The sequence below is a fragment of the Grammomys surdaster genome, unplaced genomic scaffold, assembly GCF_004785775.1.
Source record: "Grammomys surdaster isolate TR1022 unplaced genomic scaffold, NIH_TR_1.0 125861, whole genome shotgun sequence".
Taxonomy (NCBI): domain Eukaryota; kingdom Metazoa; phylum Chordata; class Mammalia; order Rodentia; family Muridae; genus Grammomys; species Grammomys surdaster.
In genome coordinates, this window is record NW_021620687.1 from 1,203,051 (window position 1) to 1,275,139 (window position 72,089).

The 72,089-nt window shown below is 44.8% G+C and overlaps 1 protein-coding gene and 1 pseudogene across 1 annotated transcript; one reads left to right on the forward strand and one right to left on the reverse strand.

The window, feature by feature from the left end:
- Positions 1–7,985: 7,985 nt before the first annotated feature.
- Positions 7,986–53,505, reverse strand: Gsdme (gasdermin E). The gene is made up of 9 exons (XM_028790054.1): positions 53,295–53,505; positions 47,672–47,864; positions 30,386–30,557; positions 28,324–28,444; positions 22,539–22,703; positions 20,791–20,918; positions 18,857–19,058; positions 16,042–16,115; positions 7,986–8,365 (listed from the first exon to the last, which is right to left on the reverse strand). Exons 1-9 carry the CDS (start codon positions 53,503–53,505, stop codon positions 8,105–8,107), a joined length of 1,527 nt encoding a protein of 508 aa, XP_028645887.1. The 3' UTR covers positions 7,986–8,104.
- Positions 44,671–45,477, forward strand: LOC114640962 (annotated as a pseudogene).
- Positions 53,506–72,089: the final 18,584 nt, after the last annotated feature.

Genomic DNA, 72,089 nt, shown 5'->3' on the forward strand with positions numbered 1-72,089 from the left:
TTTTAAAGATTAGAAATCAAGTCGTTTAGCTGCATTGACACAGCGTACTGATTTCCACGTTCTCCTTGGTTGATGCCCTCCTCTAGGATTCCTGAGTGGTACATGTTCTTCCATAAACACTGACACTTAGTGATACAGCTCATCCTGAACTTAGTTAGCCTTCCATTATATTGCTGCCAGCCTTTCACAGTCAGAAGAGTCACACTTTAAAGGGTTTGGTGCTTAAATATTGATGAGTGTCTTTGGTGACAGGCTCTAGACACCTGACTTCTGATTTTGGCTTTCCCCTCATCAGAGTTATATATCCATCTATATGAAGATTGATGTACATATACACAGACGTGCACACAAAGGTACTTATATATGGTAAGAAGCAATATTATACATTGTTTTAAATTACTTTCATAATAAAACACCTAACTTATCATATTATTAATAGTGGTAATCTGCAGGCTTTTACATTTTAATTCTAGAATTTCATAGCCAAAATTCTTTTTCCTTTTGTTTTTTTTGGGTGGGGGCAGGAAAATGGATCATACACTTATTAACTTTGTAAACTACATGTATTTGCTAAAATTCATGGATTCTCGTAGCAACATGAGTCAGCACTATATTTGCATGGCTCCTTGTAAGTGAGTGTTTCAACACATGGTAATGTAAGTTTGGAGAGAAAGTTCAGTTCTTTGCTCACAGGAAATGTGCCGTATTCCGCAGTGTACCTTCACACTGTCTCATGAAGCCTGTCTAAGCTGCCTTGGGAAAGTTGTATCAGCAGAGCAGTTCTGTCCACACAGTATTTCTACCATCTGGGTCCAATAGAAACAGTAGTTACATGTCTTTCTCGGTTAAATATAAAACTGCATAATGTCTGGAGTATCATCTGTACTTACCCTTGTTTCTGTTGTAGGTGGTACTCGTGATTCATCAACATGTCTGCATTAGAGCTCTCCTAATGAAATGATAGTTTTGCTCACTATAACATAGATGCCAGTATTAAGAAAAAAACAACTGTTTCTCAGTGAAAAATCACCAAATGTCAAACTCAAGTTCCCATCTGAGTCTATAGAAACCATCAGCCTCACACAAAGATTCTTCCTCGGTAATGTGATCAAGGAAATATATACTTCTCTCATGGGAAGGGTCTAACATAACAGACTTATTTATACTAGCTTTACTGAAGATGAAAGGGCATAGGTGGTGTTCATAATTGGTAATAGGAAAAAAATTTATATATACATGCACATGCATGTGCTCTGGGAAGACATACATGTATCCATAAGTGTACCAAAAGATGAGTATCCACATTCAGCATTCAGGGCATGGTGATTTCTCTATAACTAATGGTTACATGTATTATTCCAAATGTGCAGATGCCTGTAGAAATGATGCCTCTGAATAAGTCATTTAACCTTAGCCAGTGGAGTATATTTAATGCCCTATAGTAGAATTTTCACCTTCCGCATTACAGTGCTTTTACTATACAGTCTCCATTTCTGTTTTTTAGTTAATATCCGATGTCAAATACATCAAAAGTGTTTGTTTTGTCTGACTTGATATAATTGCTGACCATAGCTTTCTGAAATGAGATCACCATAAACGAAACAGGACTAAGCCCTAGATGCTAGAGTCTGCTCATTTATAATAAGTTGTAAAACACTTCCTTTAAAATGACAATTTGGTTATTATTTAAAAAATAGCTCAAGATAGCAGTAAAACCCAGTAACAGGACATTGATTATGGCCAAGTACTAATCTGGCCAAAATGGTGATTATGCCAGGCCTAGTGATGCACACACCTAGGAGGCTAAAGTAGGAGGAGTGCACGCTGGGATCCAGCCTGGGGAACATAACAAGACCGGGCTCAAAACAGAACAAAAACAAGGGCCCAGGGCTATAATTGGCTGAGTATGTACCTAACACGTTTGAGATCCCAGCAACCCAGGAAATGACCCTAACTCCAAAACACCACACACACACATACATACATATATATATATCAAGTATCGTGATTCAGTGATTGAAGTTAAATGTCAAGGCCTCAGAATTAGTTATAATTATTTTAAATGGGTAAATTGAAAATGTAAAAAGTTTGAAACAGTCCTCCATTATACAGAATTACAGGGTTGAGGGTTCGACCTCCATAATAACTAATCTTTATACCAAATAAGGAAAAGCCAGTTTGAAGTTTGTGTACATAAATAGTTCATTTTGTAAAAATGTGTGTGTGTGTCTATATATATATATATATATACATATGTATATATATAGAGAGAGACACACACACAACACTATGTGTATAATAGATAACATTCTTCCAAAATTCATGAATAATAAAGCTAGATATGTTTACCCACATGTTACAGCTAGTGTTCTAAGATCTTCAATTACTTTCAGATTCGTAGATATTCTGGCCCTATATGAGGTTCTCCTAAGAGGCTTTGGTTTCACCTTGGAGCTGACACTAATCCCCTTTCTGAATATTCTATTTATTAGAGAAACTAAGCGCAGAAAATTGTCACTTATTATTAGAATTTAATTTTCTTTAAAACAAACAAACAAACAGATTTTTGCATGGAGGACTCTTGGGAAATACTTCCAGTGAAACTTTCCAGTGAAATTGTGCTATGATGTAGATGTAAAGATTACAGTTCCTGTCCTCCTCTTGTTCCAAGGGATTTGCTGTGAGAGTTCTTATAACATCTGTAATGTATTTGGAGTTCTTGGGAGGAATTTAGTATTTTAAATAATGAGATTATTGTATATAACTGAATATACACAGATTTTTTTTTAAGAATACATTTAATGAAAAATTCAGCATCATATTGGTCTTTTTGTAAGTATATGTGGTATACCGGAAGAAGATGGCAATTCTCTAGTTTTTTAAGGTAAGGTTATTTTTAAATTGTATTTTTGTTTTAGTTTTTAAAGTTACTTTCTTTTAAAAATATTTATCATATTTCCATCTCATGACTTTGAATCCTGACACATCCTTAGTGGACTGAAAAATGAGAGAGTGGCTGGGTGCTAGTGGCTCACACCTTTAATCCCAGCACTTGGGAGGCAGAGGAGGTGGATCTCTGAGTTCAAGGCCAGCCTGGTCTACAGATCGAGTTCTGGGGTAGCCAGAGCTGTCATACAGAGAAGCCCTGTCTTTGGAGGAAAAAAAGTGAGAGCATGATGCTCTCTTTGCTAAGGTAAACACAACTGGTTTGTACCACTTGGGCAAACACGGCAAGAATGTCCTTGAAATCATCTTGTGTGATAAGAGTAAAAATAGTTGTCCTGCTTCTGATGACTAAGATCCTACTGCTGACATTTACTCTCCCTTACCTTCTACATGCTAAGTAGGGCTTAGGTAATACTTGTCTTCGTCCTAAACTCTATGGAGTAACTGATTGTGCTGTGGTAATAAGGCTTTGAGACTGCTTATTAAATGTGTTGTCTACCTGAGGTTGTTTCTCCTTCAGTCCCTGTAAAGTCGCCTCATTCTGAGCTTAAATGGCAGATGATGAACTGTTCAGGAATCCATCCCAGGGTTAAGAGAGCTCCATGATGTTGCTGCAGTCTGGAAGACAATCTGGTCTGCCCTTCAGTGGTCCTACTCTAGGAGCCCTGTTAGCAGCCTGCTCCAAGTCCTTTGCTAGTCAGGCCATTCACTAATCAAAGGCAATTTAAATCCTCTGGCATACTTGCATTAGAGTAGACTGATCTTAGCACTCTGACGCTTCCTTTGTTATCCTTGTGCCTAAAACTGACACTAAACCTGGATTTTACCCATAGTGGGAAGTTTTGTAAGCAAAACTTTATCTTCATTAGTGTACCCCAAAATCTAGAAAATACCTCTTTCTGATTGCTTACTGGCTTGTGGCTAGTAAGCTGTGCTGGGATAACAGGCAGCCTCAGGACACGGGTCAGAATGGCCATTCTTTCCGTACTTTATTGTTTTTTTAATAACTCACATAAACTGAATTAACACATCTGTAGTTAAGGTAAATGTCACTTACAACTTGGAAGCTGAATATTTCTTCTATATATAAAACTATTGCTTTTTAAATCTCCAGAAATAGATATTCTTAACTACCATGGAGCAAAGATATTCTTGGGCTTAAGCCCAGGGCTTTGCATATGCCGAGCATGCTCCATTACTGAGCAGTAGTCCCAGCTTTCATTTCAAAAGTCAGAAATAGTTGTCTTTATTGTAATTGAGCCAAAGGCAAACCACAAATAGGCAATATATAACTGTGATAGGCTACACCTCAAATCTAGCTTTCCAAAGTGGCCTGAGAACTTGGGGGAAGCTTAAAACTAGTAAGAGGAAAGCAAGAGCATTGGAATTGTTCAGCTGATGAGGGCGGGACCTAGAGATGGAGTACTGAAACCTGCTGTACACAAGGCCCTAGGCACATGCCTACAACTCAGAAACAAAATCCCTTCTCAGCTCTATTAAGCCAGAAGCCATTACCAGTTAAGACATGGTTATATCTTACGTAAGAGAGCTGGTTAGTGGTAAGCATAGTCTTTCAGGCAGAACCAGTTTGATCCTGTCCTGTTAAAGAACAAACATGACTTTCCAGTGAGAAATCACTCTGAGTGCATCAAAATTAATAGAAGAAAAACTTTAATAATAACACGTGTCTGGTTCTTATTAATCACAAAGAGGAAGCAGCCTCAGAAAGTTTTACCAGTGTATACAGGCTTTAGGCCCATACATTTCATGTGTGCTGCCATCCTTAACTCTCCTTCAGGTCCTGACCGCAGAGCCAGGGAGGCAGCTGGGAGATTTATACAGCAAAGACACGACAGTGTTGATCTGTTTCCTGGTTGTTTCCCAGGGTCATCTTGTCCACTTTGCAGAATTATGCTTTCCCTGGTAAGAGGACAGAAACTTCATGGCAGATGAGGACTGTATGATAGCTATCACCCTGTACCACTCCCTTGAGCCACCTTAGAGACAGTATTCTGATATGGGAATAGGCTTAACTGCTACTCAGTCTTGGTAAACAGGCTCAACAGTTTTAAACTTCAGTTGTGTTTGAGGAACAAACTTTTCCCTGTTGTTACTGACAAGCGTGGTTAGCACACTGCTTATTTTCCAGTTCTGTAGAGGCATTGCTGTCTTAGCTAATCCTGCTCTGTGTAACTTAATATCTACTAACTAAATTCATTGGTAAATCCTTTGTAACATTGCAGTTGTTATTTCATGGTTCTCTTACATCAGCTCATACACATCTGAACATGAAATGCAGATTTCATTGTATGTCATCTTAAAAGAGCTGATGCTGGTGCCCCTTTCTTCCCTAACATTGATTTCTTAGAAAAGAATAAGCAATAGTTAAAGTTGCTATTGCTGGGATGAAACGCCATGACCAAAGCAACTTGGTAATGAAAGAGTTTATTTGACTTACACTTCTACATCACAGTTCATCATCAGCTGGGATAAGAACTCAAACAGGGCAGGGACCTGAAGACAAAGCTGATGCAGAGGCCATAGAGGATGCTGCTTACTGGCTTGCTCCCCATGGCTTGCTCAACCTACTTTCTTTTAGAAACCAGGACCACCATCCTGGGAATAACTGCCCATAAAGGGCTGGGTCCTCCTGCATCAGTCAGTAATTAAGATAATACTCTACAGGCTTGCCTCCTACCCAGTCTTCCAGAGACATTTTCTTAATTGGGGTTCCCTCCTCAGATGTCTGTGTCAAGCTGACATAAAATTAGCACAGCGTTCAGCAACAAATGAAAATTTTTTGCAAGTTACTTTGAATTGCCTACAAGTAGCGTTTACTGTGAATGACTTGCCATGGGAAATTGTAACGCCCACCCACCTAGTTCTTTGTTGTACCACTTTCCTCCTGATGGTTAGGACCTAACAGGAACACACGCCCTCTGAAGTGACTGTGAGGAGTTTTCAGTAGAAGACAAGTTGCTTATAAAAGTCAGATTTGGCCAAGCTGCTTTAGTAACTTTCTGATGAAAAGGTTTAAAAAGAAAAGTTAAGCATCCTTGCCTTCAAAGTATCAGTATTACTAGTTTCTGCAGAGAGAACCATCACTGCTGTCCTTGTGTCTGTTAATTTCCTATAATACAATGTGGGCTGGTTTTTCAGAAACTCACTATAAACCTTAGAACATATTTCCAGATATAGCTTAAAGTTATTGCAATGTTCAGTTTGTGAAACTGCACATTCCTGGTAAAATACTTTTGTGTGTAAAAAAGAAATATTTGCTGTTGAGAAATTTGAAATGTTTTGTTTATAGGTAGACCTAAGAGAGAGAAAACTGCACGATACCACATTAACTTTGCTTAAAGTGATTTTTTTAAAGTCCCCGATGTAATTTTTTTCCACCTAAATAGGGCTTCCCTATGCTCTTGTTTCTATCCCAGCCGAGATTTGTTGGTGCCTTTTGTAATAAAGGTTCTCAGAATTGGGAAGATTAAAATACAGAATGCAGAAACAGAGACTCTGTTTAGACAGCACGAGTCACTATAGCCACTCCCCATGTGTCCAGCAAAGAGAAATGATGTGTCCCATCAAGCAGACCTGTTGGTTCCATTTTACACTAGGCCTGCAGGAAGAAGGCAGGGACTTACTGAAATGTGGCTCTGTGTACAGGAAGCCTTTGCAGAAGCCCTGTGTAATTCTCCCATGCTGGTTTGTAGGATTCCATAACTCACATTCAGGAACATGCTACTACAGAAAGACTTGAGTCTTTCTGATGTCTCCAGGAGAATGGTTTGTTTTTATTGTTTGGGTGTGCACACATTTGCACATAGAGGCTAGAGGTGTCTTCCTTTATGCTTTCCAGGTTTGTTTGTTTGTTTTCCATACAGGTTTTCTGACTGCAACCGAAGCTCTCTGGCTGGCTTCTGGTAAGCCAGCAAACCCACACATCGGCCTGCCTCTGCCTTCCAGTGCTGGTAGTGCAGATGTGATCACGATGCTTGGCTCTTCATGGGTGCTGGAGACCCATGCAGGGTTTCATGCTTGTACAACAAGCACATACCCACTGAACAGTCTCCCAGGCCCTTTATATTCGTTTTCTATCTTCTATGATCCATCTTCAGGGTTCTTTTTTCCCCAATTAGAAGGATAATACAAAATTCTAGCTAGAATGCTAAGCTGGAGACATAACATGTTTTGTCTTTTGTACCAATCTCCAAGAGTCTGAATTACACTGAGCCACTGCTGGGTTTCTCCTGAATCTCAGCACACATTCGCATGCACATGTTTTTCCACCTCTAGATTCCTGTGTTCTGTTCATAGCTTCCTCTTAGGCCTGTTGCCAAATAGACAAAAGATAAGGCACCACCAACACAGCACAAGTACACATGGTGCGTTTTCCTTCCTAATCTATGGTTAGTTCATAAGCAGTGTTGCTGGTTTTAACTTTATCACCCGTGTAATAGGCAGCTGCACAAGGCTGAATCTCATTTGTAATAGAAATGATTTACTTTATCTTTGTTACGCTTCCTTATAATCTGAAGGTGTCACATGAATAAAGTGGAGGTGAGAACTATGTGCTGACGTGCAGCTCACTCCTGCTGACGCCCGGGGGCACTGGGTTTGAGCAGTAGTACCAAATGCTTTCAGTGGAATCAGGAGGCTTGAGGAGACTGTCCAAGCTTGCTGAAGCAGAAGGACATCAAAACCTAATAAACAGCCAACTACACATATCAGAATTGCTTTTGATAGAAATTGCAACATGTGACAAATTCCCAGAATGCACTAGAATTCCCCCAGACATAGTATGTTCATCAAAGCATAACAAAGTCAAATAAGAGGAATCTATTTAAATTCTCATGTTGAGGTGGGTCTTCAAATTAGGTGTTCTTACTATAAAATTGTTTTATATACTCAGGTAGCATTTCTAGTTGCCCAGTCACCCAGTAGTGTACAGCATATCTGAAGAATGGGAAGGAAATTGCTTCCCTGTAGCATTCACAGCTTCCTATGAACTTTGAAGTAAAATCTGAGACTCTTCTGGTTTTGAATGTAAGACATAAGTGGAAATAAAGTGACAGGTGGTTCTTCCCTCAGTAACTCAGGTGTTGTCGGCACAGTAGGCCTCTGATAAAAATAACCCATCTACAATGCTTGTAGCCATTCACAGTGTGTCTGACTGACAAAGATGTTCTTCACACTGTTTGCTTAGAGTGCAGAGCCCACTTAGAGTGATATGAAGAATTAGTGGGAGGATGCAAGAGTCCCTCAGGATGGTGGCTTTCGCAGAAAACTGTATCCTCTCCAGGGCAATGTCAGCAGAGGCAAACAAACGCTGCACGATGCCAAACGTCTCTGTGTCTCTCAGAGGAGCCAAGGTGGGGTCTTGAAAATCACATACGCTGCCATCAGACAGAGCATGGAGCTGAAATGACAAACAAATTCCCTTCAAAATGTCCCAGAAAAATCTCAAGTTAAAAACCTTTTAAAGAAACTCCCAAGTAGAACAGGAAAACCATTAGGTGGAACATAAAGATACATGTTCCATCATGTCAGGACTTTCGGAAAGCCTGTTTTTCTCTTCCTTGCCTGTATTCCTGAATCCACGCACTTATACCTAGACCTGTTAGCCCAGTAAGTTAGAAAGAGCAACACGTGCCTTTCCTCCACCACATGGAAGGGTTTATCTGCCTCCACTGAAAACGCATACATTTTTATGGGATACATTATGGTAATTCAGTACATGTATAGAACCTATAATAATAAATCATGGCAAGAAGAACTTTTGTCTGCCGTACCATTTTGTGTGGAGCTTTCTATACTCTTATAGTTATTTTGAAATACAGGTGGTTTAGCTATCAGCACTATGTTACGGAAGATGCAGAAGTGTCCCCCCTCCTGCCTGTTTTAAAGCCCATTCCTGAGCTTCATCTCCCCTCCCCAGTGCAGGGGTGTGGAGTTTGGTGGATCATGATCCTACTCTTGCTTTTCCAAGCCATTGATTTAGTATCTCCATAGCTGCAGAAGAACATCTGTCCCGTTTCTGGCCTGTTACATTTAATAATGAACTCTAGCTCCAGCCACGTTGCTGCCGATAAAGAATAGGGTTTCGTTTCTCACAAGTATACACTGTGCATTTATTTGCATGCTCTTTGCCTCTCACCCACTAAGGAGCACCTGGGTAATTGTCACATGTTAGCTTTGTGACTAGTCTCAACAAACACTGGGGTGTACATCTATTGATGTAATAATTTCCTCCCCTAGAAACTTTCAGCAACTTCACCAATTTTTAGTGCCTGGAGGCCCCCTCCATTCTGCTTTCTAAAATGGCTGTAGTCATTGCATGCTCTCCAACAGTGTGTGAGCCTTTTCTGTTTCTCCACCCTCTAGCGTTTCTTACATCATCTGGATGATTATTTTAATGAGGGTGACATGCTACTTCTCTGCAGTTTTGTGTTTCCATGTTGATCAGAAAGGGGGAGGGAGCAGTTTTTCATGTACTTGCTTGCCATTTGTATGTCTTTTGAGAAGTATCCATTTAGATTTTTAGCTCATTTTTAATTGTTTTTATGGTCTATAGCCTTTTGAGTTTATAGTATTTTCCAGATGAATCCCTTGTCTGAAGGTTACTTGGAAATACTTTTGTGGTGTATTATATTTTGATATGTTATTGAGTTCAGTTGGTACTATTTTATTGGGAATTTTTGTATGTTAGTCTGCTGTTGTCTTTTGTTTTTCCTCTGGGTATCCAGATAATGCATTTGGTGGAGTTCCTTCCATTTTAATTTCTAAACAATGGAAGCAGCATTGGAATTGTTTTTCATTGTTTTTGTAGTAAAGCCACCATAGCCCTAGACTGTCTTTAGATGGGAATTTCTGTTATTGTTCTTGTCTCATTATTGGCCTATTTGTATTTCATATTTCTCTTGATTCAGTCAGTTGAGCTAAAAGTATCTGTTCTGTTGTAGGTTTCCCAGTTTTGTAGCACTGTGGTTGTTGCAGTCATTCCTTGTGATCCTGCTTCTGTGGTATAGGTAATGTCACCTTTCATCTCTGGGTCTAAGTCTTTATCCAACCACCAACGCTGCCTCCATCACTGCCACCACCACCACCACCCCCAAAAACACAGACATACACACAGCCTACCCTGAGGATAATTTGTTTTGACAATTCTGTTTGCCATTTAAAACAGTTTTGTTGATATTTTTTCTGAGAAAAGGTCTCTCATTATGTAGCCCTGGCTGTCCTGCAACTCAGTATACAGACTAGGCTAGCCTGAAGAGCAGGGATCTGCCTACCTCTGCTTCCCAAGTGCTGTGATCCCTGCTTGTTCTACGTTCTTGAGGTGCAGCAGTCAGTTGGCTCACCCTCTGCTGTCTGCTGTGTGTGTTCATTGTTCTGAACTTCCTTCACTGCTCCTTTTGCTATATTATGCTTTGTTGTGTTTCTTTCCTTTGTTTCTAGGGTTTCTCCAGTTACCTGTTAGTCACTAGGAACATGAATTTTTGTAATTTCTGGGTTTGTTTTTAAGTTTTACTCCCTTATGATCTAAAAAGATACATAGTATACATTCTTTCTGTGCTAAAAGTGGACTTTGTGATAGTGTGTAAAAATCTGTGAGGTCATGGGTTAGCTGGCGAAATGATTGGGTGAGTGTGTGTGGATAGGTGGGTTAGCAAAGAAGGAAAGAGGAGTATGATCATTGCTTTATTTTTTACAAGAAGAGGGAGTACTAGAGTGTCTGTCTTCAGTAGTAATAATGATTTCCAAAGAATATTTTTAAAGGAAAAAAGTATGCATGAATTAAAACTCTCCAATAGAAGCAATAAAGTAATAGCCATGAGTTATTGTGGCAATGGCTTGGCACCTCCATCATTTTCAAGTTTTTATGATGGGAAAAAAAAATCTCTTCCAGGGTAAACAGCTGTAAAGAAAAGGTTTTCAGTGTAGGAACATCAATTTCTTTTTTCAGTTAGACATTAAGTATTTGGGGCCTTTGATTTAATGTAGAGCTAATAGTGGATTGCAAAAGCTTTATTCAGTACATAGGGGCTCGAAGAGATCCAGCTGTTAGTGTCTTGGATACACTGATTCATTTGTAGTCATTGACTTTAAGACTTTTATTCAGAAATTAGCCCGGAGAGCTGGAAAGACGGCTCTGCAGTTAAGCAGCAGTTTGTTCTTGGAGAGGACCAGATTTGGTTCCCAGCACACACATGGTGGCTTCTGAGCACACACATGGTGGCTTCTGAGCCAAAAGATCTGACTGCCGAGGGAGTCAGGTATGTGCTAGACAGACAGACAGACAACACACTCATCACATAAAAATAAAAACTAGCAGAAGAGTTCACCCTTGAATCGGGTGGGGGTGCGGAGGTCACTGTTGCAGACTTTAGAACAATGATGAAGGTGTACTGGAATCGAGAACTGAGCAGATGGGTGACGCAGCATGTGGTTAGTGCCCAGACAGTCAGGCTCCCGAAGAGTGCCTGCGCTGCACATCACCTGAAAGATTGCGTGCTGTGTGTGAGCAGGCTACTTTTACCTTAGAGGAGGGTGGGACAGGTTATGAAGACCTAGTGGGGCCTTGATAGAAAGACTTCCTCAAACTTCCTTGTCTTCAAGACAGTTGTTCCTAAAAGCTCACCCACAAAATAAGAACATCTTATTTGTCCCTCAAAATTGCTTGTTTAGTTATACCTCAATATCTGGCAGCCCTGTGGAGCCTGACAGTACCATGTCTTCTTCAAATCCTTTGCACCACAGTAAGAAACCTAAGCACCATTCACTGACTTTAATTCACAGCCTCCATGTAGTCTGTCTTATGTCCTCTCTTATTCTTGATGTAGTAGGATTTATGTGTCTAGGCTGGAGTGGATGGAATGTGAATAACTGGTTTTTTCTTGATTTCTTTTTATATTAAATCAACTCTTAGAATCATCAGATTTTAAAAAAGGAAAGGAAAAGCATTGAGACTTAGATGTGACCTGACATACTCTAGTGAGAGTGAGGCTGCTGCTGCTGCTGCTGCTGCTGCTGCTGCTGCTGCTGCTGCTGCTCCTGCTGCTGGGTATGCTGCCTGGAACTGACACGCGCAGGTAGACTCGGGTAGTTCTGCAGTTTTGTGTCTAGATGTTGCAGCTCATAGTGGACAAAGGGAAGTCCCTAACTAACTGTCTTCCCCCTCTGCGCTCATGGCTATGGTTGTTTCGGCTGTTGAAATGGCAGTGTTGGGTCTGTATAGAGTCTCCCTTCTGAACTGATCTTCTTGTGAATCTACAGTGGCTGTATTCTCTCCGGAGTTTGTTTTTATTTAAAGCCCACTTTTCAGCTTTTGATTTCCATTTGAGCATTTGAGTGGTTTTTTCCCCTTTTAGTACACATACATTAGTAAATGGGTGTGTGCAGCATATAGTCGAGTGTAGTAGGTGGGTGATTGGTTGTTTTTTTCAGGTAGAGTCTCTTGCAGCCCAGCTTGCCCCTGAAGCTTTCTGTGTAGCTGAAGATGTCTCCACTTCCCAGTTCTTAGGATTACAAGTATTCTCCACCATGCCCAGCTCTTTCTTACTGGTTTTTTTTTTAATCCATTCAGCTAGTCTATTGGTTGATGAATTTAATTCATTTGCATTCTTGTCTTCCTTGACTGGTAACTAGGCACTTTATCCTTGAGTTCTGCTGTCCTTGGGCTGCTTGTAGCCATATGTCAGAGCCTTGGTGTATGTTATTTCCCTGACTGGATATGTGAGCTCCAGAATTGTAGTTTTGTTTTTTAACTAAGATTTCTAACTCTGAATTTCCATTTATATCCTGAATTGCTCTTTCTTGCTCCTTTGTATAATTTTGTTTCTATTCTCTTGGATCTCATTGCGTTTCCTTGGGATCATTACTGTGAATTCTTCAAACTCCCTTTTCGGAGGTTATTTTTAAAGAACAGTGGTTCTCTTTGGAGCTGGCTTGTTCTGTGTATCCTGTACATCTGTGGAATATCCACTCTTTTGAGGCATTTTCTGTAGGAATTTGTTTGTTTAAATGTCAGTTGGCTAGATGCTTGGGTTTTAGCTGCACATGAGCTCAAAGCAGCAGCCTCTGGGGAACCGTATGTGGTTCCTATCATGAAGGTCTACGAGGACATCAATTATCCTGTCTACAGTAGTTTCTTGAGGTAGGGCTTTGCAGTAAGCGTAGGCTTCCAAGAGCGCATTCAGCTGCTATGGAGTTGTTGGTATGAGGTGCAGAGTTATCCCTAGGTCCATGCAGGTAAGCCTAGATCACACAAAGAGTTGTGGGAGTTGCTTAGGTCTGCAGCACCAATACCCACAGTTCTTGAGTCACAGGACAGAACCAGACCCATTTCCCAGATCTTGCTAGATAAACACTTCTGATAACCATAGGATTTAAGGAATTGAAACATGAAAGAACACTCCCCTAGTCCATGGGGATAATTAAGGTTGCTGAGGTTTAGCTACTTTTATGGAGGTGTGAGATCCGGACAGTACCTTCCCGAGGGTTCAAGAAATAAGCACAAATTTTACTCAGTACCAACAGCCTTAACCCGGTCTGTGGACTCTGGAAGACAAGTTCCTTGGGTTATCTCAGTAGTTCTGGTTTCCATGCTTGGAGGGGCAGGGCACAGGAGAATTCCTCTTTGTGCTACTAGGTTAATACGCATAGTATATAGGCTTGCCCTCTGATGTCTAGTCTGAGGCTGCAAAATAAGGTGGACATATACCTAGGTCACGCAAAGAGTAAGCAATGGGGAGGCCAAGACGTGTGGCATCATTTGCCATGGAGCTGAAGACCATAGATGTGATCTGAACTACAAGCCTGAGTGGGGCTGAGGCTGTAGACAGGAAAAGTTCCAAGTTCCCGCTGTGGGTGGGTACAGATGTCACTGACAGTGGGGTCCCTGACCACTGGAGGCCTGGAATTGTAAGACCCGGCTGGGAACTTGGTCAGCTCCTGGTAGACAGGTGCCAGCAAGGCTGGAGTCAGAGTGCAGCTGCAGCCCACAGCCCAGGGTAAGCTGTACAGTGAGGAGGAGGAGGAGCTCTGCTCCAGGCATATGGCTATGGTACTTCTAAGCCTGAAGGCAGAATTCTGACAGCACTGCCTTCCACCTAATGTGGGCACGGGACCCAAGGCTTCTGACAAGGTCAGAGTCCTGCTGATTATGGGAAGCCCAACTCAGGTGTCCGCGCTCTTAAGAGTCCTGTTTACACAAGCTGGTTATTTAGAATAGACATAAAGCCACGAGCACTCTGGCTTCCGCAGTTACAGTCACAGGCTTAACACGATGAGGAGGTCTGCTTCCATTTTCTATTTCCCAGGGTAATGTCAGGCTTGGTGTATACAACAGGTGCGGCCCTCATTGTTTAGAGTTCTAGTCATTTTCTTTTCTAATTTTAAGAGTTCTGCATAAGGTTTTTTCCTTTGCTCTGTGGCGAGCACACATACATACACTACCACCACCATTCGGCCATCCTCGGGTTGTTTCGCTTATTAATGTAAACAGCAATATTAGAATTTCATGAATATTTGAAAGAACTCCAGTGTAGGTACTGTCATTTGTTAATTGTGTTTCCAGCTCCAAGAACCTTTGCCTTTGCAATTCCTGACTGGGAATATTTTTTAGATTTTTCTACTGATTTTTCTACCAGTTTGAAGTAAATGGTTAGCATATCTGACCCTTTACCCCAAAACCCATCAGGAAGACTCTTCAGAGTTACCTGGGCTTTCAAGCAGAAGTACAGATAGATTGGGTATCCTCTTTTAAGTCAGTCTCTTGAAGAAGTATATAATACTCCGTGCCTGCAGGAGCCTGCCTCTTTTGGAGAACCCCAGGCAGTCTACACACATCACCTGGGTTACCTAAGGGCACCTAGGAAGATCTTTTTGAGAAACATGATTTGTCTTTGTTGAGTAGCCTCCAAAGACAGGCTAGTGCGTTTGAAGGCTGCCAGTGAAAAGGCAGGACTCTGTCCATCCACTGTGGAACTCCACGTCTGGTTCCTGCCTGGTCATGGAACAGCAGCCAAGGTCAGACCCAGAGATGACTGTAGTGTGAGTTCATTAGGGCCTGGCTCCTGAGCATACATTTCTTCTTTATGTACCTCCTGAATAGCTTTCATTGTTCCCTAAATACCCAAGAAGCAGACTGGAAGTGCTGAGCACTCACTGCCGCTAGACAGAACAGAGCTCTACTGCTCATCACTGCATACGGTTAGGACAGTTACTTCTATAATCAAACTAGCAGCCACCACCCTCAGCTGCTCTCATAGGCTGGTGTGCCTCCAAATAGTTGTGTGTCCCTTAGGACACAGAGTCTGTGATCAGTACCTAGTGGCCTTAGCTTCTCATACCTCCTCCATACAGAACAACATCCAAGACAACCTATATGGTTGGTGTTCCCAGAGCACATGCAGAACATAAATAGGTCCTGTCTAGGCGGGCCGTGCATGGCCAGCTTGATTCTATGGGATAGCAGTGGGCCCTGGCCCTATACCAGACCTTAAAATAAGTAACCCAGATATGCCTTTCCCCAAACACAGGTTGTGCGAGAGTAGCTGCGTGATGGGCTAGCCTGTTGCTGGTTCCTCTACTAACTGCCCTCTCTCTAACTTGAGAACTTAGTTCCACTCTGGGGCTAGACTCACTACTGATCGCTTGCTCTTGCAGTGACACTTCCAGAGAGCACCAAGCTCTACTGATAGAAAATTCGAAGAGAATGGAAGACGCTATGTCTCCTCCAGTCAGAGCAGCCCTGGGTTCTTCCTGGCAAATGTGACACAAAGCAGCTTCAAAACATTCCACAGAACTACAGTGAGCAACAACAGGTTGCTGGGCCTGACTGTACCAAGCTATGCCCAAAGTCTCCAAACTGGGAAAAGCACATTATTCGGAATCTGTAGACCAAGCCTCTTTGCTAGCCAGTTCCTTGACCAAACTCTGCTTTGGTCCTCAGACCTCCCACAGCACCCGTGTGTTAGTGATATCTGCTTATACCGTCTCAAGCTAAGAAACAAGAGCTTTAACCAGCTGGATAGCACCTATCCCTCACCCCCATTCCTTTCCAACCCACTGCCCCATCCGAAGGTTCCTTACCAAATGGCACAGCGAAGGAATAACATGGAGTTTGCAGCAAGTCCCCAGGAAAACTGTGGCATTATCTGGCATTTCTGTAGAAGACATGCATTCTGGTCATTTTCACTGTCAAAAACAAGTGTGTGGAAGCCAGGCGCAGTGGTGCATGCTTGTAATCTCATCATTTGAGAGGTTAGGCAGAAGGAGCAGCCTGAGCTATGCAGTGAGCCTTTGTGTTACCAGGAAAGCACTGCAGCCAGCCCTGATGGCCTAGTTTTTATTTCAGTAGCTTGCTACCACCAGTTAGAGAAAGTAAATGTGTGGTCAGGCCAGGTGTGGTAGCACCCCCTTAACAACAAGAGTGTAGTCACATTTGAAGGCAGTGCTGGTTCTCTGTGGGATCTCTGGGAATCCAGTCACTACAGGGTATTCGTTGACATTGAATTTGCTAGTCAGAAAGAAGGGCATGGATTTTGGGAAAGGATACTTGGCTTTAAAAAAAAAAATCTATGATGGAGTGGTTAGAGTCCTTCTAGGTAACCAGGCTGAAATGTTTTGTCTCTGATTTTCTGGGACATATTCTTGCTACAAAATCCAGAATAACCTTGAATGTGCAATTATTCTGTTTCTCCCCAGTACTGGGATTTATAGGCATGTGTGATAACACGCAAAATACTCTGAGTGTACCTCTATATCCTGTTTGTTGGGTTCATTTGGACCACTACAGACTATTTAGGAGCACATGCCAGGCCACTGCACAAACATGAAGGGCTCCATCATGCCACCAGTCCCTTTGGAAAAGAAAGCTCCAAGAGGAGTAGTCAATGACACGACAAAGCTGGTGCAGCATCGTGAAAGGCTGGAGCTACACCAGAGGGCCCTGCCAATTCCCCACCCTACCAGAAGCAATGGAGATCAGTGCCATGCCATGCAAGCCTCTATTAAATATCTCCTAGTGTAAAACAGAACTCCTCTTAGAGCTGCTAAGTCACATAGCATAGTGACCACTCATGAACTCACGACCACCTGCATCTATTAGCGTCTTACAGATGACATGTCACTGAGACTGTGACCCAGAGAGGACAAAAGGACATGAGGGGAGAGGCAGCCCTGTAGGTAATCCCAGCAGAGAACCCCAACACAGCCTTCCAATGTGATCATACACCTGCCTCTAACAAAGCTGTTTCCTGTGTTCTGAAGGAGGCCCTCAGCCTACTCTAAAAAGATGAGAATAGAAAGCACAGGGCTGAGAAGGTTACGTCGTGTCAGCCAAGCACTCTCACACCCACGTTTCCACCCCTTCACCTTCCAGAGTGCCTTTTGCCTCATGCAATTAACTCCTGCATCCCTCATCCCTAGTGAGATGCTTACCCAGAATTGTGAGCATAGCACAAAGATAGCTCTCACCCTGATACTTGTCACAGGCCAGACATGCTGTAGCCTCCATTAACTGCCTGAAAGACAGTGTAAGTCTGCCCAGTAAGTCTGGAAAAGGCTGTTCAATTACAGATGAGGCTCTATGGTGAAAGCTGGAATTTGCTTGCCATCACACGGGCAGAGGAAGCTTTCGAGGAGACCAGAGACTGCAGGGCTGGAAGCAGCTAAACAGGATAAAGCCACTGTCAGGGCCCAAGAGGACCACTTTCTATTCCAGCACTTTCCCTAGGATTCACCAGGATACTACCAAAAGAGCTTTAACTGAGCCCTCCTCTGCCGCAGCTGCTGTAAGACCACAGCTTAGAAGGAAAGGGCAGGGTTGATGTAGACACTCGCTACACCTAAAGCTTTCCCTGAATCCAGCTTCCAAACAGGAATAAGTTTTGTGTTAGAGCCCCTTGTGGGGTCAACTCTGCTCAGCTTCAGAGCTGTGTCTAGGTCAGGAAGAATGGGACTGTGGTGTAGTCAGTGTCAGCCATGGGCTACTCTACATAGAAATCTTTAAGTAGTATAGAATATGAGAAGGCTTTTCACAAGCTATCAGAGTCTGGCCTGCAGCCTGACAGAAGGTCTATACTCAAGCTTGCTCACGCTAATGTTGGTCCCAGTCTCTAGGTAGAATTTCACAGAGCCTATGTGTTGGATCTGGTTCCATTCAACTATTCAAAGCCTTTATCTGTGATTTAGAGCAAGACACAAGGTATATCCATCAGAATATCAAGCTGAAATATTCTTTCTCATTCTTTTTTTTTTTAACATGGAAGATTCCTCTGTAGTTGAGAGAAAGCCACTTTACCAGGACCCCAGTGCCTAGTAGCTTGTGTTGGAGGGAAGCTAGGTCTCCAGAGATGAGATGTAGCTATAGCTGCCTCCCACAGGGCACCACCAGGCCTCTCTGCATGGCAGGCTCTTCTTGACAGTAACCAAAATCCACTCCCCCTTGGAAGCCATTTCAAGAGCCATGCAGAAGCCCAGCCATAGCCTGCTTCCGGGACATGTGCATCACACAGCAGATGAAGCCTGAGAGTACCATGAAGTGGGCCACACATGTACAAGGAGGAAGGAGAGGATCAGGACAAACAGCTGCCCAAGGAAAGTGTCCAGCACACAGCCCCATCTGGACCCTGCTGTGAATCACTGGCTATATTTTGAAAGTGACTTCCAGTGAGAGGACAAGAAGGTAGTCCTCCCAGAGTAAGACTGACACGCCCTTAAAGTGGAGGCCAAGTATGACAGGATTCTTTATCGGCCTTCCACATCTTACCACCTGGACCGAAAAGGAGAGAACTGTTCCAAACCTTCCTCATCCATCCCTGTTGCTCAGTCCAGAAGCAGATAGAAAGCAACACCATTTCCCAGCCCCAGCAAACACTGCCCCATTCGTTTTGGGTTTCCATACCTGCTAGTGCACTGACCAGGAAGTAGGCTGTTGCAAAGAGCCTCTGATTGCTGACCTCGTCCTGTGGGCTGGGACGCTCTCCCTGTACCCTGTATCCCACCAGTTGCAAGAAGGCTGTGAGGTTCTGCTGCTGACTGTCTGTCAGCTCCTCCGTTGCCAATATAGCCTGTGAGGACCAGAGGCCACTGGCCACATCATCACACTACAGTGAAGAAAGAGAAGAAAGACTATGATGAAGCTAGAACTCATTCAAGTGCAACCCAACTGAGCCTCTGCCTCACCCGTACCTTCCCAACACTATCCATGCACTTTGCCCTCTCCAGGTAAAGTAAGCACTGAGCCCTTTTCTAAACTTTGATGCTATCTATAAGCCTACATTTGCTCCTAAGGACACAGATGAGCCATGCCTAAGTACTGTCCTTCCACAGAGAAAGGGGAAGAGTCATACAAGAAGTGTTGGGCAGACAGAACCTTCCAGACTATGCCAGGATATTGAGTTTTACCAGACACCAGGAACAATTGGCTATGTATCAAACTGTCAAAGGGGTCATAAAAGAACACCTCTTCCTGGTTCTCACACTATAAAAGCAGCACGCTTAACCTAGTATGTCCCCAGCCTTCCATAAGCAGCTTTATCCATCACAACAAGGTTGCCCATGGGTGGGGTGGCACTGCCCATGAGCCAGTTCTGAGCCCCTGGACTAGTTCCATACCCTAGATACCCTGTGTCCTCTCTGACACCAGCAGGCAGATGCTTTGCCAACATCTGACAGGGCAGCTGCTACTCTCTCCATAGGGGACTAACCTGACATTTCCCTCTAGGAAGGAGCTCTTTTAGGAAGTAAAAGTCAAGGGATTCTGAAACATTTGTGTTTTTCCTAGGGGTTAAGCCCTGCATCCTCTAGAAGGCAAATTGGACCCTTTGGACAACTCCAAGTCTGTCCCTGGTTGCTAGGCTCTCCAGCACAATTTCATTTCAAGTGGGGAGATGATGTGAGTGGTTTTCTGGACACCTAAAGCATGTGGGCAGGATAGAAAGAAGGAAAACTAAAAACAAAATCACGATGAAAAGAAAATTGTCAAAGTCCCAGCCTCATTAAGTACAAAAAAAACCCCAATCCGAGCTGATGGAGGATGAGCAGCTGGCGCGTCCCTCAAACTCTGGCTGTTGCAAAACAAAGCGATAAACATCTCCTCCTCTGTGTTGTAAAGGGGACAGGTTGACAGGCTCTGCCACACAGTCCCTTCCCTGTGAGCGGAACACATGCCCACCTGCAGCCTCAGAACGAAGCCTTATGTGCAGTGAGTCTTTGCAGGTGTAATTAAGGGAAGAGTCTCAAGAAAGAGAACTCTATATCCGGTAAGGTGATCTGGAATGAGTTCTGTGTCTAGAAAAGACCCCAACACACAACAGAAGACATGACAGAGATAAGCCACCAGCCACAGAATGCCAGGAGCCACCAGAAACTGCAGGCAACAAGGATTCTCTTCTAGAGCTTTCAGAGGAGAATCCCTGCTGCCACTGTCAACTCTGGATTCTGCCCTCCAGATCTATAAGAAATTAATTTCTGGTATTCCTTTCTTTTCTTTTTTCTTTTTCTTTTTTCTTTTTTCCTTCGAGACAGGGTTTCTCTGTGTAGCCCTGGCTGTCCTAGAGCTCACTCTGTAAACCAGGCTGGCCTCGAACTCAGAAATCCACCTGCCTCTGCCTCCCAAAATTTCTGATATTCTTAAATACCAAGCCTGTGGTCATCTTTATAGCTCTAAGAAAGTCACTCATCCTGCCTGATAGCAGCTTCAAATTTTAGGGTTAAAGGGAAGTGGTGAAACTTAATTTCAAACTATCCCAGAGCCTGCCCTTTTGGGTCTAGCCTGTGCATATTTTCACAGCAACCACGTACAAACCCAAATCCATAACCACCACCACCACCTACCACTTGCTCCAGGGCCCTAAGGAGTTCGTCATCAAACAGGGTTTTCTGCAGGACACAGAACAGCGCCATCTGCTGCTGGGCAGGTAACACAGCAAAGGGATGGAAGCTCCTCTCTAGGTGCAGGCTTGCTGTGAACACAGAGCAGATGCAGTCAGGGCACGCACACAACCTGCTCCTCAGTCACCATCTTCCAAAGGACTCCATGGTCACAACTTGCTATGGGTCTTGGAGAGACACAGCACCCTGAGTGATATTCAACAACCAGGGAAACTACAGGAAAGGAAAGGGGGACAGGGAAGTCCACTTTGACATCCTAACCCTCACCCTTCTTTCTACCTGTGCAATGCTAGGCTTGACCTGGAAGCCACTTGGGTTCTTCTTTGGAGTACTGTCTATAAAAGTGGATTCTCAAGGCTAAATTAATAAGCATAAACCATACTCGTTTCCAAACACATCCTCCCCAATGCTGTCCAGACATGTACTGCAATTTGGCATGTTTTTGTTTCCAATGTATGTTCAAAAGGCCAGCACTCTGCATGCCTGGCAAATATGGCTTCCACTTCCTTCCCTGTACCTTCCTCTCCTGTTCAAGGTGAGCTCAGAGTGCACTTTGCTGTGCCACTCGTGTCCTCTGCAGGGGCCCTGGGACCCTATCCCCTATAATCCTCTTTTTTTTCCTGAGGACAGTCAAAAGTTCCTAGTAAATTAAACCAAAAAAGATGGCCTGAGATGGTGCTTTCCTACTGAGGGCTGTGCACTGACACTAAATGCACAGCCTTGCTGATGGAGGTCTAGGAAATTATTGCTGAACACCCTACAGGCTGGACACAGAACTTCTGAGCCACATCTTCAGAACCTCCTGTGGAATACAATACAGTCTTCATCAGGCCTTGCCTGAAGAGAGAAGCTGTCCTGGTTAGCCTGAGGGCTCAAAGACCAGCCCAGTCCTCCTGCTACACCTGGCCACCGTCCTCAGCTCCCCAGGGAACTCTAGCCAATGAGGATGGCTGACTCAGCTTGGTGCAGTGAGAGAAGGACCTGCAGCCTCACGTTTCTGCAGCACAACTCCAGCTGCAAGTAGAGGCCCAAAATTTAGCTAACCCTTATCTCAGGAAAGATCTACCCTAAACCTGGGTCTCCATCAACCTGTCCCCTAACACTGTGCCAGGAGCAGCATCCTCTGGTTAGAGCTTCCCTGAATCCGAGGGAGGAATTGCTTTACACGGCAGAGCCTGTTTTGAGCCGCCCGGTTTCTGCTAAGCTCCTCCTCTTTTGTAGTCCAGTGCCCCCTACTGCACACCGCTCTCCTGCACCCAGCAAAGCAAACCAACCCTCAAGTAACAAGCTATGAGGAACAAAGCAAATTGCCACTGGCAGTTCAGAGGTACAGCCCTCTGCCTTGTGGGTGGGGAGCTTCAGTGGCGTTTACCAGGCTGACAGAGCGCAGCCTACCATGCAGTGAAGCCTGGGATATGACAGAGCTCAGAACAGATCCTGGGGGCTCTAGCTCTGCTAGTTACTGGCCTTCTCAGTATTCAGTTAGGTTCCAAACAGGGAAAGAAAACTGTCAGGCCCCTCACCACTGTACTTCTTGGCCTCCCTCTTTGACCCCTAGGGTCTTCCATTCTCTAAAACTCAGCACCCAAGACTGGGCCCACCCAAAGGTCCAAGGAAATCTTGAAGGCCACATCACTACTTGGGAGAGAAAGTCTGCTTCGCCATCTGGCCATAACCACAGGCAATAATACCTTGTTTTAAAGCATGTAGTGGCCCATCCTGCGAAGAGATCTCTTGACTCCCATCCGGCATGTCCAGAAAGGCAAACTCTCTGTAGGCCAGGGGGTCCAAGTAGACAGAGTCAACTTTCCTCTCGTGCTCGAAGCCACCATGTTTCCCTTGGAGGAGGCAGAATTCTGTAGTGGAGAGAAAAGCCCAAGCCAGGCAGGTCAGCACAGCTCATCCGTACCTCAGACTCATCTTTACCCACCTCAGGCTGTGGTAGAAGACACACATAAAGGCTTTTGCTTCTTTGCATCTGTTTTTGAGCCCAAGTCTGGTGATTAGAATGAGAAATATCTCCCACAGACTTAGCCTTTGAGTATGTGTTCACCAGTTTGGAGGTATTATTTGGAAGGTGTAGTCCTGCTACAGGAAGCGAGTCACTGGAGGAGGGCTCTGAGTGACAGCCTTTGAGCTACTGTCATCCTCTGTGACCTTGGCTTCCTGCTCCTGCTCACATGCCTCTGCCCCTCCAGGGTGGACTCTTTTCTCCCTGGAACCAAAAGACAAATCAAACTCTTCCTTGAGTCACCTTTGGTTACAGTGCTTTGTCACAGCGACAGAAAAATAACTAATAGAGTCTTACTGATCTCTAACCCCAGATTCTCCTGCCTCAGCCTCACAAGAGCTGGGATTACAGACATGTAGCATCATGTCTGCTCACTCGAGGGCTTTTACATGAGATCTGATCAGGTATAGAGTGGCTGACAGAATTGTCCTGCACTACAGCAAGCTTAGGAGGGTCTGTGGGTCCCCTCTGTGTCCTTGTCTTTTAAGATGAGGAGGCACCTTTTGTTGAGAAAAAGGAAGACACCTCTCCATGGAGGTGTGCTACCCCTTCATAGGTGGGCCAGGAAACCCACCTATGAAGATTTTGTCTTCCATTCCCTCAAACCCATATAAAATATTTTAGGTTTCATGTACTAATGTTATTACGTTAAAAAAAAAGAACCAGAGACTGATTCCTGACTGAAGCAAGAGCTCAAACAGCCACCTTACAGCAGAAGGTCTCTGGGCCAGAAGCTAGATACCCTAGACAAGAGGGATGGCAGGGTGTTTCCCAGGGGATTAACTTTGGGAGACCAGGTGACAGTGCTCTAGGTGATGAGAGAGCAACCTCGGGACACTTGCAGGGCGAAGCTTGTCCTGGGGACAGCAGTCCTCACAGAGAGTATTTGAGGGGGTGAATGGACTGACCTGATCGCAGCTTAAGGCCTTCACTAACTGCACTGATGGATGGAGGAACAGAGAGGGGTTCTGAGCATGGAGCGTGAGAAGGGGGAGGTGCTTCAGTCACAGCAGCACTGAGGTTGGAGGATGGAGCGAGGACCAGTGTCACTGGGAGCATCTGATGAATTCATGCTTCAGGATAAACAAACAACCGCTGTACAGAGTGCAAGCTCGGTTTCAGAATGATGAAGGGTGCCTCTGATTGCACCCCTAAGAGAAGTGTGAGGAGGGGTTGCATGGCACCTGAGACAGTGAGGGTGGGGTTGGCTTCTCGATTCATAGAACAGCTGGGGCAGCTGTCCAGGATAACCCTGCTGCAGGCAGGAAGCAAGAACATGTACCTCCTGAGGGTCCTTCCCTCAGGTTTGTTGATGAGACTGTATCAGAACATTCCATGTGAAGAGTGGCAGGAAGGGAGAGAGGCAGAACTATTCAGTGGTTATGGAACCTGCCACAACATGCAAAGGTGGGCGCTCCTCAGAGGACAGAGGCTGTGGTGCTGCCTCTAAGGCCAGAGCATGGGAAAGAAACCTAAGACAGGGATGAGGCCTGAGGGACACAGCAGAATTCAGAAAGCATAAAAGGCAAAAGAAGCCCCTGGGGAAAACAGGCTACACCCAAATGAGCTGTAAGCAGCTTGGCAGAAAAGCCACCTAGCCTCTAGCCACCAAGGATTCTCCCAGAGTTCATGGCCATATCCTCACAAGGCCCCATTTGCAAAGGGCCTTTGAGAAAATATGACACATATTCACAGTAGTTAGAAAAAATATAAGTATAAAAATGAATTGATTTTTAAAAAGCAGTTACATGTATACACTGGAATACTACTCATTCATGAAAAAAGAAACCCACGCATGAATCTGGAGAATATTAAAACCCCAGGCAGAGAAAGACAACCCCGTGCAATCACATTCATTTGTAGAGTCTAGATTAGTACATCTCACTGAATCGGAGAAAAATAGTGAGAGTTAGAGCCTACGAGGTAGAGGAAAAGGGAACACGCCGGCTAAATGACCCAGAATTCCAGTTATGAGGACCTTCTGTCATCTAATATACCCAACTGTGACAACTGTTAATAATGCTGTTACCATGGAAACAAGCGTGTGGGTTAAACATGGATGCTAGGGTTAAACCATGGAAATGGAATCCCTGGGAATGAGAAGGAACCAAACTGCAGCTGAGCGTGAGATACAAACTGGCCAGATGAGAGAAAGGGCAGGGCTCTGAGAGAAACCACAAAGCAAGGCTTAGCATTGGCTGGACTTGCATGCAAGGTGCTGTGGTCCTTCTGCATATCCTATGTCTAACTGCAACAGACTAAACTGAGAAAAAGACAGCTTCTAAAGAGCCATCACCTAGTCCAGGATGGCAACCACCCCAGACCACCTCAGACAAGGACTTAGATGTGAGGTCACCTAGGAGAATGTGGCCATATCTTAGTAGGCATGTCCCCCACCCCACCCCTACAGCTGTTCATAAACATCCTTGAAACTGAAGTAGGTCAGTAGGTCCTTCCTATGTCAGCAGAAAGGAGTCAACAGGACATTCATCTATATCAGGCTCAGCATCCTCAAGACTCAAGGTCATGACATCACTAGCATTATGGTTTTGACAGCACTACCTTCCCCTTTGTAGGAATTATGGAAGCAATAACTTGAGAGGAAGATCTGGTTCACTGTGATTTGGGACCTCATAAATACTCCACTCAATAAATATTCATAAAAACTTGTTTAAAGCCCACCCACAGCACCCCTGGACAGGGTCCTCACCCAGGGACACCTACTCCTACCCCTGCAGGGTTTGCTTTGCTCGGCTTTTCTGTTGCTTTGTTAAGTGAGCATCTGTAGCGGGATATTTTCCCACTACATTTGCAATAAAGCTCCATCATTGGGCAGTATGAAAGGTAGGCGGAGTGAGGAAGGGGAAGAGGGGAAGGAGGCAGAGGAGAAGAGAAGATGGCTGCAGATGTACGCGTGTCTCTAGCAGTCTGAGGTGGTTATAATATCTAGGTTAGACAATTGGGCAACAATTTTAATTGTGAGGACATCTTGTTAATTTAGTATTTCCAAATATATAAATCTATTGGATAATCTTTAAGCATTGGAGTCTTTATTCTACCGGGTACCACACATAGCGGGAATAGTCTGGGCTCAGCCGAGCATCGTGGACAGCGTGGTGGATTGGCAGAGCCAGCACCACGCTGGTGTCTCATAGGTGTCAGGGCCTGAGCATCTAGCTAGCCAGAGCCCTGTTCAGAGCCAAGGAGCAACAAGAACGTGGCGGCTGCCCTGGGACAATCCAGACCAGGTGCCGATTTCTAAATATCCCTACAGGCATTTGCGCAAATGGTCTGTCTCTTGACTGAATTCACTCCTTCAAGACTGGACAGCTGGCTTAGCGGTTAGGAACAGTGACTCGCCTTCTACAGAACCTGGGTTTGGTTCCCCATACCCACATGGATTGCTCTCAACCATCCCTAACTCCAGTTGCAGGGGATCTGATGCTCTCTCGTCTGCAATCCTCAGACACCAGGCACACAGGTGCTGCATATACATCCACACAGGCCCAACATACACAGAAAATAATAAAATAATCTAAAACCTATAACAACAAAATAAACTAAGAGAGCCCCGCAATGGCAGCAATACCTTGTTGATAACTGACCTAGAATCAACCTACATGCTTAACAACAGATGAACAGATCAAGAAAACATGGCCCATTTACATAAAGGAATTTGACTTAGACACTGAATAAATAAAATCTTATTGTGTAGGACAACATGGATGAACCCAGGAGATGTGTGGGGAACCTAAGTCAGACACAGAAAGACAAATGCCATGGTCCCTTGCTTATGGCAACTCTAAAGGACTCTGCTGTCTCGGAAGGAATGTAGAGCACCCATTCTGTTCTCTGTGACTGAGAAACAAGTGGGGTGGGGCCACCCAATGTTCTGAGTGGCCCAGGTTTCCCTTACCTGGCTCAGAACCATCTGTAATGGGATCTGATGCCCTCTTCTGGTGTGTCTGAAGATAACAACAATGTAATTATATACGTAAAATAATAAGTCTTTAAAAAAAAAGATAAATGGGAGAGTGACAGACAGATACACGTATAGTCTATTCTCTAGGGCAAAGGTCACACTTAGCAAGAGTGCACAGTTACAGTGACCTGGCTGCTCATCTGCCAGTCTCAGCAACTGTGACACCCAGGCCTTCCTCCTTTACCTTTACCCACACCACATACAGTCCCTTATTCCATTTTGGAAGCAAACAACAAACAGATTATTCATCTGTGACATTACAGAAGGAACTTCCAACATAAATCTTTTTTTATGGACAAAATCATTATCCTACCCAGAAAGATTAATAACAGCGTGTGATGTCACCTTTACCCATTCTTGCTCCCACAAAGCAATCAGGTAGCATTCTCATGGGGAAGGAGAGGGAGGGGCCTTGAGCATGTAGAGCAGTGGTTCTTAACCTCCCTGATGCTGTGCCCCTTTAATACAGTTCCTCATGTTGTGGTGACCCCAACTGTAAAATTATTTTCCTTGCTATTTCATAACTATCATTTTGCTATTGTTATGAATCATGTGTATGTATCTGTGTTTTCTGATGGTTTTAGGCAACCCCTGTAAAAGAGTCATTCAATCCTTAAAGGGGTCTTGACCCACAGGTTGAGAACCATTGATCTAGCGTGAGCAGAAAGTAAAAAAGGGTGGCCCTTATTTGCTTCCACCAATAGCAATGACACTTGTGATCCCCAGAGCAAGGTCCAGTTGCAGTATGGGTTTCCTGTTGGGAGGGGTGGTGGGCTCACCACAAGGATAATGTTAACAGGTAGATCAGAGTCGTTGATGAGTTACCTCTGGGTAGTTCCTAGTCTCAGCTAGCTTAACTCCACACAGGACCCCTCAGGGATTCTCATTCACCTTCTGAGCTGCGGTGTCCTGCGGTGCTTTATATGAAAAATGTCCCCCATAGTCTTGAACATGTGTTCCTTAGTTAGTGGTGTTGTGTGAGGAGGTTTAAAGGAGGCGGCCTTGTCGGAGGGATGTCTCTGAGAGTTTAAAGGCTTACTCCACCATCAACTCCCTCTACTTCATGCTTTCAGTCAAGGATGTGCGCTCCCAGCATCCTGTCCCTGCTGTCCTGTCTGCTGCTTCCCCAACATGATGGCCTTCTAGCCCTCTAGACATGTAAGCCCAAACAAGTCGTTTCTTCTATTAGTTGCCTAGTCATGGTACTTTATCATGGCAAGAAAAAAATAACTCTGTGGGGCCTTAACCTGAGAAAGACTCAACAGCTTACAGGGGGTCTGGGTGGCTGCCGAGCCCATGTTCCTCCCATGTTCCTCCCATGGCTCAGTCACACCTGAGGAGCAGGAGGTGCATGAAGCCCCTGGCTCCCCTCACCCAATGCGCCAGTGGCTCCTACTCCCCAGAGTCAGATCCTAGACACCCTAACACCCTCTTCTATCCCATCCTCTCTCTTTCTACCAGGGCATACCTCATGAGGACTCACCAAACTGGCCGTCCTGTTTCACGTACAGCTCCATGATGCCATAGGCAATGGTGGTGGCAGCAGGGATCTCCAGTACTACATTGGTGTCCTTGGTGACAGTCCCATCCTCCATTGCTGACACCTGTGGGCAAGAGCATATTCCCGCATGTATACTCAGGCACTCCTGGCTTCTTCCTCTCACTTCTGTGTCCAGCCTCTTAAGAATGCTGAGAAATATCCACAGTGCTAAGGAGGAAGGAGGAGACAGCTGGCACTGGTATCGGGTGGCATGGGTAAGATGCCAGAGCACGGGGTAGGAAGCTATATACCAGAACTATGCTTTGGCAACAGCATACCATATTACACCGCTGTGGTCCCACAATACTGTGATTAATGGAAGCAAAATAACCCTATCTCCTAGTGCCATCATCTGCAGTCTACCATCACTGCAGAAGGCATCACTCATATCTGTGGTGACACTGTTAACAGGGCCCCTGTGCACCTACAGTCACTGTCAGCATGGAATACCAGATCGTTATAAATGACTATGCTATGGGCTCGTGTACACTAGACTAGAGCTTTAACATTACATTTTACAGTGTTTTAGATCATATTTTTATAAGAAGGAAAGAAGGAAGGAAGGAAGGAAGGAAGGAAGGAAGGAAGGAAGGAAGGAAGGAAACTGCTGAGTTAGGCTGGCAGTAGGCTCATGCATGTCAGGTTCACTGCGTCCCTCAGGTACACCATGAAATTCTGCAGACATCAAGGGCCGTGTAACTTATCCTGCAGCGTGATGTCACCACCAGCAATATCACCGAGTGCTGTGTAACACTGTGCACAGCTAAGTGATGTACAACTGGAGACAAGATAAAGAAGACCCGTTTCCAATTCCTTCTCCTGGTTCAGTTAACAACTTTGAAATCTGAGTGAAAATCCCAACAGGAGCAAAGCTGGCCTGGGAAGCCCTCACTGAGCTGTTTACACACTCATGGATGGTGCTCTGTGCAGGGATAACAAGACCATAGGAAAGGTTCTGGGATACAGACAGGAGAACGATAGATGGGCAGGGCTGGGGTGAAAGCAGGAAAGAGCCCTTCCTGCAGTACCCCAGGGACAAGAAGTTGGAGATCTGTTTGTTGGCCAAACACTGGAGACAGACAACACAGCTTAGCCATCTGCCCCTGATCCGAGTATTTGATTTGACTCAAGAAGCAGCAGCAGCTGAGCTCTAACTCACAGGACCAGACCTTCAGCAGGTGGTGACCATGGGCAGAAGTGTCAGCAGGGCCAGCTGAAGTCACCTCCATCAGGTCCCCCTTTCCCCTCTGCTGCCCAGCCTGCTCACCAGCCTACCCAGCAGCCCCAGCTATAGATTTACAGCCATGCCTCACCCAGTCCACTGTCAAATACAGCCCTCCCGAGTCTTCTAGAAAATGCCAGTGCTACCAAGAAGGAAACTACCAAGAAGATTTTAAGTCCCGTGGCCAGCTGAGGGGAAGCAGTTTAAGCCAATGGCTGCCTACTTCTCTCATTTTACTGCATATTCTCATGATTACTCCAGAATCAGCTTGGAATCTGGAAGAAATGGTAAATAATAGACAGACAGACAGACAGACAGACAGACAGGTTCTCTTGTTCCTGGCCTGGCTAGTGTCTGACTAAACTTCCTTAAAGGAAGCACTGTGCTTCCATAAAGGGCAGTGCTGGGCCCAGGCCCAGCTAGACACTAGAATTCTGTTGCCACAGATTGAGAAAGAGACAAAACAGACATTATCTGGTGAGACCCAGATCAGGAGCACTCTTTCCTTGTGTTGTAATAAGCCTGAAGAAAGCCTGGAGTCACCAGCTCCAAGAGGAAGAAACCTCAACTATCTGGGAAGGAGGGCGGCTCACAATATCTTCAAGCCCCACAGTGACTGAGGCCAGATGTCTCAAAGAGCTGTTGCATGATCCAAGGGTGTCTTGTTTACTAGAGCCAGCTTGAGTCTGTCTCATTCCTAACCCTCTTCAGGAAGAGTTCTGACTGAGGAAGACACTTGAAAAGGGACCTGTGGGGAAAGTTCTCCGTGCTGAGGTGAGGCACCTGTATAGTCTTGGTCTGGATCCCCACCATGCCTCCACACGTCTCCTCCGACTGCACATGCTCAGATATCACACACTTCTGCGTGGTCACGATCTTCTGTGTCAGCACACACAGGACCTCGTTCCTGCTCTCTAGCACCTGCTGGAGCACCAGGTTGTCCATATTAACTGTCCTGAAAAAGAAAATTGGTCATGAGTAACCCTGTGCCTCCAGGGAGACCGAGGCAGGGACCAGAATATCCTCTTGCAGCTAGAAGAGGGAACAATAGATCTCATTAATTTCCTGGTGATGAGAGCAGAGGCAGGTTCCCTAGAATGGCCTCTGCCAAGCTCTCCTGAGGCCAGTCAGACCAGCTGAGGGATAGGCTGGGCACTGGGAGAAATACCACAGAATTATATTCTTAATCACAAAGTCCCCAACATTCACACTGGTTTCAGTGAAGAACACTGGAAAGCCATGCTACAGGACAGCTGCCACCCAGTCTTCTGGGTGAGACTGGGTTGAGTCTAAGGGTGGTTGGACATCATGGTGGATGCCTGCCCTCTTCTGAAGCACAGGGTCATTCTGATGAGAGGCACAGTGGCTTCTTACAGGGGAGGGGTGCAGGTTAAAGCGCAGGCTGTGGCAGGAGATCAGACTGGAACCCTGACAGGACTACAATAGAGGAAGACTGTATAACCTCTCAGTGGGGTTTCTGTCACAGAGACAGAAGCCATTTGCTATTGGCTGCCCCAGGCTGAGCCCACATGGTTCCCCATCCGGAGTCATGTAAAATTCTGTATAATTTCAAAGTCAGACCACAGTTCCAGATATACATTGATGCTTAAACCAATGATAAGCTCCCTGAAGACCTCAGTTAACATCGCATAACCCTCCTGTGGCTATGGGAGGGCAAGTTTACCGAGATACTGCTTCCAAAAACAGCATGAGGTGATTGTGGAAGACACCTGATGTCAACCTCCCGTCTCCATCTACATGCACATCCACATTGTATGTGTATCTGTGTACACACACACACACACACACGCATACACAAACGTGTACACATCACCTAGTTACAAAAGTGGATAGATTGATTGACTGACTGATGAATTAACTATTAGGTTAATTCCAGGAAGAAATATGGACAGGGAGCTGGGTTCTGCCCTCCCCCTGGCCAACCTGGAGGGAATTAGGTCACTTGAATTTACGTGGTGGCTTTTGCACGAATAGCTGTAGGTAACGAGCCCTCGACATGGGTTGTTTGAAGGGTCAGTGAGCAGTCAGCTTAAGCCACACCAAGGGTATACCATAAAACATGCCGGCCAACTTTCCAATGAGTTCTACAGAATAAAACCTCTGTATGTGCAGTTCCTGGGAACTGTGGGCCATTTAACTGGGCCGGGGCAGATTCCTATATCACTCACTTGCTTAAAAGCCTTCAAGGGCTCTGCCTCAACTGCTCACCCAAGTTCTACAACCCCATGACCATGACTTTGCCTCCTATTCTACTAACCTCACCTTCAAGCCTTTCCTCTATGCCTTCAAGAAGCCATGAAATGCCCAGTCAAAGCCCTGGCACTTCATCCCTGCCTGCTTTATCTTAGACATGTTTGTCACCTCAGGGAGCTGAGCTCTGTATGCTTTGAGAGTGGTGGTGCAGCCAAGATGGAGCGCTCATTTCCACACCACTGTTTCTCTGGCTCTTTCTTTTCTTCGTTCATTACCAGCACCATCAGCCTTGAGTAGAAGCTCCAGAGAGTTGGGGACCACGCCTACCATGTTCTACTGATCTCAGGGCTGGATCAGCACTGAGCAGCCAGAACAGACTCAGGGAACATTCATTTACATAAATGAATATGTAAATTCTGTTTCTTCCTTGTCTATTTGCTTTAATGTATGAGTGCTCAGGTGTGTGTGGGTGGGTGGGTGGGTGTGTCAGAAAAAGATGGATAGAGAGACGGAGGACAAAGAGGGAGAGAGAGGGTGAGAAAAGGGGAGAGAGAGAGAGAGGAAAGAAACCATATTGAAAATGGAGAGGGAGAGGAAGGATTCAGGTGTTTGGTTTGGTAGATGGTGGACAGTTAAGTCTCCCCTTTTATGGATACTAGGTGGTCAACATGAAGTCATGACTTCTGACTGAAGCAAGGGCTGGTAAAGGCAGTTTCCAGTCCCTTCTCACATTTTCAGGAAAATATGCATACTTTCCCAAGAGTTGAAAGAAGTTCAGTGTTCCAGCCACACCCACCTGAAAGATGATCAAGTTTGGGGTGCTTTAGGATCCCATTGAGGCCAGCAAATTGGCGCAGCAGTACGGATTTAAAGGAAGAAGTATGTCACCAACACTGACCAAGTGCATGGGGAAAGCCAGCAGTGTAGCTGTCTCTGTGGACATTCACTATCACTGGACCAGAACTGGACAAAGTCCATGAAAAGATGCTTAAACAGAAAGCCAAATTCTGCAAAGTATAAAAGGAAAGGGAGATAAATATCTGAGAAGATGTCTAGAAATGAAGTCAGCTCATATAAACAATTAAACTGGGAAAGAACGGGCTCCAGAGATGGCTCAGTACCGAGGAGCACTAGCTGCTCCTACAGAGGACCTGGGTTCAGTTCCCAGCAGCACCCACACGCCAGCTCACAACTCTAGGTCTGGAGAATGCAATACCCACCACTGGCCCCTGCAAGCACCCACACACACGATGCAAATGAACTCACACCAGCTCACACACATACACACAGAGGTCAAAAGAAATCATTTTCAAACATAAAGGGAACAATGCACTCTGAGAGAAAACCATGAGGTATAGCTCTGGAGGCAATGAAGAAGCAATGAGGACCTAAATAAGACTGAGGGAATGTGCCAGTGTGGGAACAGATGCCTGTACTCCCAGCACCCAGGAAGCCGAGGTGGGAGGATTACTATAAGGTTAAGGTCAACCTGGGCTCATAGTGAGTTCTAGGTCAGCCTCAGCTGTGGAGTAAGACAAACAGAAGAAAGCTAAAGAAAAAGGGAAGGAGACAGGGGAGAATAAGGGATGAGAGGGAGAGGAGCACACCTCAAGAGAGTAAAAGCAATAGGTGACAAGCCCACCGTCATGTCACACTGGCTGGGGAGAAGCTCCCTGCGTTTTCTCTGAGATCAGGAGCAAGGCACAGTTGCCCACGCTACACTCCTATCCAATGCGGTATTGAAGTCTTAGCAGGAACAACGGAGCAAGAGGAAGAGAAGACAAGTTAAATCAGGCACTTGTGCAGATGGTGAGATTTTATGTGGAGATAAACTGGACTGCCAAGCAGCTGCCAGATGAAGCCCATCACTTTGTATGTTGAACTAAAATATCAATTCAAAAAAAAAAAACATCAAACTGTTAGAACTTACAAACAAATCCAGTAAAGTGACAAAACAAAAAAGCCAATACACAAAAGCTAACACCATTTTTATACCACAATAATGAACAATCTGGCACAGAAATTAAGAAAGAAGTCCCATCCAGCCAAGGGCGATGGCTCATACCTGTAATCTCAACTCATGGGAAGCCAGGACAGAAAAAGTGTCACAAATTCAAGGTCAGCCTGAGCTACACAGTAAGTTCTAAGCCAGCATGTGTGAGACCCTTCTTCACAGAAATGGGGGTGGGGGGAAACCCTAATGTTTGTGTGAGTCAAACGTTATCAAATAATCAAATCTTAAAGAAAAAACACTTCCATCCAAAACACACTACAAAACTGGGGTTTGTGCACACCTGCAAAGCCATCACTTGGGAAACTGAGGCAGGAAGACTGTGAGTTCGAAGCCTACCTAAGCTACATAATACATCTAGCCTGGCTTATGAGACCCAGGATAGACAGATGCAGGAACTAACTGTCTAACTCACTAACTGTAAAGTATTCTAACAATATGGTGTTTGCTGAAAACCAGCACAAAGACTCATGGAATAGACCATAGAGTACAGAAATTAATCTGTGATCAAACAGCCATCTGATTTTCAACAAAGGTGCCAAGAATATACAATAGAAAGAAGACAGCATCTTTGTTAGTCAAACCTGCTGTCAGACTAGGAAGCATCTATAAAGCCGAGGAGACAAGCAGCATAGAGTGAGGAGTGTCTGCCAGCTATTCTTTCAATAGGAACCACATCCAGAATACATAGGAGCTCAGAAAGCTGAATATTGCAAAAACAGTGTAATTTTAAAATGGATTGTAGAGCCAAGCAAAGAGAAAGTCAACAAACCTATGAAGAAACGCTCAGTCTCCCTCATCTGGAGAAACATAAGTGACGCCTCTGTGGGATATTATTACCCCTAGTGAAATGGCCACTGTCAGGCAAAACGTAGCCAATACTATTGAGATGAAGAAGAGGCTCATGCACAGCTGAGGGGCTATAACTTATTACAGACATTATGGGAAACTAAAAATAAAACTAGTATAGCATCCAGCAGCTCCGCTGGTATCCAAGACAGATAACGCTGTTATCCAATGAAAGGGAAGATGCTTGTACCTCCATGCTTATTACAGTAGTATTTATGATGACTGAGGCAGAACCAACATAGATCACTTGTAACAGGTGAGGATTTAAAGCCTCTAAGATCTGTCCATGAATGGAAGCCATGGAATAGTATTTGGTTATAAAAATGAAACCATGTCATTTACACCAGCATAGATGCTAACTAGAGGACAATACATTAAGTAAAATTAGCCCGACCCAGAAAGACAAATGGTACATGTTCTCTTTCATTTGTGGTGAATCTAAGTCACCCCCATCAGAACAGAATAGAGTCATAGTCACTGGGGGCTGGGAAGGGGGGTAGGGATAGAAAGAAATCCAAGGGCTGAAGAGCTGGCTCAGCGTACTGCCCTTGTGGAGGATTTGAATTTTGTTCCCAGCATCCATGTTGGGCCCTCACAGCTTCCTACAATTCAAGCTTCAGGAGTTCTGACAACCTCTCCTGGCATCCAGGAACACCCACCATAGTGTACATACATGTGACACACACACACACATATAGACACACCCTAAGAAGAATTACTTCTGACTTTCTTCAGCACATGACCGACTACTAAAACACTGGAATCTATTGACATACTTAGAAATGACTAGGAGAGTGTACAATGCTTCATGCTTGAAGAAACAGTTGTATGTGTCACCCTGGTTTGCATATCATATGTTATGTTACATGCACTAAATATCAATATACTGCACAAAGATGCACAAATACTATGTCTCAATCTGTAACTCCTGTTTTTAATAGGGTGGTATATACCTGGGAGTTTTCCTAGACCACTGTGCTTTGGCCCAGTTGACAGAATTTAAAGTTAAGAACTAGCATGCCCACCTGTCAGAATACACATTGAACCCAGCTGTCCCTAACATTCTTTTCCAGCTGCCACCTCCCATCAGGTCACTGGAGATGGATTTAGTCTGGGAGGGTTAAGGTGTGGGCTCATGCTTCCTTGGACACACGCATCAGAATCGTTCAGTGAACCACCACCCACAACTGGGAGAGAGGAATTGCTGAAGGACCCAGCAAGATTCTGAAGTGACCAGGCCCTTTGGAAACCACCACTTCATTACACTGCCATGTTCCCTGAACGGAACCCACTAAACTGCAAAGCTTTTCAAAGCTAATGTCAAGTTGTACAAGCATGAGGACCTGAGTCTGTCCTCCTTGCCCTGGGGAGCAGAGAAATGGGGGAGGTAGGAGCAGGGTGGGAGGGGAACCCAGGCATGTTTCTGGGCTCTTTGACCAGTCAACCTAGCTGAACTGATGTGCTACAGATTTAGCCAAAGTACAACGAAAGCAACAACAGCATCAATTGAAGTGATTGAGGAAGACTCCTGACATCGACATCTAGACTCCATGTGCACACACACACACACACACACACACACACACACACACACACACACAAACACGTTTGAGCACATATATACAGGAAACCTTGGGTAAGGTTGAGAACCTACCTTACTTAATCTAACATCTACTACTGCCTAGGCACAGGGGTAAAGATGCTAAAACTGACTGTAGGCAGGGACAGTGAGGAGCAAGACAGCAGAGATCAATTGGTAATGTCTGCATAGGCATGAACGGGTACGGTCATGAGCAGCCAGATGCAATGTGATATCTGTTCATAGACAGTGTGTACCGTGGTAGGTTACAGAACCCCGATTGTCTGGGACAGCAATAGCAGCGATACCATCAGGGCACCCATCTCCTGACACTGTTTTAAAGGCCACTGACTTGACAGAATTCTAAAAACCAGGAAGAAACAACAGGGCAAATTCATTGTGCAGAAATGCTAAGGGACTGAATTAATGTTTGACATTGTCCCAGAAATAAGGTGAGGACATTAAAATGAGCCTACTAAGTGGTCAGCTTTGAACATACATACACACGAGCAACACTGAATGGATTCAGTGGGTTGGGTTTATGTATACATGCATGTACATTAACAACAATAATTACAGTGGTCTTAGGAGGAGTTGGGGGGAGTAGAACCTATGTGAATACAGTGTACATGTAGCAAATTCTCAAAATTAGTTTAAATTAAAAAACCACAGATGATGAAGGAAAAATGTTATTCAACAAAAACTAAGACCCTGTTACTGCAAGAGTCTCAGGCTCACAGAAATATAGATTCATATTGATGGCTAAAGATATGGTAGTTGGGGCGTTCCTCCCGAGGGGCTTTGATTTCTTAGCTACAGCTACAGTTAAAGGGAGGCAAATGTGTGGGTACACGCCACGTAGGAAAGTTAACTCCATGCATATCATGTCTAAGCTCCCTGGGGCTGCCTCCTGACACTTCACAAGGGGGAAACCTGCTGATCTTTTGAAAACCGACCGCTTCACAGTACCAGCATGGCCAAGTTTTTATTTCAGACACTGCCTCCTATAGTCCCAGAATGCCCTGCTGCTGCCTCTCATCTGCCTGCCTACCCCTCTTCTTTCTATCTCCTAAGGTCTATGAGCTCCAGGATAGCCAGAGGAGGGAGGAGGTCCTAGGTGTCTGTTCCCAAGGCACCGTGTTGTGTTCTGCACATGGCAAACTAGGACCCCTCACACCCTTAGGACACCCCTGTTTTGTACAGGTGCTGAAGAGCTGTGGGGTGCAGAGAGGAAGTCTTAAGTCTGCTCCTGCTGTGAACTTTGACTTGTCTCTCATTAATTTTAGTCATTATATTTTTCTTAAGGCCTGGGGAACAATTCTGGTCATTAAAACCCAGGAAACACTATATTTAGGAGATTTTTCTCCCTCTTAAAAAGAGTCACAAGTAACAGGTCACTTGTCTATGCCTGGACCTTCTTGTCTGTAACATAGACTAACATTTACAACTGAGAAAACTCAGGCTGTTGAGGCAACATTAGGTGGGAATGTCACCAGTGTCCACACAAATGCTGAGCTAACCACTCTGCTAACCAGAACTCCTTCCTCAGGATGATTCCTTACATGGGGTAAGAAATATTCTGTGCAACAAGACAACCTAACTGTTAATGAAGTTATTGTCATCCTTATTTCACAGAGAGGTACAAAGCAGAGGACTCACAGGTCAAGGATCCAAGGGACACAGGTCACTGGGATAGAATAAGATCTCAGCACAACCCAGCATTGCCCAATCTGAAACTCTGCCCTCATCTTCCCTTTCCCTCCTGAGCTGGACTATGTACAGCTTAGTGCATATCTACTCCTTAACAACGTCTCTTTCTGCTTGGCTCCCTGTGAGAGCTCCCAGAATACTGGCAGTGGCTCCTCCTGAAGTGGTCATCCACTGGGCACTGAGGACACACGGATGGTCCCCATTGGAACCAAGGAAAGGCCCTTGCATCAGTTAGCCTTTCTCTGCCGTGACAGATACCTGCAGTAGATTAGCTTCCATGCAGAAGGAAAGGAAGGGACATTCTGACTTGAGGGTAATGTTTTGGCCCAGAACTTCCACCATTTCACTCCATGGGTGCTTGTCCTCATCACTGGTGTAGTATAACATGGAACCAGTATGAGGAGGATGAATCCTGTCCTCTCCTGGGAGCCAGAAAGTTAGGTGAGAAAGGGAGGAACAGAGGTCCCCGAAAATGCCCCTGAGGACATGCTTCCAAAAACCTAACTCCCATCATCCCTAGTAGCATCACAGTCTGGGAACCTACCTTCAATGCATGAACTTAGACTCAAGCTACAACAACCTGAAGCAATGGACGGAAAATTCTAGAAACTTCAACTACTGTGACTTGGAGCGCTCATTTCTAACATACAGTCATCTCATCACTGCTTTCCATGGTTTCAGTTACCTGAAGTCAACCACAATCCAAAACTACTAAATTGTCACCGTTCTGAGGAATGAGGACCCTCCTGCAGACACAGCTGGGCTATGAACCATTCTTTATATAATGTATCCATTATGTATAAACTACTCACTCAAGACACAACCTCAGCTACCAAATCAACTTTTGATGCCCCAGTGGTTGTGCTCAAGTAACTCCCATTTTAATTAACAATGACCTCCCAAGGAGACTGATGTGATGATGACAATCCCGATCTACCAAAAAGATGCTTTAACGTGCTTCCTTTGATGGGGAAGTGGAAGTTCTCGGTAAGGAAAACAAAGAGCATGTGCTAAGACCAACAGTAAGGCAAATGCACCTGGAAATGGTGAGGGAGAGACAGTGCTAACCTTGTCAGTATCAAACTACAAAGTTGTGGTCATGGTAAGGATAGACCTCAGCTCTTCATCTCACTTCCTCTGATGACACAGGCTGCTATCAAGGGCATCGTCCTACAAAGGATGGGTGCAGCACATAGGAGAGCCTTTCACATAACTTTCCAGTGAGTCACATTTAATTACAGTGCTTACTAACAGACTGTTACACGGTTACAGTGCATCCTTCTATTAGTGGTTTACCTTTTACTAGGCCTGGATTATAGATCAAGCTTTACTGTATGTGTGAGCATGTGTACACACATATGTGCCTGACAGAAAGATAGTCAACAGGGGGTCGATGCTATCCTGTTTTATCATACTTTGGAAACCTTAGACCATGTCCTCTGAAGTTAAAAAAGGATGGCTGTAGTGAAAAACCTCTGTCTCTGTCTCTGTTTCTGTCTCTCTGTCTCTCTGTCTCTCTCTGTCTCTCTGTCTCTCTGTCTCTCTCTGTCTCTCTGTCTCTCTCTGTCTCTCTCTCTCTGTCTCTCTCTCTCTCTCTCTCTCTCTCTCTCGCAGTTGTGAAGATGAAGGTGGCTCCATGCTTGTAAATCACAAGAATTAAAGCTGTGGCATGATGCTAACAGCACATGTTTCTCCAAGTGACTGGACTGCCCCTCCATACACATACCACGCCTGCTCCAAATACATCTACAGCATCTTATCTTCGTCACACAGAACAACCCAAAGAGACTGAAAGGGCAAGATGACTAAGCAATTACAGATGCTCAACCTTTTAGGCTGTGTAATTAATTAACTGCCACCAGGTGATGCAGAACAGCAAGCCAAGACGATGAGAAGCTGGCAGAAGCTGAGCAGAGAGGTGAACGCCTGAAGCGCCCCTTGGGAATTTTCTTCCTTTTCAAGCTCTGGGCATAGCAGCTGGACTGGAAAAATCATACAGTGTGTGGGTCTGACCTTAAATCCTGAGTCCAAGCGAACTAATTAATTTCTGAATTCAAGTCCTCATATGTAAAATGGAGATAAAGCAATTATTCTTTCATCTGAGCAATGCTCACCATGCTGCCAGAGCCCTCATGAACAAGAAATGCACTGCAGGATGAACATGTGGAGACTGAGGCACTCAGGGCAGATGAGCTCTCAGCATGCCCAGCACCCCAACAGGAGGGTGAGGTTGTAGCTTTTAAGGGGGAACATGGGTCTAGGTTAGGACATGAAGAATAGTTAGGAACTGGCTGGGCATGACAGGAAGAGAAGGCCAGGTGGATAGAAGAGTGAAGGAGCCTCTAGTAGGACCCAAATGGAAGACCACTTAGTGTTTGACCCTGAGGAACTGAAGTCAGGTGACAGGCCCAAGGGTTGAGGGGAGCATGAAGAACAATGGTGCTACAGAGAAAATGTTGTACTGTGTGGCCAAGAGGAAATGTAGCCTGGGGAGGGGGGCACACGCTGAAATATGAGCTGGCAAGGCTAGTGACAAGAGGAGGAGCCAGAGATGGAAAGGGCCAGAGGTGGGTAGACAAGAGTGCGAAAGAGAGGGTCAGGAAGATGGGATGACGAGAACACACAAAACTGGCTAAGAGATGGTGTAAAAGAGAAGATGAGGAGGGAACCACACCTCATCCCAGCTTTTGGTGGAAGCATCTGAACAATGCTCACCATGAAGCTCCGTGGAGGGATTGGAGAAGATTACAGGAAATACAACGTCAAGTACTGTCACCATACCAGATGCTGGAGAGCACAGGCAGGGCTGGGGTGAGCACACACGTGCCACCTGAACCCCAGCTCATGACTCCACCCAGACAACTCTGCTATGGACACCAGCTCATTACCTGTCACTTTCCCCCAGAGAAACAAGAGATACAAGAGGGTGGGTCAGAAATGTCACATCAGCATCTCTGAGGCCAGCACCTCTCCTGACTTCTAAGCAGCACAGCTCCTCCTCATCTCAGTTTCTCAGCTCTCCCAAGGCTTGGTAACCAGGCTCTACTGTGTAGGAAATGAACCCACTCACCACCATGGTGAAGGGAACTTGCCACGTGCCAGGAGCAGCTACTCGGGTTCTGTTTGTGTTCTCATCTAAATCTCACAAAAACACAAAGTCCATTCTGCTAATGAAGTTCAAAGCAATGAAGGCAGAGGAAGATGGCTCTTAGGTATTGGTTCTGAGTAAAAACGTTTTAGGCAGGGCATAATGGTACATGCTTTTAATATGAGGAGATCTCTGGGTTTGAACCCACCCTGGACTACAAAGCAAGTTCCAGAACAGTCAAGGCTACACAGAGAAACCTTGTCTAGTATAGAAAAGGGAAAATGGAGGAGAAGGAAAGGTGAAGGGGAAGGGAAAGGGAGCTTAGGGAAGGGGAAAGCAGGGAAGGGGAATGGGAAGGAAAAGGAGGAAAAGATGTTTTGTTGAGTGTCTTCTACTACAATGGAATTAGTAAGAAGCAATGAAGCTGTTAGTTGAGAACTAGGTCACTTCACGATGTTAAGTGGAATAAGGCAAGCATTTAGCAATGAGCCTAGCAATGAGGGTTGTAGAGGGTAACCAACAGTCTAGGTGACAGTCGAAATGTCTGACCAATGGCTCTAGAAGATCTTACTCGATACTGGCTCCTGAGATTGTACTCGGTTTCATAAGACCCATCCATAAGTAGCATATATTTATTACATTAGTCCTTAATTTCCATTATTCCATAATTTCCACATTTTTTTCATTTAAAAAATAAACCTTCTAGATGTGAAGGTGTGAATCTCTAACCTGAGAACTTAGGTGACAGGCAGCTGGACTACATAGTAAAATTTTAGTGCTCTCTCCTCCCTCCCCCCCTCTCTTTCCCTGTCACACACACACACACACACACACACACACACACACTGAACCTAGTTTATCTCCCAATCATGGGTCTAAAAATAGCTGCTAACACTAAACGGGCATAAGGTGTCTCTGCTGGCCACACCCACCCTAGACCTCCGAGTCTTCCCTAGCTCATCACACTCTGAAGGAGAAGCAGAGAAAAAGGAGAATGAAGGAAGAATGTGAGCGAGCTGAGAAATGCACAGAACAAATTCATGGCTAGCACATGCTCTCCAAGCCACAAGGTAATGAACCCAGTAGAAAAGAAAAACTCTTCCAATTTTGTACACACATTCTTTTTGTAAAGCAAGACATGACCACTTTGAGAAAACACCTAAGCCAACTAAGTGTCGGCACTGAACCAGTGCTCCTGAGAGTCCCTTATCTCCTCGAGGAAGGTCAAACACTAGAACAGGGTTCTGTTATTTTTAATGTGTACAAAATTTGTAGTAGGCTGACTATTCTAAAAATACTCTAAATAATTGTGAAGATTTATTATTGCCTCATCCACAATGTATCAATTTATATAATTAATGGAGAGTTCTTCATCAAGAACAGATTTTCGTATATACCTACATAACTGTAATCAGCTTTACCAAAACTTGCCTAGAAACAAGATAATTAATAAAAGTTGGATGTGCTTTTATGGTAACTATCAACTCAAACCTCACGTAGCCAAATAAATGAAAGATAAAACAAACAAATAAACAAAATAAAACCCTCTATGCTGCCATAGCTAGAAGCAAGCCTCAACCTCAAAGGAAAAGATCTGGAGTGTTTCCACTCACATCTAGACATTTCAGAGGGAGTTCCCAAAGACCGTCAAGCCTGAGAAGACTAAGGCCAGAGGCTGGCATGACTTACTAAGTCTGTCCAAGTTATTTACCAAGAATGAGGTTCTCTAGATTCTGGGAGGTTTGAGGCAGTATTGAGCTTGCCGGTGGAGGTGGTGTGAGGTGAAGCTGTTATGCTGAGACAGTGAGAAGTGGCAGGTGGATGACAGAAGACATTGCAAAACCTTTATAGAGAGTTGTTATGGAATAACACTAGATACGAAGGCTAAAACACAAATCTGAATTGTTATGAAAATTCTCGATACATTTGTTAGTCTCAATTTAAAGAAATTGAAGGTTAGGTCATGTAGGTTAGGATAGTATCTGTTAAGAATTTTAAAGTTAAACCCAGGACTCTTTAAAAGCAATCAGCTCCCAGTACCTGTAAGCATGATTCCCCAAATTCCAAATGACTCTTTTAAATACATGGGTATATTTTAACGAGAGAATGGAGTTTAAGATCTGGGTGCATTTAACAGGCAACACAATTAATACCTGGAGGGTTTTTTTCTTTCTTTCTTCTGGTGCTGCCTAGATCAACCCTGGGGCCTCAAGCAAGCTCAGCAAGTGAACGACAATCACAAACTACATACCAGCTCTAGTACTTAGGGGTTTTAGAGCCTAGAAGACTTGCATACAGATGATACCTTATCTATACAACTGAAATAAAAATGGGTGGCTGCTCGAGAACATGCGGTACTGAGGCATCACTCCTTAATGCGTCCAAGGACACAGCTGCATCCACAGCAATCCTTATCAATCCTGATGATGTCTTTGGACTCCAGGAATCCAAAGACAGTCAGGCAAACCACACGATAAGGATTTATTACCCTAGTATGAAGTCACGGGAATGGCAGCTTGATTGGCATCTGTCTTGAGAGTAGGAAAGTACCTCTCCTTCCTTCCCAGGTAGCACACCCTTAGCTCTCAGCAAAGAGCAGCACTTAGGAGGACTCAGTGATAAGGCACCTCCTGGGGTTCTAGGTGCTGTATCTTTTTTTTTTTTCTGTTTTGCAGTATTGGGGGTAGAAAGGAAGCCCCACACATGCTGATTATGCATCCTACCTTGGCTGTGTCCTGACATGTATTCCTTACTACGCTCCTCATGTCTCAGCTACTACTCCCAGGACCATCTCTTCTCCATCACACCTGCAGTTAATGGGTGAACCGTCTTCCCCCGTGATCTCAGTCTGTCCAGGCATACCCAAGGCAGCAGGCCTGACTCTTCCTAAACCCCTGCTGAAGACAGGGCCCATTCTCATGCTTCACCCAGCAGCACCCTCGGGGTACTCCACGTCACACCTAGACCACTTTTATTGCTACCAATTCAAGGAAGATTTAGAGGAAAGAAAAGGAGGCTTGGCACCAAGAAAATAAGTTGAATGCGGGCTTCAGTGCCCAACTTGAGCTCTCTGGGAACAAACTATTCGATTCCCTCATCACTAGAGCAGTCAACTGTGCAGAGAATGAGGCAATAAATACCCATTTGCCTGACACAGAGTAGGTGTCCTACGGTTGTCCTCTTCTCTCTGTTCTCACTTACAGGTTTTTCTCACAGGTAGCCCTCCCCCTCCCCCATCCACACCATGTTTCCTGTTCACAGTAGTTTTTAACACCTGAATCATGAAGACTTCCTTTAAAAATCCTCTCACAGGATACGTGATTGCAGGGCATTGCCTAACTCTCGGTTCCTGAAATAGAAATGACAACACTGCACTCTGAAGCTAAGAAGGGATGGGTACAGAGTAAAGAGGACTTCAGATGGTAAAAAGTAAGAGGCCCAGGGCCCGTCCAGCCTTCCTGTCCTCCGGCCTCCATGGACAGCGTCACCAGAGTTAGCAAAGAAAATTAGCATTGCCCAATTACATTTTGATTGCTGATAAACACATACTCCGGAGACGAAGATGGAACCGGAGCCGGGCGCGCAGACAGCGGACGCGAGTTCTGTGAGACCCGAAGATGGCGGTGAACGTGTACTCGACGTCAGTCACCAGTGATAACCTAAGTCGACGTGACATGCTAGCTTGGATCAACGAATCTCTGCAGTTAAATCTGACAAAGATAGAACAGTTGTGTTCAGGAGCTGCATACTGTCAGTTTATGGACATGCTCTTCCCTGGCTCCATTGCCTTGAAGAAAGGGAAATTCCAAGCTAAGCTAGAACATGAGTATATCCAGGACTTCAAAATACTACAAGCAGGCTTCAAGAGGATGGGCGTTGACAAAATAATTCCTGTGGATAAATTAGTAAAAGGAAAATTTCAGGACAATTTTGAATTAGTTCAATGGTTCAAGAAGTTTTTTTGATGCAAATTATGATGGAAAAGAGTATGATCCTGTAGCTGCCAGACAAGGTCAAGAAACTGCAGTGGCTCCTTCTCTTGTCGCTCCAGCTTTGAGTAAACCGAAGAAACCTCTCGGCTCCAGTAGTGCAGCCCCTCAGAAACCCATTGAAGCACAGAGGACTACTGCAGCGCCTAAGGCTGGCCCTGGGACGGTGCGGAAGAATCCTGGCGTGGGCAATGGAGATGGTGAAGCAGCTGAGTTGATGCAGCAGGTTTAAGTATTGAAGCTTACTGTTGAAGACTTGGAGAAGGAGAGAGACTTCTACTTCGGAAAGCTAAGGAACATTGAACTGATTTGCCAGGAGAATGAGGGGGAAAATGACCCTGTACTGCAGAGGATTGTAGATATTCTTTATGCCACAGATGAAGGCTTTGTGATACCTGATGAAGGGGCCCACAGGAGGAACAAGAAGAATATTAGGCAGCCTGGACCAGCAGAGCAACATCTGAAGTCTTCACTCCAAATCACGTGCTTAACTGTTAAATACCCCCTTTTATTAATCTTAGAGGATTCACTGGTTTCTTTTCATAAGCAAAAAGTACCTCTTCTTCAAAGTGCGCTTTGCAGAAGTCTCAGCTTTTCTGACGAGTTTGAGTTAGGATCTTTTGCCTTGTGGCAGAGCAGTATTAATATCTAGTTGGTTCACCAGGGGAACAAGAGGCCAACCATGGGGCTCTTCATGTGGATGCTGGTCACACTGACTGATGGAGAAGGGGGTTTACAACACAAGAGGTGACAACCTCAGAAGTGTAAACACTGAATTGAATTCTAAGCTAATATAAAATTCTGGCAGAGAACGTTTTAATAAATAAATGCCTTAAGAGTATTTAAAATATGCTTCCATATTTCAACATATAAAGTATAACATGACAGGAGATTTTATGTGTTTAACATTGTGTCTGGGAAGGAAGGGCCAGACTTTAGACCCTTTGGAACCTGCTGTCGTAGGCCTTTTAAGGCTGCTTGAATCTTACAGATGTAGACTTTGGCCCAGAAGTAAAGTTTGAAAAGTTCTGTAAAGCCATTTTGTGTCATTGACCAGTTGCATCCCTGCTATAAAAACAAGCAGCATGGTTGCTTGGGTGACTAGAGGGTGCCTCGGCCCTGCAGCGCCTGAGGCAAAGAGCTCAGAGCTCAGCTGTCCATCAAGCAAGCAGTCCTCTGATTCTTTCTAACTGTCTCCCAAGTTCCTGTGTATTCTGTTTCTGGGACCTGTCCACATCTCTGGGATTTGAGTGGGCATTGAGTCCCAGCATACTGTCTTTCAAGTTTACATTTAACGCGTTCTCTTCTCTGCTCCCTTTGACCTCTGGGAACTCCTCTGGCTCCTTAAGTTTGCTGCTGAGTGTTCTAAATACAGCAGGCAGTTGATCGTGCTGCAAGTTCTTGCTGGACCTCTGGCAAAGGAGTGATCAGTGAAGGCCATTGTCACCTCAGGCTCTGTGAGGCTAGGGTGCTCGCTGTCTGCTGTTCACAGCTCCCCATTGTCACCTGAGTACTTTGCCAGTGCACTAATCTCTTTGGAGATAAAAGTCTTTAGTGTGTTACTAAATGTTAAAATGTTTTTGTTTTTTAAAGAATATACAGTACCATGACTGAAATATTAATATTTAAAATACTTCACTGCTTAGTTCTCCGTCATTTGTGTTACCCACAGCCTGTTCAGTTCCTTTTTTTTTGGCAGAACGCTGCAAAATGTGTTCCCCACTACTGAGATTGTTCAGCCCGATGTATTTGTATTGATTTGTTTCTGGTGGTAGCTTGTCTTACACTGTGTGTAGAAAACAGGTTTTTATGACAGATTGTTATGTAGTGCATGCTCTGTGGAAGTCAGAGGGAAATCAAGATTCAGTGATTAACAATGCCAAAAAAAGAAAAAAGAAAAAAGAAAGCAAGTAACTAGCCATTGTTCAAATGACAGCGGTGCTGTTTCTCCTCTGTGGCCTTTCAGACTTCTGTTGCCCCCAAATTCCATTTTATTTGGGAAACCATTTTCCACCTGGTCTTTCTTGACAGGGTTTTTTTTCTACTTTAAACAGTTTTTAAATAAAATTCTGTATTTCAAGAGTGAAAAAAAACCACATACTCCCCAGCATCCATTGCAGGGAGAGGACAGTGCCCCTGTTGCAAAGAGCAACAGAGGAAGGAAACTAAGATCAACCACTGAGTGTCAGCGCCTCCTACCCAGTACCACCACTGAGACCCACAATAGCAAGGTCCTGGGGGAGTCCCAGGAAGACCCAGGGAGTGTCAAATACACAGTAGTGCTTTTTCATAGTCAGTAAGCAAGGCAGTTACAGGAGCTTAGCTTTGAAGTCTAATGTTGTCTGGCCTGGACTAAATCTGCCCACTGTAGAAAGAATATTTTATGTATTGTATGGATATATCCCCAGTCAATTTATAAGCCTATGGTCTATGGCTTAGGCAGAAAATAGAGGTGGGACATCCGGGACTACTGGCATTCAATACATTTTTTTTTTTTGGTAGAGTCTACATACACCAGCTTTTTGGCAGAGGTCCAATCAAATGACCTTTAGCCATAAGACATGTAAAGGCCCAGCAAGCAGAACAAAGTTTCCCTTACCCCCAGCATGCAGAGCAGAGTTTCCCTCACCTCCCAGTGGCATCCTGGATGAGCTGCTGCACGTCCACCTCCTGCTTCCTCAGGGTTCCAAATGAAGAGTGACTCTCCACCAGGCCTTTGCCACCAACATTCAACTTGACCTTCCCCACGACCGTGCCGATAGCTCCACTCTTATGGTTCTCACTCTTGCTTTCATATTTCACAAAGTCCGACTCCACAACCACTGGAAAGAAAACAATAGATGACTCTAAAGACAGACAGATGGGCTACCTCAGGGTCATGGGTGGCCCAGCTGCTCAGAATCCTCTTGGGAAACCCATACCAACATCCGATTGGAAAATGGACAGCTGAGGTTAGTAAATTGCAGTCTGTACACCTATATGCTGACAGAGTCCAATCCTGAACTGGCCAGAATCTAGGGGTGCCTAGCCTCTCTTTAGCCACTGTTATGGTTAATAATGACTGTCACTCTGAAAGTGTCTAGAATCACCCAGGAGATAGGATATGCCTAGGAGGGAGTTTCTAGATTGGATTAAGTGGGATAGGAAAGCCACAAATTGAGAGTCACCATTATGTGAGTTGCTGCCCCAGAACAGGACATGGTGAGCTGACAGGGCCACGATGTGACCAGCTCCCTCTTTTAGGCCTCTCCTTCCCTGAACTGTGTCCTCAAAGTGTGAGCCAAATTAACCCCAACTTAAGTTGTTTTGAGCAGGTATTTTACTGCTGCAAGGATCAAAAGTAACCAAGATGGCTGCCATCTGAGGTGAAGGCTAGAAGAAAACTTATAGAGATGACGGTGACACCTGAGCCCACACTGCTGCTACAAAACCCAGGGGGTGAAACTTAACATGGAAGGTCCTCTTGGACAGTCCTTGAACATCCTTCCCACCACCAGTCATGAAGAACAATTCTCTGGTCCTCCTTAACATCACCAAGCAAATATAATACTTATATTATGTCTGTCCCCTAGCCAGGCATCAGCAGATATGCCCATCCCCCTCAGCCCCCTCCCAAAGCACACAAACCCCCAGACTCTCCCACTTTCCACCTGATTTTCCAGACTCTAAGGAACGCAGTAGTACCACCTGGTGTTCCAATGTCAATCAAGTCGTCTGGGAATTGCCTGGTTCCTCACTAACAGTCAAATGTTCTACTACCAAGCTATCCCCTTGCTCTCCAGCTGAGTACATGCAGTGAGGACTACCAGGGTGCCTTCTGTATCTACCCTCTGCTGTGAACTCTTAAGAATAATACCTGTTGAGCTCACGTGTGAATTACCAGCCTTGGAAATTCCTCTCTCTCTCTCTCTCTCTCTCTCTCTCTCTCTCTCTTTCTTTCTCTCTCTCTCTCTCCCTTGCTTTCTCTTTTCTCTCTGTGGTACTCAGTGTTGAATCCAGGGTTTCATGTATAGTCAAATATTCTACTACAAATATATGCCTCAGGCTGCTGTCCCTATTTTAATCTGTCAAGATACAACTATAAAAATATGGCCTCAATCATCATTTGATAAGGCTACGTTAAGAGCCTGTGTGGGTATCACACATTATGCTCTGCTTTCTCATGTCTGTCACCCAAGTCTCTCCCTGAGGCTCCTGTCTAATCTTCAGAAGAGACTCTAAACCACTGCGACTTCCTGACAGATTTCCTACTCACTACCAGAAGCAGGGAGTGTGTGACAGGAACCAGAGGCCAGGTGCAACCTTCGGAGGCCCCTGCCTAGTGACTATGTCTGTCACCCAGTCCCTTCTCCCATGGGCTCACTGCCTTCAGAATAGCACCACAAGCTTGGGACCAATCATACAAAACATTAGACTATGGGGTAATATGTTTGGATTCAAAACGTAACAGTCCCCATAACTGGCCACACAGCAGATAGGGAGAAATCAAGATTATATACATGAAATGTCACCCCCACACCTGCTAAATATATGGTTCTTTATCAAGTCATCACCTTCTGAAAGGAGAGCATTGGGCTATCAGTGACTCACCGACAATCCAACCTCCACTTCTCCCTCCTCATCCTTGCCAGCACTCACATCGGGGTGGCAGCAAGGGAGAAAAAAGCAACAAGGATGAAGTCTTTTGAATCCGCTCCTCCCAGCCATGACTTCAGGAGGACTCGGGATCCAGCCTGAGCTCTGACCTCAAATGATGGTCTTATCTGGGAATCCTTACGGTGGCAAGTGACATCACCAGTCCAACTTGTGTGGATTTTTCTGGGTACCACCAAGTTCTCATTTTAACACCACAGAGAGAAACTCCAATTACTAGACAGCCCTTGGTGTAGTTTGTATTGTCCCTCTTGTTCCAAGTTATACTTAATTATCTTACTACTCAAAAGGGGCGGTTGTCATCAAGTACATCGGTCTGTGGGTAGAGGGAGTATGATGGTGGACAGTATCAACTTGACAGGCTCTAGAATCACCTAGAAGACAGGCCTTCAAGCAAGCCTGAGAGGTGTGGTCTAAGGTCAACTGGAGGTGGGAAGGCCCATTCTAAATGTGCCGACGCATTCTATAGGGCAGGGTCTGAACTGAATAAAAAGGAGAAAGCCAGACAAACACTGGAATCCGCGGCTCTCTGTTTCCTGGCTGTGGATGCAGCGTGGCCAGCGGAGTCTTAAGCTCCTGCAGCCATGACTTCCTCACCTAGTGCTCCATACAACTGTGAGCTACAATAGAGCATTTCTTCCTTAAGTTGCTTCCTGTCAGGTAGTTTGTCACAGAAACCAGAAAAGCAGCTAATGCACAGGGAAATTGTGAAATTGAGATCACTCCATCCCCATTCTGTGGCAGCTCCCGTGATTGGCTGAGGTCTGTGGAAGCTTCTGTGATTGGCTGAGGTCTGTAGCAGCTCCCGTGATTAGCTGAGGGCAGTGAGGGGGCATGGCGGAGTGGGGCGGAGTTTCGTCCAAAAGCAAGAGTGCAGACTACAGATCTAGGTGAGAGACTCTAGCTCCCTTTTCTTTAGTACACAATCACAAAAATCTGAACATTTACTACGGAAGGAGAAATTAGACCTTGTTTCATCCAATAATTATGAGCTGTCAATACTGTCACACATCACCATGTTCCAGAAAGATAGCAAGGAGTATCAGGTTCTGGGCAGTGGTGGCGCACGCCTTTAATCCCAGCACTTGGGAGGCAGAGACAAGGGGATTTCTGAGTTCAAGGCCAGCCTGGTCTACAGAGTGAGTTCCAGGACAGCCAAGACTACACAGAGAAACCCTGTCTTGAAAAACCAAAACAAACAAACAAACAAACAAACAAACCAATCACTTCTGGCCCAGGAAGCTTGGGAAAGCATGCTAATGCAACTGTCTTAAAAAATAAAGTTAAAAATCACAGACAAAAATGTTCATCGCAGCCTTACTTATTAAGCACAAATAGTTAATCAAATTAGGGTTAATCAAAATAGTTGATCAAATCATACACAAAGGGACAGTATGTGTTATTAAAATAAAATTTAAAATATCTAAATCTATGAAGGAAAAGGTACATAATATTAAATAAGCAATAAATGCAGAGTATATTAAAATTGTATATAGAATTTTTCTACTCCTGTTTTTAAAAAACAAATTTAGCTGTGGGGCTGGGAAGATGGGTCAAGTGCTTGCTGCAAAGGAATGGGGGCTTGGGTTCGGATCCCCAGCACACATACAGAAAAGGCCTGGTGGTCTAACCCAGGTTCAGTGAGACCCTGTCTCAAAACAATACAGTGGAGAATGATAAAAAGACACCTAATGTTGACTAGCTGACACATGTACATGTATGTGCACACACACACACACACACACACAATGTTTTTATTAGATGCAGTTAAAAATTACCACATGTATGTATTAATGGATATCGTCATATAATGGTATATTTCTGTTGATTATGAAGGCTTTTTTCTTTCATCTCTTTGTATGTTTGTAAAACATAGCCATGTGCTACTTAGCAACAGGGTCAAGTTGTCAAAAAATGGATTCTTAGGTGACTTCTTCATTGCTGAGACATTGTAGAGTGCTCTTATCCAAACCAAGATTGTTCAGACATCACTAGTCGATGCAATCTTAGCTCTTATCCAAACCAAGATGGTTCAGACATCACTAGTCAATGTAATCTTAGCTCTTATCCAAACCAAGATGGTTCAGACATCACTAGGCAATCTTACGGAATCCCAAAAGGATGAAGCCTGCCATTGACCAAACATTATGTGGTACAGACTAGATGAGGATCCTGTAGACAATCCATGTGCTCTCTAACAACAAACGACGGCCATCCCGCCCATCATCGGCCCTCTTCTCTCTCTATTGCATATCTGTACAAACTGATTAGAAGCCCAGAGGGGCTGAAGAGATGACTCAGTGGGCAAAAGCACTCACCACACAAACAGGACGACCTGAGATCAAATCCGCAGAACCTATAGAGCTAGACATAGCATGCCTGCAGTGAGTTGGAACAGGAGAATGAATCCTCAGAAGTTCTTGGTCCACACACCATATCAGACAGTGGGAGAACAGCTGGAGACCCAGTCTCAGACAAGGTAGTGAAGACTGACACCCGAGATTGTCTCTGACCTTAACTGGCCCCACTATGACTCTGGTGCATGTACATGCTCTCTCTTTCCTTTCTCTCTCTCTTTCCTTTCTCTCTCTCTCTCTCTCTCTCTCTCTCTCTCTCTCTCTCTCTCTCACACACACACACACACACACACACACACACGGAGACAGACAGACAGACAGACACAAAGGAAAGACAGAGAGACACACAGTAAAATAGGAGCAACCCTGGTGGGTTCTTTTTCTTACTGTTTAACTTCCTCCCACATTTCACTCCCTTTCACTAGATAGAAGAGAGAGATCCTTGAATCTAATTTCTTTTTTCCTGTTTCTTCTTTGAGCACAACTAACAAATTGCTATCAACCCTCCAAATGATCATCAACCACCAACCTTGCTTCATGGAGGCCCTAGCATTTATTTATATAGCCCCTGTAAAGTTCCCAGAATTCCAAAGGTCACACAATCTCAGAAATAATCTCCAGCTGTCAAAACCTTGCCTCTGCTAGAGCACGAGGCAAATCACAGTCAGCTGCTGCAAAACAGCCCCATATCCCCCATGCCAAGGATTAAAATGGAAACATATTCTTAAAATATCTCTGTGTTTTTTAAAGAAACCAAAATTCCAGAATTCTCACTACAAATTGCTACCAAAAATGCCAAACCAATCTTTTTAACAAGCCTTCTGCAGCTACTTTTGGATCAACTTGGGAGACTGCCCTGCTCCCCTCAGAAAGCATCATTAGATAAGAAACAACACTCTTCGTGACCTTATGATCAGTGTGCAGCATTTTTAGTCTCAGAACAAAACCAAATTCTGTATAGGGGATCCACCCGTCCCATTTCTGCTGAGTGACTCTAACATTTAAGATCAGCACAATGAACTTTGATACCCAAACTGACCATCACCTTTAAAACACTAAAGTACGACATTCCAGTCATTCACCATTCAGGTGTGCATAACTGTACTCATTAGGAAGGATATCCCTTTACACCAGAGAGCCAAGAAAAAGAAGAATTTGTGTAAGGCACACTTCCATTCCAGATGCCTAGAAGAGTCATTTTTGGTCTCGGGACTAGTCGCTGAACTTCACAAGAAAACGTACCTGGACTGAGACAGTGCCCTTCTGTGAGAACATCTTCCAGGGTGGCAGATAAAATCTGGTACTTGGGTCTCTGCCAACACCAGTATCTCTTCTTTTTGGTCACCAGACTTAGAAGTTGCATCTTGTCGGAGTCATTCAAGTGTGACACTGAAATCAGGTCTCCTCCAGCGTCAACTTCTTTAAGAAAATTCCGAGTTGCTTTGGCAAACATTTTGTCTGATTGAGATTACCTGAGAAAATAAGGTTACCATGGAGTCAAATATGGAGTCACTTTGCATCTTTTTTTTCTAAAATTATATTTTTCTGTGGTCACTACAGTTGGTGTGAAAGACCGTGTCCTCTCCAAGCAACCGAGGAAGGTGAGGCCACTTGATGACAATGAAATCAGATTGAAGAAAGGGAGAGATCAAACTGAGGCATTGAAAGAGGATAGGTTTCAGGCAGCGTGAGCTGGGTTGAACTTCAGAAACAAGCAGCCCTGAGATCCCAGTGGCTTACAGCATTAAAAGTGTGTTTGTCTAGCTGGACTTAATGTGCACGTCTGTAACCCCATGAAGCAGAGGTGAGAGAGTTAACCAAGGTAGATTCCAGGCCAACTAGATCATGTCTCAAAAGAACATTATTTGCTGCTTACACTGCATGCCAATAGAGCTGGAACAGGAACGGTCTGGCTTTTAATTTTTATTTTTGTATGTTTTCTTTTTTTCTTTTTCTTAGACAGGATCTTACTCCTTAGCCCATACTGGCCAGGAACTCATTGTTTTTGTATCACAGGCTGGCCTCAAACTCTAAACAATCTTCCTGCCTCAGCCTCCCAAACACTTGTGTTACAGAAGTAAGTCAACTAGCACCCGGCTGAGAGCTTTATTTATTCTGGCCATTCAAAGGATCAAAGAGGAGCCACCATCTTGAACATTATCAATCATTATACAACGTAAAAGAGAATTCTAGAAGGCTTACATTAGTTATTAAACATCCTGGCACAAGAGATACTGATGGCATATTTACTTAGGACTTATCAAAACCTCGATTTGACCAACCCTGAGAGTCAAGAATACAATCCTCCTAAGAACCTGGAAGGCAGAGACCTTGGGATATTTGTTGATATAATGCCTTCCAAACATCCAATCAACAGCAGATTGGAGGTATTAAAAAAATAATTGCATCTGGATTGAACCTGTGCAGACTCCCCTTAAAACAATGCTGGAATAAGCAGAAGGCCAATTGTATAAACAATGTACAAGTGATTTAAATATACCAGATGCTGTGTGTAGGATGTATGAAAACATTACACTATTGTGTAGGAGGGTTGGCTAAGGTAGGTGGTCTATGTTGTCAAGACCAGCACTGCTTGGTCCTGGAAATCTGCCTTGATCAATGAGGGCATGAAGGACAGACACGGACATGTGTACAGGAAATCTGGGGTCAGGTGGGCTATGCTCACTCTGGTGGTGCAGCGCCTACTGCAAAAGCAACTTGGAAACTCAGAGTGTTTATTTTATACATGTGAAATCCGCATCAAGGAGGCTGGTTTACTGTGCGCAGCTGAATAAGAAGGCAGACTTAGAGCACACAGCTGAACAAGAAAACGGGTTTAGCCAATCGTGACAGGAGGGTTCTCTGGGGAAGCAATCTCTGGCTGTTGTCGTCTGGGAGGAGGAAACTGTGGTTGATAGCGTTTGCACACACTGTCAGCATTTGCACTTGCCGTCTCCTTCCAAGCCTCAGCTCCTCCTCCATTAAGTATGGGGCATCAGGTCCTTAACATGGTTGTATTACGTCAACAATACAAATTCACTCAGGACCTCACTCGCTCAGGGCTCCCTCCACGTCCCACGCTCTCTTCAGTAGTACCTAGGGACCACTGCAGCTCCGTGAAAGGTCAAAGACAGACTTTCTCTACATTGTGTGATCTTTCCTACTCAATGAATACTAGCTAGCTATGAATTTTTAACCCAGAAAGAAAAGTATAGTCACACTTCAGCTGGAAGAAAAAAAAGGAAGCCCATGAAGACATAAAAAGAAAACAGAAATGTTTACCGGGAGAAGTATAGGCTTGTGGGTGGGCTAACGTTCCCAAGGGACAGTCTCATTCCTTCCTTACACACAAGAGAAAACTAGCAATGTATCAGACTTTCTTTGAAGAAAATAAAACCATTCAGACAGACAAATGGCAACCTGAATAAATATTTGCAATATTTATGACAAGAGAATTATGTAAAAACAGCTCTTAGAGGCTGAGAGCTCAGTGGGCAGGTGCTTTGTCTCCAGCACCTACGCGGAGGCTTACACATGTCCAGAACTGCGGTTCGAGGGGCTCGGACGCCCTCCTCTGGCCTCCGCGAGCACTGCATGTATCTGGTGCGCAGACAAAGCAAAGCGGGCTAAACATCCTTAAACAAAATTAAAAACAAATCAAATACTTGAATATAAACACAAAAACCTTATAAATTACAACATAGTAATTAAATATAGTCATATATATATATATATATATATATGCGCAGATTTCAAGTCACATACTTAATATTACACTAAAGGCACATTGAAATAACACTTTTCTTTTATTTGCTTGGAGATTTTATTTATTTATTTATTTATTTATTTACTTACTTACTTACTTATTTTTGTTTCTCCACTTTTGTTTAGGCTTTTTTTTAAGCTGCATACGTAACAGTCTAGGCTAGCCTCAAACTCATAATCCTCCCCACCCTCTGCAGTATTGAGGTTATAATTGTGTGCCACCATGTCTAGCTGAAATGGCATTTTAAGACTATCTATGATCAAGTAAAAAATGTTGAATGGACAAGAGCTAGTGTCTGCATTCTTGCCCTGGAAGCTGGCCAATCACAGGATCACACAGCATTCCCAGAGTTTAGGAGCTGGGAGGAATCTTGGACTTTATTCTGTTTGGTACCCGGTCTTCATCTTCTCCAGGGTTTCAGACACATCTGCCTTCCACATTTCTCCAAAGTCCCTTTCCTCAGCTACTATGAAACAGTAGCTGCTCCAGCCTGCTCTTGTATATTCAGAGTAAAAGTAAACACTTGAGGGGAAGCAAAAGTTCCTCTTGGAAGCAACTGGCTGCCAACACTATGACTAAGGAACTTCCCTTCAGTGAAACACTCACTGACTCACTGACCAAAATGTCAGTTGACTCATTCATTAAGAATTCTTACATACATGCTAGGATCTGGATTGAAGCACTTAAACAAGACCCACTAGGTTTATGCTGGACTTGGTGACTCATGCCTGTAATCCAAACGCTCAAGCCAAGATAGTTGTGAGTTGTAAGCTAGAGAGTAAGACTCTCTCTCTCTCTCTCTCTCTCTCTCTCTCTCTCTCTCTCTCTTACACACACACACAAAACACACAGAGAGAGGGAGGGAGGGAGGGGGAGAGAGAGAGGGAGGGAGGGAAGGAGGGAGAGAGAGAGAGAGAGAGAGCGAGAGCGAGAGAGCACTTTATGGTAGCTATTGGTGGATCACAATGGAGAACAAATAGCAGTAAGAGCCATCCATCCCATTGGAGAGAAGCCAGGGGCCCTGTGTGGGAGTGAAGTCCATGGCATCTAGGCTGCATTTTGTAGCCAATGGCAAGAAGAATCTGCTAGGGCTTTTGTGGCAGAAGAACATTTACAGAAGCAGGGGCCAGGGTATAAGGGAGACCAGGACAGCAAGGCTTCTGGTGTCTATGCTGGTGCTCTGTGGCCACCTCACTGACAGACTTAGAAGGCTTAGCAAGCTTTGGGCTTGACTTGAACATTGCAATACAGGGTTCCAGAATGAGCAAATGATGGGAACGGGCTGGGAGGTCTGAACCAGAGCCTGAAGGTCATACACCCCCGTGGGAATGTCAGATGAGCTAAATCTATGGAGGGTATGACCAGAGAGCAAAGGTGATCGGCACAGTCACTTAGGTCTTCTAAAAAACAAAATCATATGGGAGTGGGTAAAGGTGCTTGTTGCCAAGTCCAACGTTCTGAGTTTGATTCCAAGACCCACACAGAGAAAGGAAGAAACTGATACCTTTGAGTTTTCCTCTTACCTCCACAGCTGTGCACACACACACACACACACACACACACACACACACACACACACACACATACATAAATGTAAGCAGGGAGTAGGTAGGAGAGAAACAGACCAGAAATAGATGGACCCTATGATGCTCTAAACGGTGTCAGTATCCTCTTGGGGGAAGATGCATGCTTTGTGGATTCACTAGAAGGCTGGTTAGGTGGCTAGTGATAATGGTAGGAAGCCCACTAGGATGTTCTCCAGACAGTCCAGGCAGGTGGCAGGTAACAAAAGAGCTTGGCCAGTGACCAAGAAATGGACTCAGGAGACTGGAGTGGCAACTGACACAGCTATCTGAGGGACAAGGTGCAGGATTTGTTGTGTCAAAACCAAAGAAATTTGAACAAAACTGGGTTTCCCCTTCAGCATATGAAGCCACCTGGATGGTAGAATGATCTGCTTCAGTTTGCCCTTGATCACTATTTCATAGATTCTTGATTCTTTCCTGAAACAAGCTGAACGAACTCGTCTTCACATCCAAAGGGTTTCTACAAAGGTGATTGTCAGGCTTGCTGATAAAATCCAAAGGAGCCCAGCAGCTGCTGTGAGGGCCCAGCCCTGAGAACAGCACTGACTCTCCCAGGGAGATCAGGGGCTTAAGAAGGGGTACTTCAAATTAACTTTTAATGGAACCCTTTTTCCGTTTCATCTAACATCAAACCTGGCCAACTGCCTTTTGACAGAGTAAGTTGCTTTAGGGACTTTCTGGGTACCTACTGCTCTGAGGATCCTGTTAGACCCAGGCTTAGCCCATCACAGGACTTTAAGAAGATGGTCTCCTGGAGAAATTAAGGCCAGCACTTTCTTTTCTGTTTTATGTGTGGGTATAATTCATATGGCACCAAAATCTATTCTCCAAAAAAATGAAACTCATCCCTGCCCATGTTCTCAATGTATTTGCCCCTAATGCCTCTTCTACTATAATTAGCTTTGTGTTTTTTTATATAAACATAAATTAAAAGTCTGTATACCCCTCTACACTTGTTTTTCTTATATAGTGATATAACCCAAAGATTTCACCACAGGGGTACTTTCTTATTTATAGTTGCATACTATTCCTTTCCTGGATATAGTACTGCCTAATAACCATGTCGTATATGGTTCATCATTTGATTTATTAAATAATAAATTTATTAAATAATAAATCAATTCCTGTTATTTTAAAAATACCGTCATCCAGATGTGGTGTCTAAATCCTGTAATCTCAGAACTATGAAGGCTAAAGTGTTAGGACTGTCATTAGTTTGAGGCTAGCCTGGGCTAACAGTGAGTTTCAGGCCAGTCTAGACTATAGGGAAACTGTATTAAGCAAACAAAAAAAAATACCACTAAATATTTTTTCATAGATGGGCAACTGAATTTAGAGGCTAGAGCCCTAGAAGAGATGCCTGGTCAATGGATAGGTACGTTTGTTACTCCAAAGCTCCTTGCCTTCTTCAGTCTAAGTAACAATGTATCTGTTCTTACAGGTGTCTCTTAAAATGGGCAGTATCTGTATTAGCAGTGATAGGCCTCAAACTTTACAATCTTTGTCAGTCTCATAGGTGAGAAATTGAATCACAGTGAAGATATAGGTTGTATTATCTCGATACAAATAAAAGCAAACATCTGTTACTTTGTTACAAGCCTTTGGAAAAAATTTCTCTTTAAAAAGAAAAGCGCTTGGCTTTTCTATTGTTTTGTTGTTGTTGTTGTTAGTTTATCCTTATGGGAGTCTTGCCTACATGTCTGACTGTGCACCATGCATCATACCCAGGAAGGCCAGGAGAGGGCGCTGGGTCCCTAGAACTGTAGTTACAGCGGGCTGTGAGCAGCTATGTGGGTACTGGCACTTGAATCCAAGGCCTTTAAAAGAACAGCTAACCCTCTTATCTGCTACGTTATCTTTCCACCCCTGGGGTTTTGTATATGCCTGGAATTTTTTGTTTGATTTTTTTTGTTGTTTTTTAAATATTTTTTAAGTGTGTGTGTGTGTGTGTGTGTGTGTGTGTGCCATGTGAGTACAGGAGTCCTTGGAGGCTACATAGGCATTCAACTCCCCTGGAGCTGGAGCCTCGGGCAACTGTGAGTCACCTGATGTGGGCCCAGGAAGCAAACCCCTTCAGCAAGAGCACTGGGCACTTTTAACTACTGAGCCATCTCTCCAGCCTGCTTGTTTTGTGAAACAGGGTCTCACACTGAAGCCAAGGCAGCTTGGAACATGTCTCAAGCGCTCAGTAATACTCTTGCCTCTGCCTCTCCAGGGCTGACATTACCAGCATGACCCACCACACCTCACCATGGAAGTTTTTATTCTTAATGGTTTTGAGACAGGAGCTCCATGTGTTCCAATTCTGACTGGCCACAAATTCACCATCCTCCTGTCTTGGTCTCCCAAATGTTGAAATTACAGAGGTGTGTTGTCATGCCTAGTCTGAAAACCTTTGCTATAAACAGAGGGATCAGCCAAAACACAGGCTAGAAATCTAAAACAATCAAGTTTACCTTGTGCCATCAGGAGGCACCACTTGCCACCATCATCTCAATCACTCCAGATAAGTAACTAGTCAACAGAGACCTAGCATGCCCAGTTGTACCTGAGCAAAGGCGCTAGAACACAGGTTCTCAACCTGTGGGTCCCGACCCCTTTGCGGGTTATATGGCAGATATCCTGCATATTAGATATTTACATTGAAATTCCTAACAGTACAAAAATTACAGTTGTGAAGTAGCAATTACCAAATAATTTGGTATATATTTATTTTACCAAATAAATATATAATTTTATAGTTGGAGTTCACCACAACATGAGGAGCTGTATTAAAGGGTCACAGCATTAGGAAGGTTGAGAACCAACGCTCTAGAAGAATCTAAAGCCTGCATTGCCCGATGCACCAAAACACGGGTAAGTCTCAACTAACCAGAAGTCAGATTTTAAATTCCAATTCCCATAATGCTCCAGCTTGGAAGCACATGACAGTAGACTCAAGGCTATGCATGTAAAAAGTCGCTGTGCTTCATAGTTGGGACAGCTCCTGCACACTCGCCCAGAGCTTAAGAGGTACGCCAGCAAGCTTTTATTCACCTGCCTGGTTGGCTGGCTTCCCAGACAGAGCAGGTTAGAGCATGAGCAATCTGTGTGGATGTGGTTAAGGGCAGAGGCTGACTCCTTCGAGAAGAAAGCAAGGCAGCATCCAGAGTTAGCAGAGAATACCTGGGGCTGCTGGCTTCTGAGAAGACGGAGTCTTGAAGGGAATGGCTCCAATGATGGCTGCATGAGAGACCGCCATCACTTGCACCTAGGTGGGTCTGGTCCACTCACTGACACATCTGACTGAGTTTTGAGACAAACCTATTCTTTCTCCCTTCCTACTTAAGATTCTCCCTCCTCTTCTTCTTCCTCCCCCTCCTTCTTCTCCTCCTCATTTTTCTTTTTTTATTGACAGTTTGAAGCCAGCCCCAAACTCCATAACTTCCTGTCTCTGCTTCCCAAAGATAGGATAGACTTCTTCTTCAGAGCTCTGGCCTTGCCACAGCCAGCCCTGGATTCTAGGGGGAAGTCCACCAAACACATCAAATAAAGAGCAGGACCAACACATGTTGGGTTCCTGCTCTCTGCCAGTCCGTGAGCGGGATGCTTTTATGTGTTTCCTCATTTACTCTCCATAACAACTCCCTGAGGCAAACATTTTCAACACATTGCAGATGTGGAAACTGAAGTTCTAAAACATTAAGTAATTTCCCCAAGACCTTGAGAAACAGACACATCAGTGGCCAGCCTGGCGTTGCTTTGAGGATCAGAGGGAGACAGGTATGGTGGCACAGCTTGTCATCTGGGTACTCAGGGCTAGAAAGGCCGAGGCAGGAGAATTACAAATCCAAGACCAGGCTGGCCCTCACACAAAAAAATAATATCTTTTTTTAAAATGTTTTAATTAATTTTCAAAGATAAAACAGATATGGGGATTCTTGTAATCCCACCTCTTGGCTGTGGGAGAAGCCCCAGGATCACAGTGTTCAAGGTCAGGCCAGGCTCCCAGGACTCAAAAAAACCGAGAAGATTCATACACATAAAGAGCAGACCTCTCCAATGTCCCCAGAGCTCCAAAACAAGAACATCCTGTGGTCAATGTACAGCCTCCTCAGGAAGCAGGCCATCCTGGAGTCCAGGGATGTGGGCAGGCAGTCTGGATTACTTTTCCCTCTCAGTCTAATCAAGGGTCCGGCCTTTCTTTGTAAGAAGCACTCCTAGGTGATGCATGTTGAAGAAGATTCATTTTTATTGTATATTTAGATGATGTTCCTCCAACCCCTCTGATCGTTTCCTTTCCACTCCCAACTCTGCCTGGGGTTGACTGTCACCTGGGCCCAGCTGTCCTGAAGCATCCTTCCTGACTCTTCTCTCCAAGTCCCATTCAGACTTCCAGTGAGTGGGTGACTGAGTGGCCGTTTTGTTCCGGCTTCAGCAAAACCTGGGAGCTGCCTATTGTCCTTGCCTGAGGGGTGCAGGTGGGAAGAGCCCCTCCCCAAACGGCCATTCCAGAATTGAGGCAAAAGGCCTCACAGTGAGGAGGTTCAGTCAGTTACCCCAGGTCAGGCTGGACCCACACCAGTCTCTGTCTATGACCTTTCTTCCAGCACATGCACACGCCTGCATCCTTCCAGACGCCGGAGAGGGATTAGAAGACAAAGGATGGATGCATGGGATATGGTGGAGGCATGGCGACATAGGGGTGCCAGAGAGCACCAGCTGCACTTGCCACAGCCCAGGACCACAGGGGTAGCCGTGATCATGCTGGGAGGGGACAAGGATGGAACGGAGACCGGGCGAGAATGGGACTATGGGTAAGGCGGAACCGCTGCCCCTACTGGAGGGTGAGGAGAGAAAAGGAGGTTACAATCCTAATCCCCGGCCTCCAGAAGATGTAAGGGGATCTCTTCAGATTCACGGGAGCTAACAATTTGCCCTAGGCAGGGACACCAAGCGGGCGGAGGGGAGAGGAGCACAAGCGGAGCCCGCAGCTCGCGCCCGCCGCCACTTACCCGCGCGCCGCCACACCGTCCTGCACGCTCGCTCCTGCGCGCGCGCTCCCGGGACACCCAGGGAGAAGAGGAGGGAGGGCCTGGACCTTTGCTCCGTCCTGCCCCTGGAAGCCTCAGCTCGTCTAGAAGCTGAGGAATGGCGCTGGAGGCGGGGCTGAACCCGGGAGCCTGGCAGCAGAGTTCAGGGAGCTAGTCTAGGAGATCCAGGCAGCACCAGAGGCTACTTCTGATCAAGTACAGCCTGTCTTCCTTCCGGGGACACCAGGGAGGTTGCTAACCGCCCGGGTCAGGCTCTGGTTCTCCATCTGCTCTAGAGAAGGAAGGTGGGGATGATTTTTGTGGCCTACTGGTCATAGATCCCTCATTCCACCCACCTCCCTTTCTCCACAGCCCTGGTTCTCCAGCCGCTAGTAACATGTGAGCTGTCAGAGTGGCTTTACAGTTCATCCAGGAAACTCCCGCCTTGGAAACCCTTGCACTTGCTTGGAGCTTGGAGCTTGGAGCTTGGTGTTGAGTAACTCAATCAGAGGGGCAAGCTTTCTCTGAAGGCAGAACCAAGCCTATCACCTGCGGGCGCTTGGTAAATTGAGGGAGAGGACTGAAGCAGAATGTTCACCCTCTGAGTCAATTTTTATGGAATGTTCTTTCCCGTACAATAACCAGAAAAAGAAAGTCCTCCTTCTGCCCCCGCCCCCATTTACACTCACAGAGTAGAGCAATCTGTGGCTGCCCCAGTAGGGAGGAGCTTTTGGCCACCTCACCTCAAACTTCTAACTATCCACAGTGCTTGGGCCCACAGGGACCCTCTGTAGTTCCTTCCATACTTTGATTCGACTTTGCACCAACAGCCAACACGATGCTGTGTGTGTAACGCATACTTCCCTAATTCTTCATCTCACAGAGGACAGGAACTTCTGTCTGCTCTGTTGACTGTGTCCAGCTTCAAACTTGAATCTTACTGCATAGTAGATAGTCAGTAAATCATGCTTGCATTAAATGAGATGACCAGCATGTAAAGGTGCCTGACTCTAACTCTGACCACCTGAGTTGGATCCCAGAACCCACACAAGGGAAGAACTAACTCATACCGGTTATCACCTAAACCCCTACCAGTATATATGTACCCACACATGTATATAACAAAAACAATTTCTTTTTCTTTTAGAGAAATGAACCATCATTTTTTTTTTTTTTTGGTCCTCGAAAAGGGCAGATGGGGATTGTGGGGCAGTCTTCATAAGTTATCCCGTTTCAAGGTTTCTTTTCTAGCGACTTAAGCCATGGAAGGGGATGAAGACTTTTTGGTGTCCATTGCCTTCTGACCTGGGCAGTTAGCTTAAGATCATCCTCAAAGCTGGTCCAAGCGATGCGCGTCCTGAAGGCCCTGGTTCTGTTCAGCTAGCTCTTCACTTGCGGGCATACGAGGTTGGTGCTGGGTAAGGGAGTAAATGGAACTGGCCAGAGTTCATCCTCTGGCCCCCTGCTTTGCCCATGTTAGTGAGTCAAGGCTCATCCAAACCTCTAGAATCTCATCCTGAGATCAGCAGACGTTTCCTGTTTACTCCTTGCCCTAGGCCTGTATGTCCCACTGCACACGGGGCTTCCAACCCCCACCTCCACTACCCTTGAGGTAGCCTGGTGGCCACAGTTTTAACTTCCTCTCTCCCTATAAGGACCTGTCCAGCCAGCACCTGGAATTCCTCCTCATGTAAATGAGGTATTCCCAGCACCTCAGCCCCAGTCAATGATGTACACTCATCTCAAAAACCCCTACCCACTTCCCAAGGTTTCTACAGCCCCTTTTATCCCTAATAAAGGAGCTCTGTTTCACTGAAAACCATCTTTGGATAAACCTACCCACGTAACTGCCTGGCAGAAGCAGATCCAGGCCAGCAGAAAAGAAAAATCAATGTTTTAGCCTGGTCAAGAGTTTTTGTTTTGTTTTGTTTTGTTTTTGTTTTTTCGAGACAGGATTTCTCTGTGTAGTTCTGGCTGTCCTGGAACTCACTCTGTAGACCAGGCTGTCCTCGAACTCAGAAATCCGCCAGCCTCTGCCTCCCAAGTGCTGGGATTAAAGGCGTGCGCCACCACTGCGCGGCATGGTCAAGAGTTTTAAGATCTATTTTGTCGTGGGTTTTTTTTTTTTTTCTGATGCTCTGGTTTGAATGTGTTCCCCAGAGTACAAGTCCATCACAGTGCTGAGAGGGGCACTGATAAGAGGGTTATTACATGAAGCCTCTGCCCTTGGGGACGATGTTGACAAGGGAGTGGGTTGGTCATGATAGAAACTGGTTCTGATCAAAGGAGCTTGGCACCCTTCCGTGCCAGCTGTTCCTTCCCGTCTACCTTCTGTCTTAGGATGGCCAGGCAAGAGGGTTATCTAACACAACCTGACCACAGACTTCTCAGCCTCCAAAGCTGCAAAAAATAAAATTTGTTCTTTATAACTTACCCAGACTCAGGAATTCTGTTTTAGCCTCCTAATCAAATATGAAGTGTCAACTTGATTGCTATCAGAGTTTATTGCCCTGTAACCTGAGGCACTGACCTTTTGAACATCCTCATAGCAGACCCCACCCTGAGGGCTCCAGTCAGCTAACTAGGTCACCACTTGAAACTGAGACTCCATGAGTTTCTGAAGCAACAGCGCCTTCAGATCTTTTCACTCTTTCTACCCTGTGCAATGGCTACTCATCAACTCCCAGAGGGAGACACTAGCAGAAGGTGGCACTTTCTAGGTACTTGCATCTCCCGATGTGCTTCTGAGTACTGTACATGAAAGACAAACTCATCTGACCCTCGTAACCAATTTTGGGTCCAAGGGGTGAGAGTCACAATCTGAGAAGTGGTGGCAAAGAGTTTAGCCGAGGTACAGAGCATAGCATACAGAACGTGGATCCTGGGAATCAAACCCTGGCCCTCTGCAAGAGTAGGTTACACTCTTAATCACAGAGCTGTCTTCCCAGCCCCATATTTTAATTTTTTTAAGTTACACTTGGGCTTCTTATGTTGTTAAATAGCATATTTGAAGACTTCAGATGTGAAAAATCAAAACAAACTATAGGATTCTAATCTTAGAGCATCATCAGTATGCTCCGTTGGGGGTAGGGAGAGAGGCACTCATTACAGGTAAGTTGAGATGCTTCTGTTCTTGACAAGTATTTGCTTCTCAGAAGATTCATCACATAAGCTGTTTCGAGTTGCAGACCTTGCTAAATACTTTACTATTCTCTGGGTATTTACTGTTCTACCACAGAGTAATCTGTTGTCCCAATTATCAGTGGCTTCATAACAAGATGGTCTCAAACTTTATAGCTTGAAATCAACAGCATTTTCTTAGACCTTCCAGTTTTGCAGGCTGAGACTTCGGACCAGGCAGCTACATAGACTTTCAGTTCCATGTGACATTAAGTAGGATCCCTCCAAGGACTTTAGCTGCTGATGGCTAATGGTCTGGTCTGAAATGTAGCTTTGCCAATATTTAATCCCGTCAGGGTGCTGTAACAATGTATTATGGACTGTGTGGCGTTTAAACAACAGACATTTGGTTTTCATTTCACAGAAGTCTATGATCAAGGGACTGGCAGGTTCCACACCTATTAAGAATATTTCCTGGTTCTTAGATGGTAACAATTCATGGAATTGTCACATGGGAGAAAGTACCACTCTTGGATATGGTCCTTTCTCAACCCCCCTCCCTTATGCTATCACATGGCCAATAACTCTTCACTATATGAATTTTAGAGGAACACAAACATTCAGAAGAATTGCGTTCTGCCTCTCCATTAGGGGAATCGCAACGACTCTCCATAATGTTTCCATCTAATTCTTGTCTTCATTAAACACACAGTGAAAATTCCTGGTTTAGTCTATGGTTTGTGTCCAAACAAGTATCAGAACTGAAGAAACTTGTAACAAGGCCAATAGTTATCCCACAGATGCTGGATTTACAGAAACATTCTGAGTGCTACAACTCAGAGCTATGCAAGCTTCCCTGGTCCTATTGTTATTAGTAGTAACTGTGTTCAGCACTCAAGTTGTCTGTATCCAGCATCTTGTTAGCAAGCATTTATTAAGGATGTACCTGGGCTACAGGGGAGACTAAAGATTCCTTCTACCACCTCGGTTCCTAGTTATAATCCTTATATCAAAAAGCAGATTAACAAGAGGAAAAAAAAAACCAACCCACAACTAGGGAACAGCATACTTAATATAAAATTTAAATATAAAAAATGTGTGTGTGCCATATACATGATGAATGTGTAGGAATGTGAAAGTGCAGACATTCACACAGAAGCATGGAACCAGAGGAAGACATACTGTGTCTTCCTCTATCACTCCCTGCCTCGTTACTTTGAGTCAGGGTCTCTCACCGGGTCAGAGGTTCAATGCTTTGGCTGGCTGGCTGGCCAGCGAGTTCCCTGAGATCTGTTCATCTCTGTTCCCTGATGCTGGGTTCACACTCACACAGAGCCACAGCTGTCTTTTTATATGGGTGCTTGGGATTCAAACTCGGGTCCTCACACTTGAACAGCAAGTACTCTCACCTACTGAGCCATCCCCTCAGCCTCTTCAACAAAGAATGATAAATCTGTAGAGAGAGAGGAACCAAGGAAGGCCATGTAGCTTTCCAGAGATGGCAAACTGGAGGGAGGTAAGTATGGGGGGAAACCCAATACCTGGGGCTTTGTTTTCAGGCTCCTCTGTGCCATCTCTCCAGGTTTATGAATCTAGAATAGTCCCCACTGGAGGAGTATTTCTCGCCTTCCATTAGTCAGGAAAGCAGAATGGAAGAGCTGTTTCGTTGTTGCTACTTGATTGCCTTTAGTCAAAAGTAACTATTATGGCAAGTAGGGATATCTTGGGGCAGCATCTCCTGATCTCTATACTAGCTACCAAAGACGCAAAAGTGAACATGAGAAACGTTGTCCTGGCCCTCCATCCACAGAACTTTGCAGTTTTCCTAGAAAGCTAGCAGAAGCAGAGGGGACGGAGGGGCAGTGGTGGGAAACTGCAGGATGTGGTGTGTAGCATAGTAGATGAACAAAAGTAACCACTCACAAAAATAAATTCTGGTATGGTAACACAAATTAAACCCCTGCAGCATAAAGACTGGAGGGCATGCTAGCTTCTGATTTGCTCAGTGACCCATCTAAGCTGGTTCCAGGTGCATGCAGAGAGAGTGGGGGAAGGATAGGCTCTTTGGGAACCGGGCTGGTGAAGGAAGGCTCTGACATAGTGTACTGGCTGGTTTTATGTCAACCTGACACAAGCCAGAGTCACCCGTCTATTATCCAGTAGAAGTGCTGTATATGCAATCAGGCCGAGAGCAGGTTGTAAAGGCCCAAGCAAGCCAGTAAGTAACACTCCTCTAAAGCCTCTGTATCAGTCCCTGCCTTGTGTTCCTGCTTTCTGTTCCTGCCTGTCCTGACTTCCTTTGGTGATGAACATCAATGTGGAGTTTGGAGGTGTAAGATATAAGATGAATAAACCCTTTCTTCCTCAACCTGCTTTTTCTTTTCTTTTCTTTCTTTCTTTCTTTCTTTTTTTTTTTTTTTTTTTTTTGGTCATGGTGTCTCACAGCAGCAACAGAAACCTAGCTAAGCCGCAATAAGCAGCAAGGGAGTACCTGCTGGCTCCCACCCCCATGAGAGGTTCATACGAGGCTGGCACATTCATTATTTTCAGAGGCCAGTAGCCAGGCTCACAGTCCCTGATAACTGCAAAGAAGGCTGGAAAGATCAGGTACAGGCACATGCCTTTAATTCCAGCATTCAAGATGAAAAGAAGCCAGCTAGGTTTCTGAGAATTAGAGGCCGGTCTGGTCTACACAATGTAGCCCAGGCATCAAGACTCAGCCTCAAAAAACAAACAAACAAACAAAAAACATTTATTTACTAATTTGTCTTTGAACCCAGTAAAAAGACAGCAGTAAACTCAACTACAAAATGTCTTAGAGAGCAAGGAAGCCTCGACCATCTTGGTTTTCATGGGAGAACTTCTGGGGCAGCCCAGAAGGCTGGGCTGATTTCAGTTAAATAATGTTTCTTCAGTTTGTATAAACAGTCTGTATAAACAGTCTGTTTTCTACAAAATGATCGTTTTCTACCTGTCTGCCTGGTTAAAGGACAGCTGAGAATGTAGAAGACACTGTGGCTATGGTAGGCAAGGGTGTGGTAGTTTAATTTAGAGCAATTTATTGCCAATAAAGCTTCCTAGCTGGGTTATAACTGGAGGGGGACAGGGAACTGTGTACATAGTTGTTGTTTGGTAGGGTTCCTTAAAAGGCTAATCGAAATGGGAAAAGCAAGTTGGCAAGAAGAACTGATCTTGGCATATGATTCCATCCTGATTGCTCTTTAAACACACCAGCCAGCCATCTGTTAGCGCGGATGGAGGAAGAGAGGACACCTCTGGGAGCAGAAGACCGTCCACCTGTGCACCTTCGATGTTTGTTGTCTGGTTTTTGTTTTTCTTCACGGTTGGTAGAGGGGGGAGCATCTTTTTTTCTACTATCACATTTTGAAATCTTCACACTTCTCTTTTTCTCCTCCGAGGAGTGTACATGTAAATTCACGGTGAGCCTAGTTTTTCTGGGGAAATCTACGCAGCCAGTAGGAAGTGGGTCTCAGGAACTTCCGATTTCAAGTGGCTTTGCTCTCCACCTTCAATGGCTGACTTCCTCATACTGGAGATAAGAAAGGCCCCAGTGTCTGTTAACCCCGAAATTCACCCGAGAAAACCAACCCCACCGTTTTGGACCAATTTTAAAGCAAGATTTATTAAATACAAAATACTGGCTGAGAGATGATAGACTTTGGTCAGTGCCATTTCGAGGCATTTACCAGCTGAGAGGGGCCTCAAGCCACGTGTTGCAGGGGCTTATAAGGACAAACCTATAGGCTACCATACTTTCCCATGAGGCATTGCTATTTTTCCAAGAACTACAACTCCCAGCTTTCCAGGGAGTTACCTGATCCCTGGGCTTACAGGTTAATTTGGGGTAATACATGCCTTCCTAAGCAAATGGCAGTGGCAGACGCTGACTGAGAAGAGGCTGTGCTGTGGCTTTCGAAGTAGCACAAGTCTCAGTCTCATCTCTGCTGGTGTTTGCTGTCTCCACTCCTATGAGCCTCAGTTTCCCCATTTGTAGAGATGATAACACCCACAAAGACCAGCCTCAGGTCAGGACCTTGATGGGAAGGATCCACAGAAGGCAAGAAGGCAGACTTAAGAATTCAGAGGTTCCATTTCTCATCTCTTCCTTCTTAACCTTCCGAGAACGTTAACATTCCCTCTAGGAACTAGAAATAGTTGAGACGTAAATATTCTCTAGAGAAGTCGTATGCAACACTTACAGTCAGACATCAGCACTGGGCTAGGGATGTAACTCAGTTAGTACAGGGCTTGGCTGGCATGCAGAAACCCTTGGGCTCTGTCCTCCATCTAAACAAACAGAGCGGTGGTGCAGACCTATAATTCCAGCACCGGGGACGTAGCAGAAGGACCAGGAGTTCAAGCCCAGCCATATTAAATTAGAGGCTACATGGGGCTATGTGAAACCCTAGGGAGATGACTCCCTGGACAAAGTACTTGGCATGCACAGGTAAGGACTGGAATTCAGACCCTCCAACAAGAAACCAGAATAGCGGCTAGCTAAGCCCAGCACTTGGGAGGTGGAGACAGGTGGCTAGGGCAAACTAGCAAGTAGACTAGCCAAATAAGCAAGCTCCAGGTTCCTCAGGAGAATCTTCCCAAATAAATGAAGTGGGGCATGATGGAGGAAGACAGTGCATGTTAACCTTTGACCCACACATACCCATGCATACAGACAAGAGTGCACCTCCATGCGAACAAAGGCTAGCCCGAATTATATAGTAAGTTCCAAGGGTTTATGGACTAAAGGGTTTATGGACCCTGTCTGAAAAGAACAAAACAGAGCAACAACCAAAAGTGATGGAATGTAGCTGGAACTGGAGAGTTTGAGCCCAGGCTGGAGTCCATACTTGAATTTTAGACTTCTGCCTGATTGGGGAATGAATCAAACATCCAAATATAAGTGTCAATCTCCAACCTTCTACTTTCCGGCTGACTAAGATTCGTCTATTCACAACAGGTTATTGCTTCTGTTTGGTTTTTGAGCACAGTGTTTTGTTTGTTTGGTTTGGTTTAAGACTGAGTCTTCCAGTAGTGCCCGAATTGGACCCCACCTCTCTATGTGGCCAAAGCTAACTCTGAACTCTCGGTCTTCTTCCCTCAGGATTCTGAATGGTGGGCCCACAGGCTGCAGCCCCTTGTCCAGCTCTTCGGTTCTGCAGAGTTCTCTAATCGTAAGTCCTAAAGCAGCCCATGTGGTCCAATCAAGGGATTTATCATATCCCATCTTGATATTAAAGTCTATGATTTTGATTGGGATGATAGCACATGCTTATGACCATGGCAGTCAGGCAGATCAAGCGTTCAAGGCTAGCCCGCTGTCTAGCAGGACTCAAACAAACAAACAAACAAACAAACAAATCCAAAACAGTTTAATACTAGCCAACTGTCAGACAGACAAACAAGAATAACCAAGTGAACAACCAAAGAAGTCTTTATGAATTATAGACATTGGGTTTGCTAGAACAACAGGAAGAAAGGTGTAGCGCGGCTTTAGAGGGCATTCTGAAAGCTTTCTTTTATTTTTAGTAAGGACTCTGCCATTTCTTGTGAATTGCTCTAGACAACAATCATGCTAGAGTTTAAAAAATCTGGGGTAAAATTACATTTAAAATCTTTCATTATCCAATATCTGCAACAACCAAAAACATTTTCCCACATCACGGTTTGGAGTTGATTTCCTCTTTTATAATGCATCTGATAATTCTGTATTATTAGGCAGTCTAGAAAAAAAATGTTTTCTATGGCTCCCAGACAGACTTATATGACCTCTTATTAAATGCCATCTGCTTTTGCTGTATTAATGTTTTATTAAGGGCCATCTGGTCGTTGCTACATATCCTACAGACTCTTTGCTGAGTCAGTTATCACCATCAATAAATCATAAGCGTTATTATTAGCAGAGAACTTAAGCTGAGCAGGGGAAACAAACAGAGGACCAGGACACCCATGTCTCCAGCGTGCCCATGGGTAGTCTTGTGGCCAGCACAACCCCTTGACTTGACCTGTCTGAGCTACCTGGTGTTTCATCTCAAAATAGAAGGTTGAACCCAGTCACCCAGTTACAACAAACATCGTAGTGGACCACGCACCCACCACAGCAGCTCAGGGGAAGAGTGCTGTTGGGAAGGCCAGGATGCTGGGCTGCTGGGAGCTGGTGGCTAGGTTATGGGGGAGGGACATAGCACCAGGTGGAGCATTCTAGACTGGAAATCATCAAGGGAGATGAGACCATATCCCTGGGGGGGGGGGATTTGCATGACAGTAGGATGGTGTGGGTTATAGTTTGTTTGTCTGTTTGTTTGTTTTCCATTTTTTTCTTCACTTTTCTTATAACCCAGACTGACTTCATATTTGCTGTATAAGCCAACTCTGGCCTTGAACTTCTGATCCTCTTGCTTCCACCTCCCAAGAGCTAATACTACAGCCTCTGCCACCACACCCAGGTTCAATCTTTTCTCTACAGTGTAGAGGCTTGACCATCTTCTTCTCCTTTTGGTCTTTGCTTCACAGTCTTTGGAGACCACTCAGATCA

What these genes read in the sequence shown, in the direction of transcription:
- Gsdme (XM_028790054.1), bottom strand. Translation starts at nt 53,505, where the DNA reads ATGTTTGCCAAAGCAACTCGGAATTTTCTTAAAGAAGTTGACGCTGGA. An exon ending in GAAACAGGACGGCCAGTTTG is followed by an intron (nt 22,704 to 28,323) that starts GTGAGTCCTCAT and finishes TCTCCACTACAG; the next exon opens with AATTCTGCCTCCTCCAAGGG. An exon ending in TTAGGGCCCTGGAGCAAGTG is followed by an intron (nt 19,059 to 20,790) that starts GTAGGTGGTGGT and finishes TCTTCACTGTAG; the next exon opens with TGTGATGATGTGGCCAGTGG.